Source organism: Arvicola amphibius, chromosome 11, assembly GCF_903992535.2.
Source record: "Arvicola amphibius chromosome 11, mArvAmp1.2, whole genome shotgun sequence".
NCBI classification, from domain to species: Eukaryota; Metazoa; Chordata; class Mammalia; order Rodentia; family Cricetidae; genus Arvicola; species Arvicola amphibius.
In genome coordinates, this window is record NC_052057.2 from 105,754,787 (window position 1) to 105,816,564 (window position 61,778).

Genomic DNA, 61,778 nt, shown 5'->3' on the forward strand with positions numbered 1-61,778 from the left:
AAAATGTAAGCCACCCCAATTAAATGTTTTTCCTTTATAAGAGTTGCTGTGATCATGTTGTCTCTTCATAGCAACAGAAACCCTAACTAAGACAAATCCACTGGAGGATTCTCTCTCTTCACACACTTGAATTTGTTAGGATGAAAATAATTGCTATAACAAAGAGACTCTGAAAAACTTCTTTCCATAGTGGGCAGCAATCAAAAGGAGAGATACAGTACTGGTCATAATGCTGAAAATAAGAACCACAGTGGTTAGCCCTAAATAGGCATCTTCTCCTCCCTGCCAAGGCTCAGGGATCACTGCAGAAGAGAGGGCAGAAAGAGTGTAAGATGGAGAGGAATGTTGCAAAGTGTGCCCTCTGGTTACAACATGGCTATCACACTCATGAACTCACAGCACCTGGGGTTACATATATACAATAAGCCAGTCAAAATTCCAGCATACATGGGGAGGTACACTCTAGGACCCATCCCTATAGTTATTCCCCGGGAGGAAAATGCATTCTCTTTTGAGGATGCTCCCACTGGTGGCTTTCCCGTGCTCCAGTGGATGACCCCATACCCATGAACTTGTGAGCAACACTAATTAAACTTAGAAGGCCACTTAGAAAAAAAGACATGGAATTGGGAAGGGAGCATGACAGGGAGATACGGGGAGAGTTGGAGGAGGGAAATGGGAAATGGATGTGATCATATTTCCTTGAGCACTTGTATGATCTTCTCCAGTGTGAAGAAAAAAAAAACATTTTAAGATTTATTTTTTTAGAGAAACTCAGAGATTTTAGAGACTGAGCACGGTAAAGGGATCGTTTTTCATTCACACCCAATGTGGGTGTTCTTCAGAAATTGGGAGTTGATAAGAAGAGAGGGATAAGGGGACTCCTGTTCCAGTCAGTGGTTATAGATGGCAGAGCGTGCCATCTTCATCTGAAGCAAGATGAGCAAGGCAGGAGGGGTTTGAGGTGGGACATTGTGGGGCAAGCTTCATCCCACTCTGGTGGTTTGAATGAAAATGGCTCTCATAAGCTCATATGTTTGAACACTTGGTCCCCAACAGTTGATAACTGCTTGGGAGGGGGATGGTTAGGAGGTGTCAACTTGATGGAGGAAATATGTCACTGGTGTTAGCATCCAGGCGAACCTGGCCCTGCCCCTTAAGGGCTTTAAGGGCCCCTGAGTGCAAGGCAGACAGTGCACTATCCCTTCAAAAGGCAAAACTCTGCCTACCTCTCTCTCTTCTTCCTCTTTCTCTTTCTCTTCCTCTTCTCCTTCTCTCTCTCTATTTCTCTCTATTTCTCTCTCTCTATTTCTTTCTCTATTTCTCTCTCTATTTCTCTCTCTCTCTCTCTCTCTCTCTCTCTCTCTCTCCCTCTCTCTCTCTCTCTCTCTCTCTCTGCTCTCTCTCCATCCAATATTTGGATCAAGAGGCAAGTCCCCAACTGTTCCTGTCGTCATGCCTTTGCTCTGCCATCATGAACTCTAACCCTCTGGAACCCTAAGCCCAATTAAACACTCTCTTTTATAAGTTGCCTTGGTTATGGTGTCTTATCACAGTAATAGAAAAACAATACACCCACTCATATGACTGTACTTACTATAGGAAATATCACACCACTGGAGAAGATGGAACTGGTACCAGAGGGCTTGACGAGCTTTTAGTCAGGTCACCATGACATGGACGTGAAGGTCATGGCCAAGACCCGTTGAGTGAGAATCCAGCTATTACAGCACACTGTGGCAAAGCAGAAAGATAGCAGCAGCTCCTAACGTCTCTGCCACATTCATGGAAAATCACAGAAGGCAAGGTGGAGATGGCTAAATGTCAGCTTACCCCCAGAGGGGCTGCTTGAGGGACCCTCCCAAGTCGGCACAGAGGAACAGGTCCGAGGGCTGAGAAGCCAGCCAGGAAATGCCACATGCTTAGGTCCTGGGCCGACATGGCAATCAAAGAGACCAGCTGGCAGGACAAGCTTAAGAATAAATAAAAGGAACTGCTTAATGAGCTCATCCTTGCAGATCCCAAGTCTTTGAGGAAGTTGACAGACACGTGGGAGGCAAAGTCTGTGAATAAGGCACAAAAAAAAAGATCCCCCTAAGATGGAAGAGAAGTGCCATAAGGTTGGTTAGAGATACTGCAGGAGTTGGGAAAGGAGTAGGGGGAGGAGGGAGGCCCAGTAGGAGGAGACTCTGAGTAGGTGCTTAGAGGGGTAGAGAGGAGGGTTCCAGCCCCCCTGTGTGGTCCTGAGGTAGAAGGTGTGAGAGGTTGAACAGCTTGAAGTTGAGCACATCACAGTCCCACAGGGAGCTGGAACAACACACCCTACAGTGCAAACAACGGAACAAGCCACAGAGATGCATGTCTTACAGTCACCGTGACGGGAAAATCCAAGACCAGAATGCCAGGGTTTGCGAGTTCTGTGAGAAGCATCTTCGGGGTTGTTGAGCACAGCTGTCTGGCATCTTCCTCTAAGGGCACAGATCGCATTCTTAAGGGCTCCACCCTCAGGACCTAATACTCTGCATTGGCCTCTAGTGGGGAATAAGATCATGGTTTCCTCGCGTGGAGGGAAGGGGGCAACAAACCCTGGAGTTGGAGGATGAAGTGGGAAGAGGGGTGCCAGGTCAGGGTGCTGGTGGAGGAGGAGGCAAATCAGGAGACGGTTGAACACAAGCAGCATCTCACTTAACCCCCCAACACTCGGGTAGAAGTCGGCCATCTTGCACGTGGGCCACAGCTGATCTGCATGTGGCAGATGAGAGCCAGGTACCTTGGTCTGAAAATGCTGATAAACCGGTGATGCTTGGTGCATTCTGCTTGGTGCATTCTGCTTGGTGCATTCTGCTTGGTGCGTTCTGCTTGGTGCATTCTGCTTGGTGCGTTCTGCTTGGTGCGTTCTGCTTGGTGCATTCTGCTGCCTGCCAGCTGCATGCCACTATTTAAACGTGGAAGTAAAACCCTGCTAAGGCTATTTGAAAACTGACATGTTGCCCGAAGAAGTAACCATTCCCCCAAGATGAGAGCTTGGGTTCAATATGCGTTTCTTAAATTTTATTTTTTCATTTATTCCCATACAAAGTAAAGGTTCCCTCTCCCCGTCCCCTGAGTTCCCTTTGTCCCATAGATATACCTACTCTGAAGTTATATATACATACACCATTTTATGCCTATACACATTTTTAAAGGCTAAAGGTATGAAGAAAATTACATTTAAAACCGAACATAGTTGATTGTGAACAATAACGAACACTGCAACAAGGCTCGCCTTGTGAAGAATTAGGTTTCTCCGGGGCCTGTTTACTGACTTCGGGAGACTTATTTGAGCCGGGAAACTTTTTAGCTCAGGTGGGAAATGCCTGACACAGGAGCCAAGAAAGTTCATTTCCTTGGGAAAATGAAAGGATGGGTTCTACTTTAAAGGTTAAATTTCCATCTGGGAGCTATAATAGCACTGTCAAATAATTATTATTGTTATTTTTACAAATCTATTTCATTTTAAAACAAGTTGGGAAATCTCTGACTTAGTTCAAATGAGACCTCAATTCTCCCAGGCCTGATCTGCCACCTGAGGCAGGACCGCCCGCTGAAGCAGCGCTGCGCCGAGTCATTAAAACGGCAGCTCCCACTGCGAGAAATAAAGGAGCCAGATTCTCGCCGCAAAGCTGCCGAACAGTAGGGGGAGGGAGGGAGGAGGGAAGCTAATTTCTGCAGGCAGCTCCGAAAGCTTCTTTTCCTGGGCACTCTTAGTCAATATTTATCTAGCTGTTTCACAGGAAGGTGACTCATCATTTGTCTCTCTCCTTTCCGCGCGCGCGCTCGCTCCCTCTTTGTGGCTCACTGAACTTGGGCGAAAGAACAAGGTTGTAACTTCTTCATCCTGCTTAGAGGATGCTAGATGTGGCTGAGTGTCTTCAAAAGGTGAAGCTCAGGCAACTGGTTGCCCAGTGTCCGGGTGCGGAACATAGAGTTATGATTTATTAAGTAAGATGGAGTTTTCTAGGGTTGTTATTGTTATAGTATCATTTGGAGCAGGGTTGTATAGTGCCATTTGGAGAGGCTTTTCATGGTGTTATTTGGAGGGGGTTCTCCTGCGGAGGGGAGTATGTGCATATACACCCACACTTACAAGTGTGTGTGCTCACCAAGCCCAGAGAGAGATGCCAGATACCCTGCTCTGTCACTGTCCTCCTAGTTCCTTTGAGACGGGTTCTCTTGCAGAACCCAGAGTTAGAGTGGCAGCCAGGGAGTCCCAGTGATTTTCTGTCTGCCCAGCAGCACTGGGGGTACCGGGGTGAATGCATCCGTGCTGGCTTTTTGCATGGAGGCTGGGAATTTGAATCCAAGTCCCCACGCTTGTGAGACAGTGCTCTTAGCCACTGAGTCCTATCCTCAGGACTCCTGAGGGAGTTTTCATAGTGTCATTTAGAAGGGGGCTGGCCAACCCGGTCCCAATTTACTCCCTCCTTTGGCTCAGGACAGTAAAACGGAAGAAATCATGTTTGCCATTTTGAAGTGCAATGGGATGCATATATAAAGCCTTCCTTGTTGTGCTTTTAGCAGCAACCAGTCTTCGTTGGTTTGATCTACATTATCTCTTATTAATCTTTTTAGTTTACATACAAAATAATGGGCTTCGTTATGATATTTTCATTCATACAGATGTACTAGTTTATCTTATTCTCACTTCCTCTGGTCCCCCTTTTACCTTAGAAAATCCCCCTTCTGTTTTTTAAAATTTATGTATTTATTTGTTTATTTATTATGTATACAATATTCTGTCTGTGTGGCCAGAAGAGGGCACCAGACCCTATTATAGATGGTTGTGAGCCACCATGTGGTTGCTGGGAACTGAACTCAGGACCTTTGGAAGAGTAGGCAGTGCTCTTAACCTCTGAGCCATCTCTCCAGCCCCCCCCCACTTCTGTTTTTAAGTGGTGCACACGCATGTGTGTGTGTGTGTGTGTGTGAGAGAGAGAGAGAGAGAGAGAGAGAGAGAGAGAGAGAGAAGAGACACGAAGATGTCATCTTTAGCAGTCTAGAGTAGAAGAGCTCAAGCTGTTTATTAAAGAGCTTTGGGAGGCTTGGTTGTCTTCTACCTCAACCTGCTGACAGAGTGACTAATCCAAATTCATACATCGCAAGAAGGCAGTGATAAGAGGTCAGGTTCACTGGGAAGCATCTGATTTGGGTGGAGGTGGACTTGGAAACACCTAAGGTAGTAAAGAGGGAAACTAGAGAGATGGTTTGGGGGTTGAGGGTACTGGATGCTCTTCCAGGGGACCTGGGATCGATTCCCAGCTCACAACCATCTGTAACTCTTTTTTCAGGAAATTCAGTTCCCTCTTCTGGTCTCTGTGGGCACTGCATGCACATAATGTGCAGATATACATGTAGGCCAAACATCTATAGACATTAATTTTTTTTAAAAAAAAAAAAGTAAGAAATGAAGAGGGCAGGATGGGTAGAGGTGAAGGGGAAGTAGAAGTGGGGTACAGTTCCAGTGGATTCCAGAGGAGTTCTGGGCTAGGGAATTCTCTAAAGCTTTTCAGAAAGGAAACAAGAGGGCTTGGCTCTCACACTCTCACAAGAGCTAGTGACTGCATAAAGGCTGTTCTCAGAGACAGGCTACTGGGGAGCCATTCTCTTCAGTTCAGGAGATTTCTGTAGCAAGCATTAAGCAGACAGCACTCCCCCCACCAGCTTGGGAGGGGAGAGCACTTCAGTTCTCAAGGGGAGCCAGGAGGCATGTCACACCCCAACCAGGGTATAGTCTATGCATACATCATTTACAGTGAAGCCCTACTTGGATGCTGAAACATGAATCTCCATAGCATTTGTTTCTGAATCTATCATTTGCACACCACGCCACACCTATTGTCTAGTCTCATAAATCATAACTGAGTGCTAGGAGAAAGAAGCCCCGTGATCTAATGCAAATCCTCCCCTTTAAAAAGAAGATATGTCAATGTCGCAATGATAGGAATAGTCCATTCAAAGTTTTGACATCAGTGACACAGCCAGGTGTCCAGGCCTTCTGACTTCCAATGCTCCAGTTTGTCCCCTTATTCTTGCCAACTGCCTCCATTTCTTCCTAGAAAACATGGAAAAGGTAGATTCTATTCGTAAGACGTGGATAAACAAAACTTAGTTGGCTGGTCACAAGACTCTAACGTATCTCCTGTGGGGAAGAGGGCTGTTGCTCAGTTCAGCACACCCCCATTTCAGGTCAGCTCAGCCATGCCCTCCGTAGTACTGGACCCTGCTGGACTCTGATAGTATGGCCATTTGGTAGACACGGAATCAACTTTCAATGAGTTCACCTCATCTACCTGAAGGAGAAAACAGAAAACGACAGCTTACTTAAATGCTACTTGGCCAATGTTCTGATCAGACTAATTGATGAGTCAGCTGAGAATGATCCCGGCTCAGGCTGAGGGCCTCTTGCAGAGAGTGACTGTCATTATTGTACTATGTCAGAAACACAGCAGAGGCAAGCACGTTCTAGCTTTCTACTCTGTCAGACTTTATTGAATGATAACAAATTCACAAGGGACAATGATTTCGCGGGCAGAAATCTGCATAATGGAGCCCCTACCCTTGATAGGCCTGGTCAAGGTGAATACAAGTCCTTCTATCCCCACCTTAATTACTAATATTAACTCTCAGATCACACCTTGCACACCGCATTATAAATCTTTCTCCCTCTCTCCCTGGCTATTTCTATCTATTTCCATGTTTTGATCTCTATGTCTATTTATAGGTAAGTTACAGAATGGTTACAAGGAGCCAGAGAGGCAGAAGCTAGGGAAGATGCAGCATCTGCGAGAGAGCAAAGCCACAAACTAGCCTGGAGGTTTACTGGAAACGCAGCTGCTGCCTTAGCATCGAGCTGCAGTGTCAGAGGTGAGCTGCAGAGAGGAGGTGCAGTCATGGCTGGAGAGGAGAAGAACAAGACCAGGTCCTGGTGAACTGGACTGAAAGGTGGCAGCCCCAGGTGAATAAGTGGGTGGATGAATGAGCAGCAATTCTAGGAGGTAGAATCAACAACGGGAATTGAGCCCAGTTGGAGCCCCTGAGACAGTCGGGAGTTGTTGTAGGGAGAGGGTTGCTTGTTCGTTCTGGCCCTCCAGCTAGCTTAGCCCCGAAATAACCACACAGAAACTGTGTTCATTAAATCACTTCTTGGCCTATTAGCTCTAACGTCAAATTGGCTAACTCTTACACCTTGATTTAGCCCATTTCTATAAATCTATGTATCGCCACGTGGCAGTGGCTTACCAGGAAAGATTTAGCATGACTGATTCTGGAAACTCCATGGTGTCTCTCTCCTTCTCTGCTTTTCTTCCTCCCAGCATTCTACCTAAGTTCTGACCCTATCAGGCCAAGGGGGTTTCTTTATTCATTAACTAATACAAGCAACACACAAACAGAAGGACCTCCTACACCAGGACGTTCTCTACCTGCTGGTCTCTTGATGCACACTCCCATGGTCAGATGGCAAGTCCCTGGGGCCATTACCATGACTATATTAGAAGTCCTTCCTGTGCCTCCTCATAAGTCTGGTCTGTCTGGTAAGTTCCCATTGCCATTTTTAACGATAAGATTTTAATACACCTATGTGTGGCCAGAGCCCAAATTTACTCTGATAAATTTACAGGGTGGTACCAGTTCTTCTTTTAGGAGAGTTATCTAAAGATACCTGTGTCTTAGTGGTTCCAGGTGGATGATGCTGTTTACGTGTCCAACCAGGTTCATCCATCCCCCATCCTCAAAATAAAATCGAAAGCCTCTTGTTAAAAATAAGGCCTCTCACAGGAGACCACTTCCTAAATAGAACCCCAGCAGCACAGATACTGAGAAAAACAATTAATAAATGAGTCCTCCTGAAACTACGAACTTCTGTAAAGCAAAGGACACCATCAACAAGACAAAGCGGCAGCCTACAGAATGGGAAAAGATCTTCACCAACCCCACATCAGACAGAGGTCTGATCTCCAAAATCTACAAAGAACTCAAGAAACTGGTCACCAAAAGAGCAAATAATCCAATAAAAAAATACATTATAGACCTAAACAGAGAACTCTCAACAGAGGAATCTAAAATGGCTGAAGGACACTTAAGGAAATGTTCAACATCTTTAGCTATCTGAGAAATGCAAATCAAAACAACTCTGAGATTCCATCTTACACCTGTAAGAATGGCCAAAATCAAAAACACTGATGACAACTTATGCTGGAGAGGCTGTGGGGTAAAGGGAACACTCCTGCATTGCTGGTAGGAATGCAAGCTGGTACAGCCCCTTTGCATGTCAGTGTGGTAATTTCTCAGAAAATTAGGAAACAACCTTCCTCAAGACCCAGCAATGCCACTTTTGGGTATATATCCAAAGGATGCTCAATTGTACCACAAGGACATGTGCTCAACTATGTTCATAGCAACATTGTCATATCCAGAACCTGGAAACAACCTAAATTTCCCTCTACCGAAGAATGGATAAGGAAAATGTGGTACATTTACACAATGGAGTACTATATAGAATAAAAAAATTGACATTTTGAAATTTGCAGGCAAATGGATGGAACTAGAAAACATCATTTTTGAGTGAAGTAACCCAGATCCAGAAAGACAGTTATCATATGTACTCACTCATAAGTGGTTTTTAAACATAAAGCAAGGAAAACTAGCCCACAAATCACAATCCCGGAGAACCTAGACAATGAGGACCCTAAGAGAGACATACATGAATCTAATCTATATGAGAAGTAGAAAAAGACAAGATCTCCTGAGTAAATTGGGAGCCTGGGGATCATGGGGACCATGGGAGAGGATTGAAGGGGAGGAGAGAGGCAGGGAGGGGAGCAAAGAAAAATGTAGAGCTCAATAAAATCAATAAAAAAAGAAAAACAAAAGCAAACAAACAAAAGAATTAAAATGTCAAAAAGATAGTTTAAAAAAGAAAAGAAAAAAGAAAAAATAAGGTCTCTTAGGGCAAGGCATATTCTAAGCAAGCACACTTTAGCATAATATGGAGTAACTTGTGGCCGGGCGTGGCCTTAGCAGTGACTCTAAGGACATTCTCCTTTGAAAGACATTCAGTCCTAAACCGCAGTCCTCCTGCACAACGCTATCTAGTCTTCCAAGGCATCTGCTACATTAGCTAGTGACTCCATCATCTAGCTACTTACTGCCTAGAGCTTGGCAACTATAAAAAGAGACTGGAGCAAGACTCATCTGTCCCTCATCTGTGACACACCAAGGGTTCACTAAAATACATGTCAAGATTTCTTTACTGGATGAGTAAAGGCCTCTTAGGCAGTCTCTCTGCCCCAAGTCTTGCCTCAGTCTTTACATTGTATCCACACCATCTTTAAATAGAGCAAATGAGCCTTGAGCTATCTATTTAAAGTCCTTGGGTGGGGAAGGTGGGAGAAGAGATGGCTCAGCAGTTGGGAGCACTGGCTGCTCTTCCAGAGGACCCAGGTTCAATTCCCAGCACCTTCATGGCAGCTCACACCTGTCTGTAACTCCAATTCCAGGGGATCTGACTCTTTTGCATAGACATACAAGCTGGCCAAATACCAATGTACATAAAATAAATAAGTTAATAATTTTTAAAAAGTTTTTATGGGACCTTCCATGGCTTTCTCTTGATACAACCCTGGCTTTACATATTTCTCTTTTCGTGTGTTACCTTTAATTGAGTCCCCCTCTGGCCTAGAAAACTCCGACTCTTAAAATTTAGTCCAACACTGTTGTTTCCAGAAAGTCCTTGCTGATACCTCATTCTGATAGCAATGACCCCAGGGTACCCCGTGTTTAACCCAAACGATCCCTAACCTTGTTTCTCTGCTCACCGTTCTAATTGTGTTTTTCCCGCTGAGCTGTGTACTCTCAGAACAGAGGCAGTTTGGGGCTGTAGCTACAGCTCACTTGGTAGAATGCTTAACTAGCATACACGAAGCCCTGGATTCCATCCCCAGAACCACATACACATAAACTGGGCATGGTGGCATATACCTGGAATCCTAGCACTAAGGAGGCCCCAAAATTTAAGACCATCATTGGCTACGGGGTGGGGAGGAGTTCAACACCAGCCTGGGGTACATGAGTCACGTGGGCAGGTGGGGCAATAAGACAATTTAAGGAGCAGAGACAGTTTGTGCAAAGTCACTGTGGGCAATAAAATTTATGATACAAAAACTTAACTACAAAGGGTAGCATGGTGCCTGCCATAAAGGAGAGAGGACACTTTCTCTAGAAAGCTCCAGATAAAAAACATTTTGGGCTCTCAAATCAAGAAGTGAAATCAAAGATAGCCATGTTGGTACCTTGTTTAATAACTTAGTGTGTAACTACCTACAGGCATCAAAACCATTCCTTCTTAGCTATGAATTTTGGAGGGCCAAATTTGGGTAGCAGCCTGAAGTTTGCCAACCTTTGCCCCAAAAGATGAACAGTCATGGCACACTGGGAAGGAAGAAGCAGTGGCCTGGTTATAAACAACAAAATTGATGAGAGGAAGTTCCGGATCTGATTCTGTAATCGCTGGTGAGCCACCAAAGCATGAAGTAGAAGCAATAAGATCTTCTTCATGTCTTATACAGGCACAGTTAGCTGTCACTCAGGACAGTTGAGTCATCTGAGCCAGCAAAGCAGCATCAATACTGTTACCAGCTTCCACCCCTAACATGTAGCATCTCAAAGCCATTCCAAACCTATCTCTTCCCCAAGTGCAAAATTACTGGAGAGAGACAGAGCTAAGGACTCTATATTCTCTTCCATCTTTCTGCAGCAGTCAGGGCCCTTGGATTTAGCAGGACACTCCTTGGAGATAACTCTCCTTATCACCTCCAAGGACAATGGAAGGGTCGCGTGGAAACAGTGGCACAGAGGCCATGAGGAACATTTGCTGGAGATCTGCAGATCCTGTTCTGCCTGGGTCTCCCAATGGCAATGGTTATTTATCTGACCTTTACTTCCACGTCAGCCCACCTTCCATACTTACTTCCCAAACAGGTCGCCAATCACTCTGGAGCTAATCCAAACCTGGCTGAAAGAGGAAGAAAGGTTGGCCAGGTCAGTGTTCCAGCACTCCGCAGACGTGAAAACAAAGAGGGTGAAGGCTGATAACATCACCCCGAACAATGAAAGCAGGATGTCTCCTCCTTGAGCGCTTGGCCCATACTAAGATGGTAATGTCTGGGATTAAAATAGGCAACTGAGTCAGAAGGCTTTCTGGAATGAATGGAAGAGTATTAGTAGCTAAATCATAAAAGCAATGACAGGATTTTCCCAAATGTGTGCCAGAGTTAAGTGGGGATCTGCTTTCAAAGCTTGTTTTGACTCAGTGGGGACTCTTAGGAATGACTTGCTCAGCTCTAACCTCTGGGCGTGGCCACACCCCCTTTCTGCCCACTGAACTTTGCTCTGCTTTGCAGGAAAGGAACCGTGAACCCAACTGATGGTTCAGGTGGTGGCACTGAGGGAAGATCTAGTCTGGTTCCACCTTATGACGAGGAAACCAAATCAATCATTTAAATTAAATTTAAATGAGTCCAGTGCTCATTGTGATGGCTCTGCCTCACTCAAAAGCTCAGCATCCAGTCATAGTCTTAGGCCAGTTACCTTGTGATGTGCGGGTCCCCTCTGTATGCTGTGATTATGTTTTATTGCCATGGTTTAATAAAGAAGCTGCTTTGGGCCTATGGCAGTGCAGAATAGAGCAAGGCAGGAATTCCAAGCAGAGATAGAGGAGAAAAGAAGGCAGAGTTAGTGAGACGCCATGTAGCTGCTGAAGGACACGGATGCCCAGAAGATTACTGGTAAACCACGAGCCTTGTGGTAAAATATAAAATAATAGGAATGGATTCATTTAAGATATAAGAGTTAGTTAATAAGAAGCCTAAGCTATTGGCCAAGCAGTGTTGTAATTAATACAGTTTCTGTGTGATTATTTGGGTCTGAGCAGCCGGGAAACAAACAAATAACCTCTGTTTACAACCTTGGGTTCCAGGAACAGGAAGACTGATTATATGACTGTTCCAACCATCCACAAGCCACAGTTATACCCTTCCTACACACACACACACACACACACACACATACACACACACACACACACAAGCAAGTAAATGAGGAAAATTATCTATGATGTTGAGACTTGTTGACAGAGGCTTTTGTCCCACACAATCCTGCAGCTGGTCAGTCCCAAAGAAACACACAGAGGCTTACATTAATTATAAGCTGTTTGGCCTATTAGATCAGGTTTCTTATTAACTCTTATATTTTACATTAACCCATAATTCTTGTCTGTGTTAGCCATGTGGCTTGGTATCTTTTATCAGTGAGGCATTCTCATTTTGTGTCCTCTGCATCTGGGTGACAACTGCAGATTGAACCTTTCCTCTTTCTAGAATTCTGTTCTGGTCACCCAGCCAATACTTCCTGCCTGGCTACTGGCCAATCAGCATTTTATTAAACCAATACAAATGACAAATCCTTACAGAGTAAAAGACCATTGTCTCACAGCAGAGGCTGAACTCTGGAGCCCAGTTAATTTGATGGCAACTGTATTGTCTCCTCTAGTAATTAGGACCTGTTTGAGAACCTGAACTGAGATAATGATAAACCAGACCATACCTTGATAAGATTGTTTAATTTGTATGCCTCTTGTTCCCAACCCAATTCTTCCATCAAAGCCTTAAGTTCAGGTCAGTACTGAGGAGATGGACTTGGAGTCACTGAATCTCTTCTCAAGGTGGCCATGCCACTTAAATCTTCTTTCACCAATGACCATCTCTGTTTTCTTTCCTTTGGTTTGTGCTACTAGATATTGAACCTGAGATCTCATGCATGTCATCCAAATGCTCTATTAGTGACTGCAGCTTACAGCCCTTGGTCATCTCTTTAATTGGTGCACTGAGCCTCGTGACCAAAGCCAAGTATGTTGGAACTCTCTGAGCAAGGCCATAACAGAGCTATCTACAGTTGTCCCAGAATAATCTTCCCTGTTCCTGTCAACAGCCAACTGTGTCAGATGAAATCTTCCAACAGGTAGCCATGTCTGTAAGGGTTTTTTAGGCCAGACCCTCACATTTCAGCCTTTACTGCCAATTTGTGATGGGTATTCTGAGTGGGGAATTGTGGTTGAGAACATAAACAGAGTGGATAGTACACAATGCTGTAAATACAGCAAATTGTCATCCACCCCCGCGACTCTGGTGACCTGCAGAGAACTTATTATTCTCTACAGAAGAATGAAGCCTTCTTTTTGTCTTCTAAGAGAACATAATGGCTATCTGCCATGTTTAGTGTCCAGGGATAAAGGCTTCTGGGGTAGCTAGACGTATATGATGTATGTAAAGGGCATACATACTGGGTAAGCACTTTGTGACCTATTTTGAGGTCCTCTGATTAAAATAAGGTACAGGCAGTTTAAGAGGTGGCTCCAAGGACTAATAGTCACCCCCAATTCTCCATCACAGCTGCCTAAGCTTTGGAGATCTGGTAAAGCAGGGCTGGGAGCTGGTAGAGTTATGCCCTGCCAAGACGACACTAAGTCCCTAACTCCTACATGCTACAGCCTTGGCTTCTCTTGCAATTAAAAATAAAAAGCAGATTTATTTATTTTGCATTTGTGTGTATGGGTGTTTGCGTGCATGCATGTATATACACCACATGAGTGCCTAGTGCTTGTGGCAGTCAGAAGAGGGCATCAGATCCCTTGGACTAGAGCTACAGGTGGCTGTGAGTCACCGTGTGAGTGCTGGGAACCAGACCCACGTCCTCTGAAAGAGCAGCAAGTGTTCTTAGTCACTGAGCCATTTTCCAGCCCAAATCTTGCAATTTTGCGGTTGTGCAGAAACAATATAGTCAGTAGAAGCTATACTTTGGGTTTTGATGGTTTCCTGAGCTGAGGTTATATGACGTAATCCTCTCTCTATGCTGGGTCGGGCAACTGAGCATCACTTCTGTCAGACACATAATCAGGCAGCAAAGCCTAGCAACCCTTCCTCTACAGTGTTCTGTATTGCTAAGCTATGATGCTGTTTGGGACAGTAGACGGGCTCAATTTATTTTTGACTGAGAACTTTTATTTATTAATTATTATTTTTCATTTTTACCATCTTTCTCTCTCACTCACTGTATTTTGGTAATTTTACCCTCATTACTCTCTCTTATCACCACCCCACTCCTTCTGAACCCCTTCTTTTTCCCCAACAAGCCCCCTTCTCCTTCCCTGTCTGTTGTTCTATGTTTGTAGGGTTCCTTGCATGATCCCAGGGGCCCTTTGCTGAAGCACGGCAAGTTCTAGTGATTATAAGGGCCACAACGAATTACTTTACCCAGTGTGACACTCAGGGTCACTCAGATGATAGCATAAGCGTGTTTTTTAGCATGTCAATTTCCCAGTGGCATTCTCCCAGTTGGCAGCAAATTCTGAAAGTAGCTCACTGAGAATGCCATAAACAAACGGGAACGCCAAAGTCCCAGAAACCAAAGTGGAGCTTCTACACAGGCCCTTAGGCTCCCTAGATGAGACAGCTGTCCAGTGTGCAGAACAGCCCTCAGCTTCTGCTTGGCAGACTAATCTGTGGTAGGCTGTTTTCCTGTCAGAATGGGGCAGTTCCCCTAGTCAGAGCTCACAACAATCAACTATTTCATTTAAATTACCGTGACTTCCAGGGCCGCTTGCTTCCTTCATACAGGGGCCCAGGAATCTTTCCTGTGAATGGTGTTCATTGTGTGACCCCACACTCCACACAGCACCGCTTGCCCTCAACGTGTCCCTAATGTCACAACCTGGGATCACAGCGTGGGTGAAAATCGTAACTGCAAGCTCTCCTAGACCCGGGAAATAGCAGAGTCACAGACTGGCCAGGACAAACTGGCCCATTTTGAGAGAGGTTTTACTTAGCTTTGCAATGTTGTCTTCCCCTGGGTGAGTGCTAGACACATCAACCCTGTGCTTCTAGACATTGTGAAACAGAAATCTAGCCAGTACCTGGGTGAACCCTCCAGCTAGTCCTCTCTCCTCAGACGCTTCAACTCATAAAGGGACATCACCCCACTTCTCTGCATGGGAAAGAAGCTAAATTTTTGCAGGGGACACATTCCCTGTAGGAAGTAGAAGGAGTGATGTCCCACTAACATAATAGGTAGAGAGTCAGGAGTTCTGGATAGCACTGGCAAGTATTGGCCAAGGGTTGACTCTGCACCCGCAATATCCAAGCACCGTACACATATGGAGTCATTCAAGACCCCAACAGTGAACCTAAACTGTGTGCTGGTTGTGAGAAGGGTAGGGCGTGGAGGGCTAGGGATGTGGCCTCATGGGTAGAGCACTTGCCTGGAGTACATAAAGCCCTGAGATTCACAGCGCTACATAAATCAGGGAGTATGGCAAAAAGTCTGTATTCCCAGCATGCAGGAAATAAAGGCAGAAACATGGGGAACTCAGCGTCTTCCTTGGCTACAAAAGTTCACATCCAGCCTGTCTCTCTCACTCCCTTACTTTGTACAAAAAGACCTTGTGGCAGGCAGTGCACGAGTGGGTGGTGAAACCTACCTGCTGGCTCCGGAGCCTCCGATTCATAACCTCTGTGTAATCTCCAGGACGGCATTTCTTCTTCTATCGCTCAGTCCGTGTAAGTACCCTGAGAACTCAGCTGCTCCCATTTTACGGGAAGATGTCATTCGGATTCAGTAGCCCACGAGGACATTTCAGGTAAGTCCCCCGGGGGCTCAGACTTGACCCTGGCTGCTTACAAAGTTCATTCGTTTCCCACAACCTTTCAAACCTGTGAAGATGAGAAAATCAGGAAGGGAACCAATGATTCAGAAGAGAGGGCAAAGTAGATATTTAGGGAACAATTAAAACATCGAACTGTTTCTTCCCCATGCATTATTGGCCTGAAGTTACCCCCCTGCGTTCCTTGGTTTGCTTTGTTCATTTAACGACATGGAAATCTGGCCAGACTGAAACAAACTGGGAACCATTAACACACTGAGAACAAAACCCTTAGGGAATTGTACACAAACGGTTAAAAGGCTGTGACATCATTGCTCCTCTTTGGGTAGAGGGCTTTGCAGCAGGCCTGGGGACTTGCTGGCCATTGGGAAGGAAGTCTTTTGGCCCATAACTGCAGCTTCCCTGGCCCAATCACAAAGGGAGGCACACTCCATAGAGCTCCTGACATCCATCAATGGGCTGTGCTTTTAGTCCTAGCTTTTAGAGCCACCCCATGGGGAAGGGCAATTGTTCATCCTGATCCCAAGGGAAGACATCCCTTTGGCTGTGACAGTCCCCTGAATCATACACATAATTGTTCGGGGGGGGGGGGAAGTATTATAGGACCAATAAAAAGAAATCTGTGCTGTATTATTTTGCAGGTTCCAACTGGTTGGATGTAAAATAAAACAAAACAACAACAAAGAAAAGAAATTACATACTTGATGCAAAATTAGAGCATTTAACATTTCTATTTCTTTCAGACATTTTCATCTATTTCTCCATGAGGATAGCTAATGGCTGGCTAAAAGCTTTTGCCATTTTTCTCCCTCATTTTAGATGCCTATTTTCTTCAGCTAGTCCTTCCCACAAAACCATGTTCATTTTGTTCTTAAGATTTATTGCCAAGGATACAGTTCTTTGAGTAATTTGGGAATTATCCAAAGAATTATTAGAGGATTTAAGTTGTCATATAGTGGTATTAATTTACCAAGAGATCCATGAGGACCTTTTTTTAATTTTTTTTTTCCTAAATGTCTATTGGTGAGAACATTCTTAGGAAAACTGATTGAAACCACAATACTCAAAATAATTAACAGTAAAAAAAAATAGAGGAAATATAACATACTGTTATGAAAAAAGTCCACTCATACACATAAATGTAAACTGTATATTACATTCACATCAAGCAATGCCCCAGAAAATGTGCCATTATTTCTACCCACACACACAAATACATTCTATTTTTCCATCATCATGTACATATACATGATGCAAAGGCTGATCTAAAGAAGGGATAACATTCTCATTGACGAATGCTCTTCTGTTTACAGTCCTTTTCCAAATACTAATTGCAGTGTCCTTTGAACTGAGGCTTAATAATAAGAACTATTTGGGTTTCAAAAGTCATATTTAGTATCAGAAAACCAGTCTTTCAAGCCTTTCCTTGTGTTAGCTACTGCTGAATGAGCCAGATGGTCTTAATTAAACAGCCAACCGTGACATGGTGGCGCACACGGAAGCCCAGCCAAAGACTTTGCTGACTCTCCTTCCCTCTTGTGTGCACGCACATGCTTTTGTCTACAGCAGATCTTGGGCAGCATCTGTTTTGCCCATAAATCACCCCTACGGTGATCAGGGACTAGGGATTATTTACCATCGAACATTTCCCTAACTTGTAGTGAAAGGCTGCAAAAGAGTTCAATAGAGACATTCAAGTATAAAGGGGAAACCCTTGTGGACTTTCTAAGGTGCTGATCCTAACTTCTGGCTCACTGAACTGAAGCAGGAACTCTGGAAGTAGAAGCTAAAAAGAGACTGACCTGTGAGAAAGGGGGAAGAGCGGCCTTCCTATTGGTAGGGAGGGTTGAAAAGGATGCCTTGTGGTTGGGTAATAGGACAGAGGCTGAGAATGAAGTTGGAACTTGGTGTTCAAGTGGAGAATGAGGCTGAGAATGAAGTTGGAACTTGGCATTCAAGCTGAGAATGAATGACAGGGCTCTGTGTTTGGCTCTGTGTTTCTTACGCTGTCATCAGTGGAGACCATATTGCTCACAAATGCTGTTGTTATCAGTTCATTCTCTGGGACTAAGAGGTGGTCAGAGAAGAGGGCAAAGATGGACTGATAATCTAGTTTAATTCCCATTGAACTAAGCCAGGCATCACAGCGAGTCCAGTCTACCGGCTTGAACTTTTGTGAGTGGTACAGCACTTTTAGGGGAACCCATCTAAACCTGAACCCCCATTCCTCCCCGTGGAGCTCAGGACCAAGATCTGTTACAGAGTACAAATAGAAAACACAAGTAAACCAAACTGATATAAAGCAATGGCTATTCAGACTCCCAGGGATGAGCTGTGTTAGCATTCAATGACTGCAGACAAGTCAGTTTGCCCCTCTGCAAGACATGTTCCCAGGTGGGTCATGAAAAGCTTTACCCAGACCAGCAACAAGCAGTCCCTGGCCAGAAAGATACACACACAGGGTTTTCCTTGTGTGGTCATTTATGATGATTCATGCACCTTTGACATAGTTTGAACATTGAGTCTTCTTTGCTGCCATTTCTACAATATGCACAGAACACAATTTTTAAATTAACATTCTTATTGCTACAGGCAATAAATTATTGGATTACATATTTCCCCATGGGAATCAATCGGGTTATTTTTCTTTTTCATTTTGACTGATGGAAATTTCATAGGTCATTTTTGGTCTAGTGCAAATGGGGTCTAGTGCAAAATAGAAATTTATCATTACTGAGAAGTCAAGCTTTAAATCTTTTGGAGCTTTGAGACTGTGGTCTTCAGTGGATATTATAGGTGGTGTGTACCCAGTGTATCTTAATTAACTTACATCAATTCTGTATGGTAGCTAGAAGTCAAGGGCTGATAAGAAAATGCCTTGGAACTATTGCTCTGACATTTTGTTAACTGTAACAAGCCACTCCTCTGCCACTTACTGATGACTCCTAAAGATAATAAAAGCAAAAGAAAGCAGCCAGCAAGGATTTCCTTGTTTTCGACTCTATTTTTGTTGTTATTGAGATGGTGTTGTGCCCAGACTTCTTGCCCCGCAAAGAGACCACCAGGGATGCGGGACTTGGATGCAAAAAGCAAGGTTTATTCCAAAGCACAGTACGAGCCTAGGCATGGAACTCATCCAGCACACTCAACGCGGTAAGGGCCGGAGGAGCTCCCTTCCAGAGATTACAAGACGTTTTATAGACAATCTTGCAGGATCACCAGTTTTTACCTAATTTTCATACCCATACCTAACTGAGGACAGCAAATTCAAAAATCATGATATCATTATGTAAATGAAGTATAGACATGAGTATATTCTCAGTTGGCCCATTCCCATCTGTCCTTGGGGTATGTACATGAAGCATACTATGGACATATTTTTAATTGGCCAGTTCTTGGCTATCCCTGAGGCAATGCTCTCCCAGTAGTTCTTGGCTCCTGGCCCTTGTCACGTATAAAATGTTTTAGCCTAGCCTAAACAGCATGATTCAGGCAGAAAACAATTAGGTCACTCTGACCAGTTTTTCATTTCTTTCAATGGAGTCTCAAGTAGCCCAGGCTGGCCTCAAACTTGCCATGGGGCTAAGGATGAACACATACCCCAGAACTGCCTTCTGCTTCCATCTCCAAAGTGCTGGAATTACAGGGGGCACCACCACATTCAATTCCAATTCCTTTTCTAAGGGCTATGCTTGCTCTATGAGCTTTTTCTGTGGATTCTAAACCCCATACAAAAAGGTAAATCTCCCAAGAACAAAATGGCACACAGAAAGTTGCCACCCTAGAAAAGAGAGCTGCTTTCCTAATCCTTCCATTGCTCTCAACGCTCACAGTTCATACTAAACCCAGCCACGTGACCTTTACCCAAAGTAGAGCGCTGCTTCTGCTCCTGCTTAGCTACCTTTAAGGCCTGCCCAACACCTGAGATTTCTCCCCCTGTAGCATATCATTTTAATTATATTACAATCATATCTCAAGCATGTTAATATGCTAGAGATGTCATAACAAAATGCCACACAGATGATAAATTATACAACAGAAATTGATTTCCTTCTGGTTCTAGACTGGGAGTCCAAGATTGCAGTCTCTGCCAGTTTGGTTGTTTCTCAGGCCTCTGTCCTTAGCTTGCAGATGGCTGCCTTCCTGCTGGGTCCAGTCATAAGCCTGAGGCTTTGGCATGACCCCCATGACTCCTGCCCTCAGAATGATTTCACTGGCTCTCCTGAGACTTGATGCACACCCCCTTACACTTGATTCGCTTCTCCTTGTGGCTGAGTGACCATGTCTGCCCCTTTGTGTTCCTAGCGATTCACTGAAGAGCTCTTCTTTCCTAGAGAGCCTCTCAGAAAGTTATAATCATACATACTCTTGGGGTGTTTTCTACCTCCTTAATAACATAGACTTGTTATGTCTTCTAATTGATTTAATTATTGGTATCTCATTACCTTTCCAAAACTATGGGCTCCCCAAAGCATGGAGCCGAGTCTGTTCATCTACATTCAGTCCACTGTTGCCAACAGCTCCTTCCTCTTAAAGGAACAGTCAAACCACTCCAGCGTAGGATATCCCCTTGAAACTGAGGCAGGCGTTGACATAAATGGTAGCCAATTCTACCTTCTACAACTCAATATAGAACCATGAGTCACAACAATAATATCCCTCTGTGTATATACAAATGCAAACACATGCACACATACATCTTCATGAGGACACCGTGTGGTCAGGATGCCTATTCCCTTAGCTAAACAAATACACTTGTATCCTAGGAAGGAATAAAAGGGAATTCCCCTCCTAGCTGGCACCAATGTTAATTTTGGGGGGTTAGTATAACAGACTACCTCAAACTAGGTGATCCGAAACAGAAATTTATAGACTCACATTTTAGGAGCTCAGTTCCGATGGGAATCTGTTTCCTCAAAAGCAGGCAGTCCAAACTTTTGACATTATGGCATGAGGCTGGCATTGTTGTCCACAAAGTTCATGCTTAAGAACCCTGAGTTACAAAACGAAATCTCATCTCGTTTTAAGTGAGTTTATGATTTTGTATTGGGCTGCCCTCCGAGCCATCCTTGGCTGCTAACCTTGCCTTTTGTTGCTTCTGGTAGTTTCCTGAACCCTCTCATGTTTGTTAACTTGTATATGTGATAGTCTTCATTGTCAACTTGACATAATCTGAATCACCTGGAAACAGTCTCATTGAGCCATCATCTAGATTAGGGGATTATCTTCATCACATTCACTGAGGTGGGCAAACTCACCCACCATGGGTGGCAACATTCCCTAGACAGGGGCTCCTAACCTGTATGAGTAGCTAAGGCAAGAGAGTGCAATCAGGGGTGTATTCATTGCCCTTGTTCCTAATTACTGATATGAGGTGACCAACTCTCTCAAACTCTAGATGCCATGATTTCTACACTACAATAGTCTGTAACCCATAACTATGAATTGAAATAAACCCTTTCTCCTAAGATTTCCTTTGTCAAGATATTTTATCACACATGGAAATGAAACTAAAACTCGGTGTCATTTCCACCTGTCTCCTTTCTCTGCATCTCTTCTGTAAGGACATCAGTCACAGTGTGAGGTTACCTTAATCTAGTATGGCCTTATTTTAAATGGTCACAACTGTAAACACACTACTTTTAAATAAAGTCACATTCATGGGTGCTGAAGCATGGTGTTTGAGCGCGTCTTCCCAGCTCACAATGCCCTGCAGACAGCCCTCTTGTCCAGTGGATAAGTGCTCAGCTGACAGCTCCCCTCCACTCTTGAAAGAGAGACGACAGAAACCTCAAAGCCCTTGAGAAAGAACTGATAGTCCCTTAAGAAAATTATCCTATCATTGGAGGAGAAAAGTACTATATGCGATTGTAATAAAATATATTTAACAGAAAAAACTTAGCAGCTTAAGCCCTTCCAGGTTCAGGTTCACTGTCAGTCCCACCACTGCCGCAAAGCACCTTCATGTCCCTTTTCCTTCCACCAAACAGAAGTCAAAACATTGACTGGTCCAAGTGAGACAGTCTCCATAACAGACTGGTGTCATAAGCTAGTCTGTTGCAATTAAGAAGACTTTTGCATGGCTTGTCCCAGAATGCAACTCAATTCCCTCCTTTGACTGATGAAAGTGTTGCCTAAGCAAAAGTGACTGGACAGGGGTCCCCTGGGGATGTTCGTGGCAAACCCTCGTGGGTAACATTACTGGCCCCATGTGAAACCACATTTAAGCATGTTCAGCGCTACAAATACTGGTTCACAGTTCTTATCTACGGCAGACACTGCTCTGCCTACGGAAATAGATCTTACCTTGAGCTCTTGGGTCTATCGGAGATGTAAATATTTAATACTAGAACATTTCTGAGAGCACATCTTTTGTTGTTGCTTTAAGAATCAGTCTAATTAGCCCAAGCTGGCTTGGAACTCATTATGTAGCTGAAGAACCTTGAATGCACCGTCCTCCTGCCTCCTCTTCCTAGTGCTGAGATTTTGAGCACTCGTCACGGCACCTAGTTTATGTAGTGCCTAGGACTGGACCCAGGGTGTCGTGTGTTCAAGACAAAGTATTCTACTTACTGAGCCACAGCCTGAGCACTTATTACAAGTTTTATTTTAAAAAATAAATACTTAACCTAATTCTGTGTGCGCACGTGTGTGTGTGTGTGTGTGTGTGTGTGTAAGGGCATGTGCATGGGTGTGTATGATGGTCAAAGGATAGTTTGCAGGAGTTGGTTCACTCCTTCCACAATGTGGGATCAAGCTCAGGTCATCAAGTCTGACAGCAAGCATGTCTACCTGCTGGGCCATCTCTGTAGCCCTCCTTTTCCACATTTTAGATTCTGAAAACAAGCTTTATCTTTCAGCCCTAAGCTCACTTACCCAGTTTCCACTGAGGTACTGTATTGGCACAGTCCTCAAGCATGCCCAGAAGTTAACTACCTTCCACTCCCAATTCTCCTCTCATCCCCTGACCTTTCTTTTCTGTGTCTTTTTTTCCCTACTTGTCCCCTTTCCTCCATCTTCCCTCTCCCTTTCTCCACCAACATCCATTCATTTGCATATCTGTGTCAGTGAGACATGACAGAGAAGCAACATCAATCAGCTATAGGAAGGAATCTCAATGCTCTCAGAGCTGGATCACATGACATTTAGGACCTGTAGAAGAACACACATAAAGATTTCCAGCATAGTCTTTAATGACCATGACCTTGATGTTATATGAGAGAATTTCATGGAAGACTAGTAAGAATTTGGTACAAATTCCCAGGGAAAAAAAAATGATATCCATGTGTGTGCACAGACAGCTTTACCTCCCCGAACTGTAGTTGCTTCTTCTGGTCACAGGGACCCAAATGAGAAAGCCAAGGAAATGACTCATTAGCTAAGTCGATGTTTTCACCTCAAGATAGACAATTTAGGGACACTGTGACATTTTGTTCTTGTTATTCAAAGCAGAATTGAATTCAGAATTTAAAAGACATACACACACTTCTTATACCCATGCTCCTTCTGAACCATGCTTCCTTATATTCTAATTCCAAATATGTTATATTCACTTCCCAGGTATGTCATACAATAAACACCTAGGATTTGGGGGGGGGGGGGGCAGGAAGTTGGTCTTACTCATAAGAGTGAACCAATGACCATTTAACCAATTGGTCATTTTGGCTTACTCATATTGCACAAACTTGCATGATTCAGAAGAGACTGATGCTTGGAAGAAACTAGAAAGCAAAAGACAGCACTGAAGCCTAGCTTTGGAGCTCCTTTCCAATTTCAGTGAGGAATTTTACAGCTGCCCACAGTTCTTCAAAAGGACTACTTAATTAGATGTCTCCCTTCTCTTTAATGCCGAGGACTAAGAGCTGACCAAATCTAGCCACCTCTGTCCTTGCATGGTCTGGGAGTCCAAGAGGCTTTTGCATTTCATTTTCAATTAAGTTTCTATAATCTAAGTGGGTATTGCATGGGTGAGCGCAAGGACCCACGGAGGGCAGAAGAGTGTGCTGGGTCCTCTGGGGCTGGAGTTGAAGGCAGTTATGAGCCACCCGACTTGGGTGCTCCGAAACAAATTCAGGCTGTCTAGAGCAGTGTGTGCTCTTAACTCTGACCATCACTCCAGCTCCTGCTTTTACTTTTGTTTGTTAATTTGGGGGAACATGTTCTTGTTAACTAAGGAGACTTGACTAGCCTAAACCTGCTTTATGGATCAGGCTTTCTACAGGCTCAGAGACCCACCTGCTTCTGCTTCCCATGTGCTGGGGTTAAAGGTGACAACACACGCAGTCACTTTTCCATTTTAAAAATATTTGTTTTGAGGTGTGAAGTGGTTTGTCTGTATGTACTGTATATAGTATGGGCACTACTTGCATGCTTGGCACCTGCAGAGGCCAGAAGAGTACATCGGATCCCTGAGTTTGTGAGTTGCCTGCCATGTGAGCTCTGGGAAGCAAACCTGGGTCCTCAGGAAGGACAGCAAGTATTCTTAACAGCCAAGCCATCCCTCCAGCCCCCACTTTCACATTTTAAATGCTTTACAATCCCAGGGGCTGACAGAAAATCTCAAAAACAATTGGTTGCAGTGGGGAAGGGCAGTAGCCCTGTGGTAGAGAACTTGCCTTACATATACAAAGTCCTAGGTGCAAACCCCAGCAATGCAAGAAAAAAAATTACCAGTTGAAGGCTGTGTGAAAGGCTGAACAAAGAGCATCCATTTGCTGCAGTTCCTGACATTAGACTTTCTAGGGAATGTGGGGGCGGGGACGTCATTTTGTTTTGTTATGTTTTTCTAGTTGAATTAATAATTGAGAGTAGAAATTTTGGGCGGCAGGCCTAAAACGCTTGTGGTTAGCTATGGGCCTCTGGTCATGAACCGTCTACGATCTATAACAAAATCATCAGGGGCCTCGCATGCCAGGCCGGGCCGTGCAGATTCCATCCCGTCAGCACAGGTGTCGCCAAAAAGATCACGGGGATTTCCTTTTCCAATTCTAGCAACTTCTTTATCAGTGGTTACGGTGCACGGGCTCTTCTGTGGTCTGAATGCCAACACTTGGACTCCCGTCATTGCCATTGCCACCACCACGGAAATAAAATGCCTGCAGTAATCAATGTATAAAGAGAGATGATGTATTTTGGCTCACAGGCTTGGAGGGTCCCGTGCATGGCCACTGGTCCTGTTCCTTTGGGGCCTCTGGTCAGGGTGCCAGATGGTGGTAGCTGGAGGGGTGTGGTAGAACTGAACACTTTTCCTGGTAGCTGACCAACAAAAGAAAGTGGATAGGAACCCAAAACCCTTTCAGAGGCATAGCTCAGTGATCTAAGTCACTCTTCTTAATTCTTCCTCTAAATGATCCCCCTTAACAACACCTCTCTGGGTGAGCCACCACCATAATGGGCACTGAGGGCCCTTTGAAGATCAAATCTATAGTCGAATCATTCCCAAAATCACACTCTGTAGAGGTGCCTGAATATTTTTACTCATTGCCAGAGAATGGGTAATCAGCACACTTTGGTGGAATGGTCCCATTATTAGTTCATTCAACAGAATGGCCCAACCATGTAGATTTTTACTAACCCTTGCCAAGACAACACACATGGATTTATCTTAGGCATAAGCAGAATCTCCCAGAGCCTGAAAATGCATTTAAGTTCATGTATCCATTCAGCCCACACAATGAACCCCGCTATGATGGGTACAGAATCAGGCATTAAGGTATAGGAAAACAAGACCTCATGGAGGGTGAGAGCTTAGCATCTAGTGGAGAGAGAAGAATCCAGGCCAGCCAGGGCACCTTTGTTCCCTGCCTACCTCTCTCCTCTGGGGGTGTACAGAGAGGTACTAATGCAATTTGTGCACTGCAAAGGCTGGAATGATTTAAAAACTCTGTGGGAGCTCCTGAAGGGAAGAGGTGAGCAAAATAGAGGGGAGACCTCCAGGTTAATTTCCCCAGATGCTACTGGGGCATCTTTACCTATATTCTTAGTTCTAGATTTTTAATACACTACTTTAAAAAAAAAAAAAAAGCTTAGAAAGATGGAGCAGACTAACTACGCTAAATTCTTCCCAATAGTTATGGTTAAAAAAAACTCTAGAATTTCTATGTAAAACAAACCAAAAAAATCTGAAAGAGATGAAAACAGTATAGTGAAGAACTTCTGGACCCCCATGAATGGCATACAGTGTGTCCCTGAGGTTTCCTTTTGCTTCACATATCCCAGATCTGGAGCTAAAGAAATTGTCAATCCAGATACACATGGAAGGAGCAACTAAAGTCAGACGTCTAGACGAAGAACCAGGGAAGGGGAGGTCTGCGAGAACGTGCAGACAGTCAGCACTGTGCTCCAAGCAACCCCACAGAGAAAGGCTGGTCCAGTACACACACCACCTCCAGGCCCACACACCAGCGATGCAGAGACTTCCATTCCAAGTATTATAGATTTTCAATTGAGATCAAATAGCAGCTCAAGGAACTTAAAGGGAAACAACAAAAATATAGAAAAAAACTTTTTAAAAATTATTTTTATTTTGATCATGTCTTTTCCCTCCCCCAACTCCTCCCGTATTCCTTTCACTTCTATAATCATCCAACTTCATGTTCTCTCACGGCCCTGCTCTCAAAGAAAAAAAAAAATTTTAAAAATTGCCGTGGGACATCTCTCTGTATGCTGTGAATATGTTTTTATTACCATTGGTAAATAAGGAAGCTGATTTGGCCAATAGCCAGGCAGAGCAGAGTCAGAGAGAAAATCCAAATAGAGAACCAGAGAGAAAAGGGGCAGCATCAGGGAGACACCAGCAGAAGCCAGGGAAGCAAGATATGAGGTAACAGACCATGAGCCTCCTGGTTAAAATATACAATAGAGATGGGTTAATTTAACTTGTAAGAGCTAGTTAATAATAAGCCTGAGCAAATAGAGCAAACAGTTTGTAATTAATATTAAGCCTCAGAGTGGTTATTCAGGAACTGGTGGGTGGGAAAGAAACCTCCAGTTACAACCAATAAGACACAAAACAAAACAAAACACACACAAAAAGCATAACACTCACTCTGTGTTAGCCAACTGGCTAATTTCTCCTGAGCGTGGGACTGTCCTGGGTGTGGTTGATAGACCCAGTGGCACGCCATTGGAGAAAATTGATTTGTCCTTTCCCATCAGGTGCCAATTACAAATAGTGTATTGGTTACCGGTGAGATTTTGTGTCCACTTCCCCTTCGCAGTGTGGGGATTCTGTCTGGTTGGACCCTGTGCAGGTCCTATGCTGGCTGGCTGTTACCATCTCTGTGAGCTCACATATGTATCAATTCTAGTCAGAGAACTAAAACCAGAAAATAAAATCCGCAGGCATCTTCACCATATCAACAGTTATACCAACTGCAAATGATCGAAGTTTAGCAATTAAAATGCAGGAATGGTTAGACTTCATTAAATACCATGACCCAATTATATGCTGCTTCAAAGAAACTCACCTCGGTTATAACAGGCAAGTTGAAAGCAAAAGGAGAGAAATATTAATGAAGAAATCAGGAGTTGATATATTAATATTAAAGTAAATTTGGGGAAAAAGGAAACTTGCAGAGACAGATTTGGAACACTATATTTTGGTAAAATAGTCAATTTGCCTAGAAGACCACAACCCTAAGTTTATAAATAAAAACAAAAGAAAAGGAGTAAAATAAAGACTAATGAGGAGAAGTGGGGAGCAGGGAAGGGAGAACACAAACTTTAAAATATCTGAACTACAGCCAGACTGTGGTGGCACACGTCTTTAATGCCAGCACACAGGAGGCAGAGGCAGGCAGATCTTTGCAAATTCAATTTCAGCCAGTTCTACAGAGTGAGTTCCAGGACGCACAGGGCTACACAGAGAAAACAAACAAACAAATGAAATAATTAAAATGGACACATCAAGGCACAATTATATTTGAAACTCCAAAGACCTTATTCCAACAATAGAGCAATTAGAAAAGGTAGTTATGTTAAAGAGTAACAACCAAAAAAAAAAAAAAAAACCTCATAATCAACACACACTCACATGTTACACACACACCATTAACCAACAGAATCTACTAAAAAGCGTGTACAATATTTCCAAAGGCCCATAGGAAATATATATTTCAAAATAGACCACATCCTGGGCTATAACATGACCAAATTTAGAATGACTGAAATGTTGTGAACTGTGACCACAATGGAATCAAACTACAAATTAATAACTGAAAGACAATGGTAAAAAATCTCCAAACACATGAAACTAAAGAAGTATTTCTAAGTTATTCACCAGCTGAATAAAAAGTCTAAGGAGAAAACACTTAAATTCGAAGACATGAATGAAAATAAAAATACAATATTTCAAAATCTTTGACACAACGGGCAATTTGAGAGGGAGCTTTACAATGTTTCCTGCTCGTGCTAGCAAAGGGGATGGATGGCAAGGTGGCTTACTCAGCTAAATTTTCCCCTCAAGGGAAAAAAGGAGGAAAATCAAACCAAAACAGGAGCTGGAGAGATGGTTCAGCAAAAGGTACATACTGCTCTTCCTGGACCTGAGTTCCTCTCCCAGCACCCATGTCAGGCAGCTCACGGCTGCCTATAACTCCTGCTCCAGGGAATCTCTATGGGCACTAGGACTTATGTGCATAACAGCACCCATTCACATAATTAAAAAAAATAAACAAATTATTTTAAAAAAGAAGAAAGGAATTTGATAAAATAAGAACCAAACAATTAAAAACAAAAAAGTCATGAAGAAGCAACGTACCATAGAGGCTCCCATTAAAAAAAAATAATAAAATTGACAAAGCTCTGACAACATTGATGGTAAAAAAGACAGATTGTCCATGGCAGGACATCACAATAACTGAAATGACAATGTGGGGTGTTACAGACACCTGCATATACATGATTTGACTTGTAAATACATTGTGTGAGCCACGTACCTCTCCAAGCTGTCCACAATAAAGTACTTTGTACCATCTTATAACTATAAAGTCAGTGAAGTCATAGTCTTAAACTCTCTGCAAAAGGAAGTTTTTTGATTGAGATAATGTGCTGGAAAATTCTAACAAGTGTATAAAGAAAACCAGCATCAATCTCATGTGATCTCTTCCAGAAAACAGGTGAAGAGAGCCCTCCAACCAGGGCAAAGAGTTCTGCCCGGATACCCAAACCAGACAAGGCATATAAAACAGAACAACAGTCCTTCTGCATACAGCTGACAAAGTTCTCAACAAAATAATAGCAAAAAAAATTCATGTATGAATATATAGAATGATATAGAAATATATAGAATTCAATATGTGAAAAGAATTATGTGCAAAGATCACGTAGATTTATTCCAGGAAATGTAAGGCTTGCTCAGTATTTGCTCATTCAATACAGTGGATCACTTGAAAAGGTTAAAGAAAGTTTGTGGAACAGGAAAGCATTTTACAAAATCCAGCCCTGATTCATGATTAAAAAGGTAAAGTGTGAATACTGCCTCAGAGAAGGTTGATGAGTGAGGGTGGTACCAACTTCCGTGCCACTTGAGCTGTGGGCACTGTGAGCTCGAGATGAGTATGTGGGCTAGTCACGTTAGGAGGCCATACGGAAGAGAAATCAAGGTGTATTTTCTTCTGCGACGTTTTCCTCTTTTGGTTTTTTAGGGGGTCCACCACCCAGTTCCCAGATAAATCACACACACACACATTCTTAGTTATAAATGCCCAGTCTTAGCTTGGCTTGTTTCTTGCCAGCTTTCCTTAACTTAAATTATTCCGACTACCTTTTGCCTCTGGGCTTTTATCTTTCTCTATTTCTGTATACCTTTCTTTACTTCTTTCTCCATGGTTTGCGTCATAGCTGGGTGGCTGGGCCCTGCTGTCTTCCTCTCCTTGTTCTTTTGCTCCTTTTCTTCCTCATTTCTCCTTCTATTTATCCTCTCTGCCTGCCAGTCCTGCCTATCCTTTCTCCTACCTTGCTATTGACTGTTCCTCTCTTTATTAGACCATCAAGTGTTTTAGACAGGCAAGAAATCACAGCTTCATAGAATTAACCAAATGCAGCATAAACAAAAGCAACACACCTTAAAACAATATTCCCCAACCTTGGTAACCTTGGAACCAGTGTTAGGAAAGGAGAGTTAGAAAGGACTTGCAGTTACAATGGGTCCTTACGAGAACTGTCTGGATTGGCAGAACTCCTCTGGGATTTGCCTTTGTGGAATCTGAAGATTTTAGAGATGCAGAAGATTGGATGGGTAGGTTATTTGTAGTTCTCCAATAGGGATTGAAGTATCAGCAGGCACGACGCAGACATCTCATGTGATAGGTACCTTCCTGACATCTCTTTGACCCTAATGATATTAGGTGCATCACCATGTCCAGCTACGTTCTTCAATAAGCATTGCTAAAGCTGTGGGATATTCATGGACCAAAAACTTAAGACTCATACATTATGCTGCAGTTAAAACAAAATCAATCACAAGGAGGGAAATGGGAGAAAGACTTTGCGTCTGGGGTTAAGCACACTTCAGGGAGTGTGAAACTCAGCATGCACTCTAGGGAAGGAATGTTGGGTGAGCTGAACTTTAGGTAAAGACTTGAGAGCTCTAACTCTGTAACAGATCCTGAGGACAGAAAACTAAGACACAGCGGAGGGAAGAAGGAAGTTGCGTGAAATCACACGCCTGACAAAGAATGGCTACCTAGAATATTCAAAACCCAACAGTAAAAACAGCAAAACAACCGATCCAATTATAAAATTGGCAAGAAACATGGAAAGACATTTCAGCGTAGTGGGTTCACAGATGGGAACTATGCACATGACGGGTGCTCACCATCATTAGCTGTTAGAGAAACACAAATTAAAGCTGCAGCGAGGAGCCACCACACACCTACCAGGACAGCCACGGTGGAAAGCAGACAGGACCAAATGCTAGCATGGAGGCGAGAAGTACATACTGTTGGTGGAAATTTAAGTTGGCAAGCCACTCCCAACAACGTTGGCACTTAGAGAAAAATGGAAACATAAAACACTATATGACTCTGAAACCGTATGTACTTCTAGGCACTTAGCCCTGCACTGGTACAGAGTTCTACCTCTACTTGTCCTTGTTAGTTTTGGGTTTTTTTGTTGTTTTTTTTTTTTTTGTTTTGTTTGTTTTTTTTTTTTTTTTTTGTCAACTTGACACAAAGCTAGAGTATTTTGAGAGAAGAGGCAACCTCAATTGAAAAAATATACACACCAGATTAGCCTATGTGCCAATCAAGAAAAACCTGTGGGACATTTTCTTGATTAATGATTGAGGTGGGAGGGGAGGGCCCAGCTCACTCTGGATGGTGCCACCCCTGCCCGATACTGGGTTTTAGGAGAAAGCAGACTGAGCAAGCCATGAGGAGAGAGCAAGCCAATAAGTGGAATTCTTCCATGGTCTCTACTTCAGTTCCTGCTTTGAGTTTCTGCCTTGACTTCCCTTCATGATGGTCTACCATTGAGACAAATGCGCTAAATGAACCTTTCCCTACTCAAGGTGCTTTGGGTCAATGTTTTTTATCACCTCAATAGAAATCCTAAAGCAAGGACAGCACAGTTACAGTAACCAAAGATTAGAAACAGCTTTCACGTCCTCGGATGGGTGGATGGTTCAAAAGCTGTGGCGCACTCGTATTTTGGAGTGTAACAGAGACATGAAAGGCAGGATTGACTGGCACTTGCTGCAGCATGATCAATCTGCAGAGAATTATATTGAGGGGAAAAGCCAACTTCAAAAGCTACCTGTTGTTTGGCTCTAGTTATATAAGTCTTGAAATGACATATAGAAATGGAGAATGGGGTGGGGGGGCTACTAGGAGTGAGAGGAGGAAAGGCATGTGTTTGTGTGTGTGTGTACACGCGTGTACATGCCATAGGGCAGCAGGAAAGATCCTGTGGAAATACCCTATCTTGCCTAGATGACTTGAAACATCCTAAAGAGCAGGATGCAGGTATGTTGTGCATTTTACATATTTTCCCAGTGGGAGAAATGGAAGGCCTTTTGCCTTTCATTTATGCATTATTTCTTGCAGCTAGATATTGTGCATATTTTCACAACCATGTAAAAATGAAAGCTCTATTTTTCAAAACGAAAACTGAAGAGCTCAAATCCAGTTCAGCCATTTCACACTGAAGCCTCCGAGCTCCTGGTCTCCAGCTTCCTATTGCCGGTTTCACTTTTCACTGTAGAATGGGAGGCTTTTCCAGAATTTTACCTTGATTAGCAATTCCAGGGTGGAAACACCTGAGCCTGAGTGCCTGTACCAGATCATTGGCATGCCTCACACCACACTTCGACTGCCCTGGAAGGAGGTGAATGGACAGAGTCCCAAGGGACAATGAAGGTGTAACTTGAGAAAGATTCTCTACAAAATATAGTGGTACGATGGTTGAGAGAGAGGGCTGAGGAGGCGCTCAGTTCCACTGCAAGGCCAAGAACAAAGAGGAAGAGCAGCAACCCGGTCCAAATGTTCAGAGAAGCAGTAAAAGCAAGATTGTTCAAGGACATTCAGTTTTCATCCCAGATTGTTAGGTTTGGTTTGTTTATTTTGAGACAGGTCTCAACAGGTAACCCTGGCTGCCCTGGAACTTGAGGAGGTCCTCCCGCCTCAAGCTTCTGAGTGCTGGGATTGCAGATGTGCACCACCCTGCCTGAGAACATTTCTTGCAAGAAGAAAGCCAGCATGGACCCGGGAAACCAGAGAATACTTAGACAGGAATGAAGGCAGTCAGGGTAGACAACATTCTTACCTAGGAATGAAGGCAATCTGGGTAGACCACATTCTTTCTTAAGAGTGGAGGGAGTAGGCATAGACTGTATTCTTACTTATTTATGTGAGGAGAGCCTGTGGAAATTGACCAAAATAGAGAATATTAAGGTTCAGATGAGCTATGTGAGCTTGTGGGGGGGAGTACAAGTGTGAGTGTATGTCAGTGTATGTATGAGTGTATGTGTATGTGTGAGTGAGTCTTTGTGAGAATGTGTGAGAGAGACAATATTTCAATGTGTGTGTGTGTATGAGTGTGTGTGTATGAGTGAGTGAGTGTGTATGAGAAGGTAGCTCAGTAAGAGCTCCTCGTGAAGCTAAGGACCTGAATTTGGTCTTCAGTACCCAAGTAAAAAAGTCAGGTGTGGTAGTGTGCACTTGTAATCCAGGGCTGGGGAGGGAGAACACTGGGACTTGCTAGTCAGCCAGCCTGGCCTCATTAGCTAGCCTTGGGTTCTGGTGAGAGACCCTGTCTCAAAAAACAAAGTACATGGCACTTGAGGAAGAACGACACCAGACGTTGTTCTCTGAGTTTCTCAGTGTGCACACACACACCTGTGCACATCGGATCACCCACACCCACAGATGTGGGGATGGAGGGAAGGAGGAGAGAGAGAGTCAGTTCTGTCGTGGTATCTTGGTATGTCAGAGCGGAAGAGCAACTATGACCTTCCTGGAGATGGATCAGCATCGTCGGAGGAAGTGCCCACGGGTCTGAAAGCACAGAGGAAGCATCATCTATTAACAGCGGCTGGGAAATCGGCTCACAGCCAAGAAACAGGTGGCAGCTTTAGAGACTGGAGAGCGGTCGGAAACTAGAGGGTACTTGCCTTATGGGCGAGCATTATGGACTCCTTTAGTGTACCCTATATAAATAGCCCATAATGGGAGCATAATTTCGAAAATGGAGACATGGATGGCATAATTGGAACAGAAAGGGCGGTGCACCCGGGCAGAAGGAGCTCTCAAGACATGGGGTGGGGCACGTCTGGGGATATTCGCTTCACTGAAGTGGGTCTCTGCTTCCCTGAATTGATGCCAAAATATTTTCTTCTAAGAGCGAAGTATCACCTTGAGCTTCATGGAAATGTGTAAGCTGTTGGTGAAGCATGGGCAAATGCAAAGGAAAATCACAAACACTAATCCTAAAAAAAAAAAGGGGGGGGGGACCTTTCAAATGGAGAATCCAGCAGGTGAGAGCTCCCTCCCAGAATGATCCTAGGCTCCACTCAGGACAGCAGCGAGCTGCTCATCTATCTTCCTGGTCAGGAGGGTTCCCAGGGCTTCTGGAAACAGGCTTCTCTGCAGGGATTTGATGTGAAGCCTGTAACAGAGTTAGGATGAGAAGTTGGCGAAAGGAACGTGCGGAGAGGAGGAGGGCTGGGATAAAGGCAGCAGGTGCAATCCTGAGGCCTAAATTTGAATATAGTGTTGCAGACTAGCCAAATGCGTTTGCGGAACTGGTTGGCTCAGGACACACAGAAGGGCCCAGCAGAAGGGGATCTGATAAAATCCACAAGAGCAGGGAGGAAACAATTTTTTATCAGGTCGCCGTACAGGCTGGTGCCACCCATTCAGACTCACTTATGTGGGACAGAAACATCCAGAAAGAGCGTGGGGCTTGTCACCAAAAGACAGGCACACAGGCCTCTGCCACCTGGATCTGCAGCACCTGACCATTTGCTGACACCGTCACGGCTGCAGTTTTCCTCTCTGGGGCAGGACTTCTAGTGACCTCTGTGGTGATGACCGGAGGAGAGTAAATGTCTTGCATCCTGTGGTTGACATTCTGTTGCGGGAACTTGTGTGAGACACACTGACTCAGGCTAGGAACAGTCACTGTCCTACCAGAACCAAAGCCTGAAAGAGGACACTCTCCTACGGCTCAGCTTGGTGAAGTACTCGGCAGTTTGGCGTCTGAGTGTTTGCCGCCAGCGCAGTAACAGCAGGATGGTTATGGTCCTTCATCGTGGGTTCTCCGTGTACATTTGATAAACTCATTAGGGAAGAAACACAAAATTAAGGGAGGAGGGCTCTACTGTGTGTGTGTGCAATATGATACAATTCTAATGGATTTCACATTCAACTCTTGATGTCCCGGCAGCCACGATAGAATGGTAAGTGTGTTGAATTACTTATTTCTAATCGTCTGGAAGAACATACCCAGCCCTGCACAGATTCGAGAGCAAACTGGTGATGAGCACTGTGCTAGCTTCTAAAGTAATTCTGCAGCAAATATAGCAATGACTTTCTGGTGGCCGTTTCTTGGGGCTCGGGGCAGAACTCAGTGGTAAAGAGCATGCATAGAAGATGTCCCCTGTGCTGTTCTCCACAAGGAACCAGCATGATATCTTCGAGCTCAATTCAGAATCTTCTGCCCTTCGGAAGACAGAGTGATGGAGTCTCCTTGGTTTTTAGTGATCCAGCGGAGAGCTCAGAGCAGACTGTGACACATTATCACCTTTGCGTGGCAGCTGATTCTGACTGCTGACTGTGAACTGGTAGAAAGAGAGTTGTAATCTAGAGCTAGTGAGGGTCCTGAAAGGGCACATGCTTTCAAGTTGCTCCCAGTACTGATGTGTGCAGCCTGACGTTTGAGAGCCAGGGGAGCCCAGGATGATGGTGTGGACCTGGAATCCCAGTACTCAGAAGGCTGAGATAGGAGGATTTCAAATCAAAGCCTGCCTGGGCTGCAAAACAAGATCCAGTCTCAAAAGCAACGACAAAGGACTGGGGAGGTTGACTAGGTATCATGGTTCAACCCGTCATCCCAGCTTTTGGGAAGCAGAGGCAGGAGAATGACCTGTCATCTTTAGCTATATAGGGAACTTAAAGCCAGCCTCCTCTACAGGAGACATTATCTCAAAAAATACAAAGTCAAAACAAACACAAACTGCCAAAAGCTGAGGCTGTGGCTCACAGGCTTTGATTCCCAGAACGGCAAAGCAAAACACACCACCACCATCCTTCCACAGATTGCCGTCTTAGCAAATGAGTTAGCACTTAGCTAGATCCCCATCCCAGGACCACAAAACATATATTCTTGGTTGCAAACCTTTCCAAGAAGACAAACAAAGCCCTCAGTTCCTTAGAACACACCCACCTGCCTTTGATGAGCTCTGGCGCCCAATTTTTCCGCAGTCTCCCAAGCATGAGATAAGATGTTTGGGCAGTTCTGCCCTTGGGAATTTGGGCCCTGGAAAACTTAAGCTCCTTCATGCCTGGGGCAATGCAGTCATTCCATTCCCTCATCTCCCTCATCTCTGCGGGCTCCTTCCCCCACCCCCATCCACTCTGCCACAGGCACCCTCATCCTTCATCTTCCAAATCCCCTTCATCTTGTGACTTCCACTTACAACTCGCCTCATGTGGAAAGACTTCTTTCCCTAGACACAAACTTCCATGAGGTTCTCTTGCCATGGGCGCTCTCCTGATCCTCCCCAGGACTTTCTGTTCGCCAGCATCTGCCTGCATTCCATTGTAAGTTCTAGAAAGGCAGATGCTCTTTTCCCCACTGCCTCTGGCACTCAGGATAGAGCCTGGCTCCCTGTAGATGTCTAATCAGTGTTTATCGAATGGTTGAAAGATTCTCTGGCTTGCCAGAGTGCATGCCTGAGAAGACTGCGGGCCAGAGAACTTTCACCTAAAGCTCCTTGTAGAGAGAGCCAGTCCCAGGAATAAAGTAACATGAGTGTACTGATCCTTCATGAAGTTTCTGGCACTGAGCTAAGTGCTCTCCATCCATTGTCTAGGTCAGTCCTCATCAGATGGCTGTGAGGTCATTTCCAAAATACGTGCCATCTTAGAGTTCTTACTTTCCCACACCCTCTCCACAGTCTGCCAGCTCCACCCACAAAATACATCCCTTCCTGACCTCTTCTCTACAGCACTGTAGGCAGCCACATGACGACCAAATGCCTTCCACCCTCAGCCTCTGTGTTAGCTGCCTTTCTCACACCATGGCAAAATACCTGACAAAATCAGCTCAAAGGAAGAGTGACTGCTTTGGGCTCATGTCTGAGGGAATATGGTCCATCATAGTAGGAAAGTCACAGTAGTGGTGACTTTTGGGTCACATAGGTGGCTCATGGCTATGGCAGCAAGAGCACATGGCAGTCGGCTGATGTCTCAGGAGACCAGAAGCAGGTTTAGGCTGTAAGTCCCAAGGTCTGCACCCAGCAACCCACATCCAGCTGGACCTCACTTCACAAAGGGTCCACAATCTCCCCCAAACAGTGTCACTACCTGAAGGCCAAATGTTCAAAGAACACAAGAGACTTTCCACGTGCAAACTATATACAACAGCCCCTCAAAATTTCCCCCCACCAATGGCCAGAGAGATAGTTTATTTATTTAAGAATTTTATCTTTGTGTATTGTTTGTGTGTGTGGTCAGTGCCTGTATGTGTGTGTGTGTGTGTGTGTGTGTTCACACAGAGTGGCATGACTTTGGAGGTCACAGAACCGCCTTGGATGCCTATCTTCACCTCATTTGAGGCAGCTTCTCTTTGTAGTTTATCACTGTATAAACCAAACTAGCTTCTGGAAATTATGTCTCTGTCTTCCATTCTGACAGAGGAGCACTGGGCTTAGACACTTACTATCACACCTGGCTTTTGTGTGGGGTCTTGGGATTTGAACTCAGGTCCTCAGGCTTGTAAAGCAGGTGCTTTATCTACTGAGACATCTCCCCAGCCCTGGAGATGTCTTCAAAATATAAAACACAGCCATGGGTAGTGGTTTATGCCTGTAATTCCATCACTCAGGAACTGAGGCAAGAGAATAGTTGTAAAATGAAGGACAGCCTGGTGCTATATGGTGAGTTTCTAGCTCAGCCTTGCACTGCAGGTATGGCCCTGTTTCAAAAACAAAAACAAGTAAACAAACAAACAAACAAACAAAAACCTAACAAAAAGAAAACAACAAAAGCCAGGTCAGATTGTCATTCCTGTGTCTACAGTCTTTCCAGCCCTTCCAGCACTCGGTGCTAAGCCATGACCTTGAGATCCCCCAGCTCTGGCCTGCACCCAGTTCTCTCCTTTCCCCACTCCTTGTACCGTCTTTACGTGCTGGCTCCTTCACCTCTACTCCCTTTGTTCCTGCTCTTGAGGCTTAGCCAGAGCGGGCCCCTGGATGCTTGCTCTGTCTCTGCGAGTTCCAGCATCAGGCGTGTCTTGCTCTTTTGTGCCACAAGCACACGGGTCATTGTCTGGAACATTCTTCCCACTTGCTCACAACTCAGATACAGGTCCTGGCACAGCTAGCTCATCCTTGTCGTTCTGATCTTGTCCCGACGGCCTCTTTTTCAGAGAGGCCACCCCAGTTCACCCCTTAGGTAACTGCCTTAGGCCTACAGTGTGCCCCTTTTTCTTTATAGTTTTTAATCACTCTTCATAGCTTCCTTCACAGTTAGGGTTCTATTCCTGTGAAGCGACACCATGACCATGGCGACTCTTACACGGAAAACATTTAATTGGGACTGGCGTACGGCTCAGAGGTTTGCTCCGTTATTTATCGTCATGGCCGGAAGCCGGAGAGGCTGATGTGAGTTCTGCAACTGGATCCACGGGCAGCAGGCTGAGAACTGACTTAAGCTTCTGAGACCTCAAAGTTCATTCTCTAGAGACACACTTCCTCCAACAAGGCCACACCTACTCCAACAACGCCACACCTCCTACTAGTGCTACACCCCGTGGACCAAGTTTTCAAATACAGGAGTCTCTGGGGGACATTCCTGTTCAAACCACCACGCTCTCCTACCTAGTCTCTAACTGCCCGCTCGCCTCACTAGCATGTTGTCTCCTACCTGAGTTACCGTCAACCCCTACGACTTCCTCTGCCACATTTGTCTCCACGTTTTTTCAATATGCCGAATCACCTGAGTATTACACGCTGCTTGAGTTAATGACGAACATTCCTTTTTCAGCTATGATACCTGACACTTAGGGCTCTCTGAGCCCACACATTTTAGAAATTACCGAACCAGGAGTCGCCCACATGCAGCCTGCCTCCAGAAATTCTGTTCATCCTTAAAGTCCCTGCTTCCTATTTCTGAGGCATTCAGTGCCCAGTCCTCTCTAGTTTGTTTTTCAAGACAAGGTTTCTCTCTGTAGCCCAGGTCTGACTTGAAACTTGCTCTGGAGACCAGACCGACTTTGAACACAGAGATTCACCTGCCTCTGCCTCCCAGGTGCTGGAATTAAAGGCGCGTGCCACCACACCTGGCTTGTATTTATGATTCTTAGAAGGGGAGGCCTGGGTAGCTTCCTTCCATGATGGCTCATGTCCCCCAGATAAAATGGGAAGGTCCTAAGGGCCACACCTGCCACCCAACCCAAGTGAGCAGACACTCTGGCCGCTCCAACTGGGCCCACGGGAGCAGCGCTCACACAGCCCTGTTCCTGGGGCTCAGCTGGGGAGAACATTGTGCTCCCTGCTTTGGAGGCACAGCTGAAGAGATGGTTCTGTGTGCAAATGCGTCTTGACTGCAATTTGATGTGTACCCAGGATTCTCTTCAGCATGCCTTCTAAGAGCCCGAGGTCATGCACAAAGCAGGGAGCATGAGAGGCCCCCAGAGTGTGAACCACTGCCTGGGTCTATATGGGCCAAACAGGAAGAGCAGACCATGCCCCTCCGCCTCAGCTTACTTCTCCATAAAATGGCCACAGGAAGCCCCACTACACAGCTCCTGGGTGGTCATTTGCCAGATGAGAAAGCTGAGGCGGCATCAGGCAGAAGGAGAGCCAGTCCCAGCCTTCCTTCTGAAGCTGAAAACATATGTGCAGTTGCAGGTATCTGAAAAGTATTAATACCCTACCCTGAGTGCTTGCATTCAGTATACCTGCTCAGCTGTTATCTTTATGACGTCTGACAGATCTCAGAAAGCCATAGCCCTGTTATTGTAATTATTTTCACAACGATAATGAGGCAGATGATAGCCAAACACTGTAAGGTACAGTAGAGGTACACTGTCATGTATTAATGAGTAACTGTCATATTTCAACTTGCCCACTAATATTAAATCCACATGGGAATCTCTGTCCACTCCTTGCTTCTCCCATAGAATGGCAGAGGTCCTCCCTGCTCTGCCTGCCTTCCCGAGCTCTGGGCTTACCAGTGACCTGTTATAGGATGAAGGTCATCCTACTGGAAGGTAGCATCGTAACTTGTTCCCCTGGTGGATGCCATTAGTTTCTACCTAATGCTTTTCTGAAGAAGAGCTGGCTTTCCCAGAAAGCCTGCTTTCCAGAATGTGGGAGACAGTTCTAGCACCATCTAGCATAGTCCGCTAGTCTTAGAGCAGTGTGGTCTAATTGTATCCTTAAGAAACATGGACCTGAGTTATCTGAAGGCGCACAACTACCCATAAGAGGCCTGGGCTCCCCGCTAAGTCGCTGTTCACTGTAGACCTTGCCTTCTCTGGGAGAGATCTCAGAAGGACAGGACCACAGTTCAGAAATCAGCCCACAGAGAACAATATCTCCACAAAGCTAAGGGGCAGATGCCCAAGCTGTCAGGGAGAGAGCCCGGCTTCCTGAAGGAACTGATTGTGCTCGCTCTGAGGCTGAAGGGCCACAATTACTCCTGTCCATCCATGCCCTGTCTGCCCCAGAGGCTGAATGTGCCACAGACCAGCCCCTCAGCCAGCGCTCTATCGGCAGCTTCAGGCCCAGCACGCGATGGCCTCCCGACCTCCACACGCCAGGCCTTGTCTTGCTCAATTCTCCACTTATTGTGCCATTTAGCAGCAAGAGAAGAGCCATGGCCTGCCCTGGGGAGTGTCTGTGGCAAGAGCAAGCACTGAATTGATTTTCAAGATTAACTCTCATCCCCAGCTGGGAGGCAGCGTGCCCCAGAACTGAGCAATCTTCCTGGGTCTCCTCCTGTTTCAGAAAGCTCTCTCTCTGGGTTAGGTGTCTGGCGAGGCTGGATGGGTGGGTCTTGGAAGGGCTTTCCCTGACACTATCAGGTAAAGCCTTCACACGTGTGCCCAAGCAGACGCCAAGGGAGCTGCTAGTAAGATCTCACCCTCTGAGTGTTTCTCTTTGCTGTGTGATCCTAGCAAACATCTCCTTTTTGAAGCTTAGGCTTCCCCTCTGAAAACAATCAACACCTCCCTACCAGGGAAGGCTTGGGAAATTAGAGATACTTTTCATGAACTGCCTGGCCCAATAAAGTTTCAGTAAAATGACTAATGACCATTACATAATCTCCACTCCCTTCAAGTAACCCATCTCACCCACGGTTATTTTCTCCAAATATTTGGAGAACTATTTCTGGATTATTTCCATTTTCATCAGCAGTTATATAAAGGAATAGGGAGCTCTTGGAAGATAGAAGCAAAAAGACTGCCTCGTGTCCAAGGCCAGCAAGGTCAGTGGGGGGCTACAAATTCAGACACTGCCTTGGAAAACTAAGAATTAGCAAATAAGCAAAGCAACAATGACAGCAAACCCATAAGATAACGAGAAGCCAATGAAATAACTTTGACAAAGGAAATTCTGTTGTTTCCCTTGCCGGGAACTTCCTCCCGACAGTTCTACCCCTTCGTCATTCATCATTGTCTTCGTCACCAAATGCACCTGCCCATCCATATTTATTTATATATTTCTTTATCATAGGGTCTATACTAGCTCAACTTCCCTATGCAGCAAGGATGCCCTCGATGTTCGTATTCTCTTCCCTTACCTCTCAAGCGCTAAGACGGCAGGGATGAACCACCACACCCAGTTTATGTGATGCTGAGGATTGAGCCCAGGGACTTACGCGCTGTAGGCAAGCACCCTACCAACAGAACTCTATTCCTTGGTTCCCGCTTTACTTTTAAACAGTCACTCGTCATCCAGGCCTCCAGAAGAGATCTAGAGATTATGCGTATCCATCTTGTAGACCAATGTCAAAGTTCTTCCTCGGTACAGTTCAACCTCTCGGAATTACCCATGTGCCCTTTGGCATAGGATCCCTGCCCCCGTCTTAGTTTTAGTTGTATGATATTGGTTGAGAGCCAATGAATGCTGTTGGGGCCATGTATAAATTTTTTTTTTGTTCATCACAGATAGGTCCCTGGTAATAGACAGAAGAAATGATTCCACCCAAGTCTAGATGGGTGAATTAATGAGTCTATTGGGCTGACTTCCAGGACCATTAGTGAGCTGTCAAGGGCACAAGGGTCACTCAAAGGCAGCTGCGTCACTGACAACTCCAGGCCCACAGGAGTGATGGCTCCTGACAACTGAATCCCTGGAGCTTGCAGCACAGTTTGCAGTCAGAAGAGCCTCCTCTCCCTGGAACTGTCTGCTGTTTTCATCACCTTGGGGAGGGGCCTTGTGATTCTTATAAACTCTCTGAGCTTGCTGGACTTTGTAACTTTCATCAGCATCTCAAGTCTTAAGAACCTTCCTTCTGCTAGGAGGCAGCTTCGACTCAGGAAATGGCCACACAATGTGCCCTTGGTGTTAGCCACGTCTACCTTCTCTGTCACAGCACACTTACCTTGCACGAGCCTGTTTTCCTAGTCACCACCTGTCACCTAGTCCTCAGTGATATGACTCCGCTGGACCCTGACTAGAGATGCAGAGCCCGGGGCACATCCAGCCCCGTACATCCAGGCCCCGTGTTCTAGCTAGCTTCTTTGTTGCCATGACAGAAACACCAACCAAAAGCACCTCGGGGACGAAAGTGTTCATTTTAATGTACACTTCCACATCACAAGTTCATCATCGAGAGAATTCTGGGCAGGAGCTGAAGGCAGTGACCATGGAGAATGTTGCTGACCCCTTGCTCACCACGGCTTGCTCAGTTTACCTTCTTACACAATCCAGGGTCACTAGCCTGGTGTGGTACCATCCGGAGTGGGCTGGGCCCTCCCACATCAATAATTAGTCAAGAAAACGCCACACCGGCTTATCAACGGGCCAATCTGATAGAAGCAATGCCTCAACTGAAGTTCCCTCTTCCATGATGACTCTGGTTGGCATCGAGTCAACAAAAACTATCGACAAAAACTACTCGGCTCAACCAGCCAAGCAGAACCTCTAAGGATGAGACTCAGAACTTGCCTATCTGTCGTTATGCCTAAAGAAGTTTGAGGGCCACTTAAGGGTACAGCAAGAAGGAGTTTTGTCTGTGGGGAGGAGAGCAAAAGCACCCGAGTAGAGCAATCTGCCATACAGAAGCACTTGCTACTTGTGAAGTACCCCATGATTTCGAGAGAAAAGGCCTATTTCTTAGTCATCATTTCTTAGCATATAGCACCGTGCAGCAGAAAATGGGCACCAAATACTCAGGCTGCGCCTATATTTCAATCTGATGGGCAAAGGAGGTAGAACTTGATTTGCCCTTGAATGTTGCCAGAAGGAATTTAGATGTACACTACTACGGATTCCTCAATAGCTGCGTGATCCATTATTGTTTTTCTAAAAAGGTGCACGGATGTGCCTACTCACCTCAGCAAGAGAGAGAGCAGCAATGGACCAAAGAAGCAATTGTATTCAAGACCCATCTGAAGAAGCAAGGGGTCTATTGCAGCTACTTATGGATGTGTGGATGGCGGATGAAACATGGGATAACTTACGGCTGCATTCTCCAAAGCCCACCCCAGAATGGGCGATGACTCAGGAGAGCTGCGATATTGGAGTCCCTTCCACAGCTTGCAGGCGGCGGCACCGTAGAGTCTGCTCTCCCTGCCCGGCCAGCTTCTGCTGCTTGTATAACCTCAGAAGAGCTCGGTGATAATGTTGAAAGCTCATGCATTTCCTAAGTTTTGCCAGCTTCTGACCTCCCCTGAATGGAGACTGTTTCGAACAGGAGGGAGCAGGCTGCACATCATGGAGAAAAGGTTTGTGGAGAGCTGGGTCGACGGCTCAGTCAGCAAACTGCCTGCTGGGTAAACATGAGGATCTGAGTTCAGATCCACGGAACCTAAGGAGAGAGCAGGGCATGGGAGCACATGCCTGTAACCCCAGTACTGGAGGTGGGGACATGCGGATCTCTAAAGGTCACTGGCCAGCCAGCTTAGCTCAGCCAATAAGCATCAAGTTCAGTGAGAGACCTTGTATCACAAAGGAAAGGTGGGGAGCGAAGGAAAATACTTGACAGGCTCAACAAATGCACATGCACCCCACATCCATAAATACACACTTATCAATGTACATATCACACCCCTAGTGGTAAGTTGAAAGAAAATGGCCCCAAAGGGAGAGGCACTATTAAAAGGTGTGACCTTGTTGGAGTATGTGACATACTTCCTCCAACATGTATGATGTGTATATGCTCAAGTCACATCCGGTGAGAGAGGCCACTTCCTGTTGCCTGTGAGCCAAGATGGAAGAACTCCCATCTCCCTCTGTAGAACTATGTCTGCCTGCATGCTGCCTTGTTTCTTGCCATGACCATAACAGACTAAACCTCTGCACAAGCCAGCACAATGAAATGTTTTCCTTTATAAGAGTTGCCGTGGTCATGGAGTCTCTTCACAGCAATAGAAACCCTAACTAAGACACATGCACACGTACACACAGTGAGGTAAATTTGGACAGCAGAAAGATAGATGGTGTAAAGAAAGTAATATTTAGACTCATTATGTGCCTGGGAGTCTATATGTCTTTATATAATCATAGTCTAATCTTCTCAACTATCTTAAGTAGCAATTACTAGTTCCGTCTTCATAAAAATTGTTGCACCAAGTTGAATAATGTTTCCTGTTTCCCGGAGCTGCTGAACAGAGCCCATCTTCAAGCTGGAGTCTGACTAATTTAAGCTTAGCATCCTGGCTCTCTCCTTTGTTTCTTTCCCAATGCATGTTTGTGTGGTTCTTGTATTTAAGAAAGCATATCTATATAAATCAAGTTCTACCAGGGCATATAAAAGAAAAAGATCTATCAGGAGGTGGGGTTTAAAAGGAGATGTGATGTTGCAGAAGCTCGAAGATGGCATTTGCCCCTTGACATGGGGGTGATGTTTGGGATTGACCCAGAAAGACTGCATTGGGGAGGGAGGGGGAGGAGGCATCTACCCTGGCAGCAACATCACAAATAACTGCATGGAGGAACGTGTATTCCAGATTGACTGCAGCAGCTGCTGAGGCCCCCGTAAGGGAAGGAAACAGGGACTTAGAATACGGCCACTGGGTATCATTTTATAGTTCCCCTATCATACTCTGCACCCCTGGGAACTGGGGGCGAAAGAACACGGTGGGGCTTGTTGAGATTGAAATGGCCCAATGTCAGCTGCTTAGGGATTAAAGGGAGTGTTTTATGATTGGGACGGCCGACTCTGAGGCTCCAAGTCCAGAAGGAAGTTGGGATTGAGCAGGAGAACAGGAAGGATGTCCCAGAAAGCACAGTATGTATGTAGAAGAGCAATTGAGCTAATATTTCTCTGTCTCTGTCTCTGTCTCTGTCTCTGTTTCTCTCTCTCCCTCTCTGTCTCTCTGTCTCTCTCTGTCTCTCTGTCTCTCTCTGTTTCTCTCTATCTATCTATCTGTATATATATATATATATATATATATATATATATAGTCTCTTACTAAGAAGGAGGAAACATTCTTCAAAACCTCCAAATTGCTAATATTTCTCTGTCTCTCTCTGTCTCTGTCTCTCTCTGTTTCTCTCTCTCTCTATCTATCTGTCTCTCTCTCTCTCTCTCTCTCTATATATATATATATATATGTCCCAGAAAGCACAGTATGTATGTAGAAGAGCAATTGAGCTAATATTTCTCTGTCTCTGTCTCTGTCTCTGTCTCTGTTTCTCTCTCTCCCTCTCTGTCTCTCTGTCTCTCTCTGTCTCTCTGTCTCTCTCTGTTTCTCTCTATCTATCTATCTGTATATATATATATATGTATATATATATATATATATATAGTCTCTTACTAAGAAGGAGGAAACATTCTTCAAAACCTCCAAATTCCCTCTCTTGTCCCTCTCATTAGCTAGAATTAGGTCACATCACCACCAAGCAGAACAGAAGGAAGAGGTCCCATTGATTGACATCAACTAGGGTAGAGGAGATGGTGAGACTCCGCTGAGTACTCCTGCATGGGGAAAAGGGGGGAATCCCACATCTGCTGGCCATGCCCTTCTGTGCTGTTAGATGTCCTTCAGTCCCGAGTCACTCACTGCCACTTTCTCTTTACAAACAAGAAGCCAGAAGCCCTGGGAGATGGGCCCTGGCCCAGGGTCCCACAGCACTGCTCCGAAGTCCCCGATCTTTCTACTACTGCTCACTGCAGAATCTCAGAGCAGAGTGCAAAGGCAGATGCTGTGCCCAAAGAGGGGATTAGGAGTGTTCAATGGCCTCCAGTTCTTTGAAGTGTTACATGCTTGGTTGGCTTCCGTGAAGCCCTTTAGGACTGAAGACTGAAAGCAGCAGTTGAAAGCAAAAAAAAAAAAAAAAAAAAAAAAAGACCAAAAACCAAACCAAGAAAAAAAAAAACTCACAAAAAAACAAAATCCTTCAACAGAACCAATAGGATTAAGGAGGGTGGGTAATGTAACAGACATTGAAGGCTCAGTGAAAAGGCCCATGCTGGGCCTGGGAATACAGCTCAGTTGACAAAGTGCTTGTCCACAACACACTGGTTTCTACCCGCCCAGAGCCTCATAAAACTGGGCACGGTGACACACATCTGTAATCTCAGCACTTGGGAGGTGGAGGCTGGAGGATCAGAAATTGAAGTTATCCTCACAGTGAGCCTGGGTTTCGTGAGATCCTGTCTTGAAAAGGTCCCAAGGCTTGAGTAGTAAGGGCTGGGTACTTTTATTATTATTTTCTTTGTTATATTAACCGAATAAAGACACTGTTGTCGGCCTACCAGCTGACCCAAAAGGAGCACAGCCTCCCCCCCCCCCCATCATTCTACATAAAGTGGGAACTTGGTGGAACTGTGTCTTCACCTTTGTGGGCATCATAGGGTAGGGAATCTTGGCGGCAGCAGCCAGAAGAGTGATCATCTGGTCCTTCTGAAATGGGGTCGGGGGGGGGGGGTGTCAGGAAGCACTGAAGCCAAGCTGTTTGTTTTGAGTCAGTAGCAGAGACTTGAACCAAGTCTCTCATCTTTCAGACCATTGACCCCCTCCTCTGAACATGCTATCTTGTAGTTGACAACCGAAAGTGACCACTACAGGTGTGATGGCCTACGCTCATAATTCCCGCACTCAGGGAGCAGAGGCAGGGGAATTACTGCTTATTTATTAGTCAAGGTCAGCCTGGTCTGCATAGCAAATTCCAAGTCAGCAAAACCTGCATCGTGCAACACCCATCTCAAAGTAAATAATTAACTACGGAACGTCCCTAAATAAATAAATAAGTCGCCGTGGAACACAGACGTGTTTTCCTAAGAGAATTCCAGCCCGCTGCCATTGCTCTTCCCAGGGAAGCAAGCAGGCTCGCGGTGTCCCTGAAGAGCTGGCGGTTGACTCTTTTCAAAATCGACAAGGATAGAACTTTCTCCATGGCTCTGCCTCGCCCTTGCCACAGCAGGGTCTACAGAGATTATGTGTCACCATTTACTCTACGGGCTACTCCCCGGGCTGTGCCAGCAGTGTCCCCTTCCCTGCAGCAACCTGACACCTCACTGCAGTTTTGCTCTTTAGCCACTTAATCCCCACTCCATATTAATAACCTGGGGCTAAACCATCAGGAGTCCTTGAGGTTGGAACCATGGAGGCAGAAGTGGCCTGGAGTGACAGCTGCTCTTTATTTAGGGCAAAGGTGATTATAATTTATAAAGAGCAATGAACTAGTTTGGGAGCTGACGGAGGCAAAAACCAAGAGACTGGGAAGATTTGAGAGGATCCCGGATCTTGGATTCTAAGGCGTAGAAAACAGAGGCAGCTCTGCTGACCTCCCATCCCAAGTGGCAATGGTCTTGTCTGACTTTGACTCATATTTAAGTCTCAGGGACCAAAATCAAACTACACAGTGTGAGCTCTCAGAGCATACCTGAATTCCAGGCCCGTGGGACTCCAGGCTGGTTCAACAGCAGAAGGCAAGGAGCGTGATTGAAATCCCAGAACACATTTCCCAACGCCAACAAGATGCCATCGGAATGCCTGGTACTGAGTCCAAGGAGGGGGTGGCAGGAGGGCATGGACATACTTATACTCGCATCTTCTTCACTAGAACATCTCTAACGACTGCTCCTGAAGTCATGCTTTTACCGGGCTCCTGGTTCGTTGTAGACCTCCCTCTGCCGCTCTCCGTAGCTGATCATGTCTCATGATGAGAGATCCAGGTTGTATCTCTCCTGTGATCCACAGAGGGCGCAAGCTTGTCATCCTCTGACAGTCCTTGAATTCTGCAGACTCCTGGCTGTCTCACCCTGTTCCGTGCATCGTCACCCTCTGAATATCTGAAACATGGGACGTAGGTGGGAAATATTTGTCTGCTCTGTCAATGTTTGTAAATCCCCAGGCACCCCCTATTACATGTGGAAGGATGTCCAGACTACTAAAGGTGGCTAGCAAATGCCCTTTAGAGTTAGTACTTGCCTCACCTCAGGCTCTGAGACTTCTCCCATAATGCATTCTAATGATCTTTGGCTCCTCCACATCCTCTTCCACAGGGTCCAGTGCAGAGCTGGTATTCAGTGAAAGATATTTAAGTAAACAAATAAGTACAAACTCCAAAACACCATTAACACGTGGATACGATGAGTCCATACAACAGAGAAAAGGACAGCTAAATCGGTGACTAGGCTACGGCGAAGATGGTAGGTTCTAGAGCTGAGAAACCGGGATGGGAATACCAACTCCCTCGGGAGCTGAATGCACGGAGAACTGGTTTCCCCAAACATTCAGTTGAGAGAGAACCTGCTTCATTGATGGTTGTGTAGAATTAAAAAACAACACAGTTCCCGTGAATCTGGAGCCTAATGGCTGTCACAGCTAAGTACTCAATAAGCGATAGTTAATGTTCTTACCAATCGGAAACCGAATCCATTCTTAGGGGAGTATTTATAACTCTACTGACTGCAGCTGAATGTCAGGAGGTGACGGTGGCACAGAACTTGCAAGTAGATGCCTCCAGTTCCCATGAGGAGTCCAAGTCCTCCCTTTATGACGTTTCTGCCAACGCCAGGCTAGAGCAGTTTCGCCCAGGGAGATGCCGTCAAGGCAGAAGGCACAGAGTGTAGGTTCCCATGTCTCAGGCGCAAGACCTGCACCAGAGTTTGTTCCCTCATTACTTAGTGTCTGAGCCTTGAAGAAAACATGTAAATTATGCAGAAAGGCACCATATTGTCGCAGGCAAATGAGACCTTCATTATCCCTGTGTGAGCATGGCTTAGCCAACAGAGCAGAGAGAAACAGTCAACCCTTCAAGGTCTGGCGGCACAGATGGGTGCTCAGAAAGGTTCCAGGGACCCTCAGAGCAGGGCCAAATGCTGTCATTACTCGAGTGATTAACACATGGCCAGGCACGTGGTGTGTCCCTAATGATTCTGCTTCTCTCCAGCCTTCTCTAGAGGAAGTAGCTCATCTGTCCTCTATGTTCATTGCTGCACCCTGAAAACACTCAGCCCGCATCTCAGGGCTTAGCAATATCCTTGCCCACCCCCACTGCTCTTAATAGGAAGGCCCATTCCCATGTGCTCCAAATACCTTCCTGCCACCATGTGTCAATATCCATTTATAACATTATCTCCTCCAGGATTCCCATGTATCAATCCACTTCCTTCACTGGGTTTACTGGAGATCATAGTAACCCCTGTCTATCACAAAGCCCTCACTCACCTTTGGCTGAATGCTGGCATTTGTTTATTGTCTTACTCTCTACCCCACTTCTGCTGCTACCAAGATCTTTGAGAAAAGATTGTTCCAGCAACTCACTCTCTAGAATATCGTTTTTCTCTTAAGACAAAATCTCATGTAGGCCAGGCAAGTTTCAAACTCACTGAGTAGCGAAGGCTGGCCTTGAACTCCTGATATTCCTGCCTCTGCCTCTCCACCATTGGATTACAAAGGAGCACCGCCCCGTCACAGTCTGGCTCTACCCGAGTCACTGGCTTTCTCTTCATTCCAGAAGCTCTCATTCACGACCACATCGCGTGCCTGCCAAGATCTACCTCTAGCATGTTAACCTCACAGCACTGTAAATCTAACGATAACAATCTTTCATTCTCCCGTCCCTCTCCACCACCAATGCCCCCCCCCAAGTCCCACACTTCATTTCTTCTGCCGCTACTCATGGGAAAGGTCTCCACATAGAAGTTCTCCCCAGACCTGGTAGAAGCCCTGGCAGGTCTGCTCACCCCCACCCCCAACTCTTGCATACTGACATTGACTCTGAAAGTGCACACACAATTCAGCAACCCTCCTTTTGTTCTCTTACCCTCTCTCTGAAGTTGCCTCCTCAATGCCAGATCTAATAAACTTTTAAAATTTCACCTTCACTGACTTTCCTGGGGTATTTGACAAGGCTGGACACATCCTTCTTAGAACTTTGTCCTTTGAACTTGTCCTTGAGTTCCTCTATCTCGACTACATTCATCTTTGCAAGTAACATTCTCTGCTCTTTTGTTTGAGCTCATTTCTTACATGCCAGTCTTCTAATGGGGTCAGCCCTCCAGTCTCTGTTTCCCTCACATAGTGGCTTGGGGCTTGGCTTTCCTCACACTTATTCATGTGGCTTCTCTTCTATCTTTGTCCATGTTATACTCTCAAATCCTCCAGACCCCTGCCTTGAGCTTCCAAGGCATGTATTCAGCCACACATGGAAATGTCCATCTTGATGGAGGCTCTCCATTGCTTAAGTCCCTGTGTCTTCTGTTTCAACCATCTTCACTGTGCTGACTAGCTTTACGCCAACTTGACATAGTCTGGAGTTATCTTGGAGAAGAGAACCTGAACTGAGAAAGAAGATCAGGATACAAGCAAGTCTGTAGAGCATTTTCTTAATTGCTGATTGATGCAGGAGGGTCAACCCCATTGATGGGCAGTGCCACCCCTGGAGAGTCTTGGGTGCCATGAGAAGAAAGCTGAGCAAGTCATGAGGAACAAGCCAGTAAGCAGCATCCCTCCGTGGTCTCTACATCAGCTCCTGCCTCCAGGTTCCTGCCCTGTTTGAGTTCCTCTATTGACTTCCTTCAGGGATGAACAGTGATATGGAAGTGGAGAAACAAACCCTTTCCTCCCCAAGTTGCTTTTTGCCATGGTGTTTCATCACGGCAATAGAAACTCAACTGAGAAATCCACTCTGCTCCTCTCTTACTTAGAGCCCTCCATCTATTTGAGGGAGGCTCAGACACATGAGCCACGATCTGACCTAGTAGTTGGTTGGTTGGTTGGTTGGTTGGTTGGTTGGTTGGTTGGTTGGTTGGTTTTCTGACTTAGACAAGTGAGCAGTGAGATTCCCCACAACAGGAGAATGTCAAGTTACTGATCCTACAGTGTGAAAGAACTCTTCTTCCAAAAGAGGAGCTCACTCTGGAATGAAGGAGACTGGTACCAAAAAACCCACCAAAGAGCCTGCTGGCCATCAATCAGAACTGAGAGGTGATCTCTCAGGGAAGCACATTCTTTTAGGGAATTCTGTCTAATGTGGAAGATGTACTTCGAGTGCCTGTCTATTAAGCTCTGGGATTTGAGAAGGGAAGCACCATCCTGGATAGCATTTGGACAACTGCTCGCACCCCAGTCCTGCCTGCTTACCTGACTGATGTGGCAGGAAGAAAGAAAGATTCATGTTTGTAAATGGAAATCACAGTAACTAGAGGATCCAGGTGTGGGGTTGCTGACCGGTAATCTCAGCACTTAGAGGCCAGCCTGGGCTATATAGCAATTTTCAAACCTGCGAGGGCTACATAACAAGACCCTGCCTCAAAAAAACAAAATCAAACCTAAAAAGTAGACAGAGCCAATAGGCTCTACAGACAAGACACACACTAGAAAGATCAGCCTTTTAGTTTCCAAATCTGTTTCCTCGAAGAATTCTGTGTGTGTGTGTGTGTTTACATATGTTTTCCTATATGAGTACATGTGAATGTTTGTATACATGTCTGAAGAGACCATCATGAATGTAAGGTATTCTTTTTTAAAAAAAATATTTATTTATTTATTTATTTATTTATTATGTATACAATATTCTGTCTGTGTGTATGCCTATACGCCAGAAGAGGGCACCAGACCCCATTAGAGATGGTTGTGAGCCACCATGTGGTTGCTGGGAATCGAACTCAGGACCTTTGGAAGAGCAGGCAATGCTCTTAACCTCTGAGCTACCTCTCCAGCCCTAAGGTATTCTTTTAAATTGCTTTCCACCTTATTTATCGCAGCATGATCTGTCTTTCTGAACCAAGAACTCACTGATTTGGCTACACTGTCTGGCAGTGAGTTCTTGGGATCCATGTGTCTCCATATCCCAGTGACATGATGATGCAGGGATTAGGTGGATGAGGACATGGGAGGTTAGAGGACGTCATAGTTCTCATAGGGCCAAATGTCTCATACATGACGGAGCTGAAATCAAAGCTCTTACCACCCCTCCCAACCACCTTCTCATCAAGTTCTTAGCTCATGCCCATGGCTGGCTTGTAGCACCACTTCCTCTCTCATATAGGGAACACTTGGCACATGTTCTGTACACTCTGGCAACACTGGATCCATAGGAACCTGGCTGCTGAAGGACCTTTTGAGCCTCATTTTATAAACAAGCATGCTAAGGCTTGTGAAAGCATTCGAAACCGACAGTCACTTCTTACCCAAGTTGACATATTCCAGAACCCATGTTCTGCATAGGGTACCATATACCTCCGAAAGGGCAGGTTTGATTTTCTGTCTCATACAGTGGAAAGTTTTGGTTGGAAGAAGAGCCTCGTGTTTGAAACCGTGTTATCTGTGGTCTGGTGATGGTATTTCCCCTTAGAGCTACGTTCTGGGCACAAGGTTTCACAGCCCCGAGCCTCCGTTTCCTGATGCTTAGACAGAGCCTGGCCGAGACACTTTAGTGGAATGCTGGGAGTGTTAGATTTAAAAAGGCAATGAAAGCACCATGCCAACTTTTACCTGCGTGTAGAGGGGAGATGATGGTTATAATTGTGCTTGACTCAGAACGGATAAAATGAACCTCACAGAGATGAAGCGACTGCAGTCGTCACAGAGTGACGTTCATTAAACCAGGAACGAAGCCCAGATGTCCCTAGGCAGAGGTCCATGTGCCTTTTGCTCGGTGGCCAAGAACCATTATCTTGCAAGGGTAAGTCTCTGCCAGTACCACGTGCCTCCCCTGCTCCTACACACCTTAGCTTTCCCTCCTCCTGCCCTCCCAGATCATTCAAGGCCCCTTGACATTCAGGGTAAAAATCTTTTTCCATCTTCCCTCAGCTTAACCGTTGAATTAAGTGGTTTTATTCCGTTAAGAAGTACTACCCAAAATGAGCAGTTTGGAGAGAGGCAGCATGAGGCTGCTCGGGCCTGCTTGTCAAGAGCCCGGGTGCCCTTGCTAATGAACATCGTTTGGGAGCTGGCTGGGATTAAGCCATTATCTGTGTGATCTTCATATGACCCTTCAAAGCCCCAAATTTATACATTCCAATTCTCTGTCTAACTAGACAGGCCATGCAACTCCTCTCCCCTTTGCTACCGTTTCCCTTCCATCTCCAGGGCCCATTACACAGCAATTTCATTCTCTCAAATTTCATTTTCACTTTCAAAGTAAATGCCACTTGTGAAGCAAGCTACATAGTCATTGGATCCCTATCTGCTAAATTATTCCTGAACTTGATCTTTTGGGGCCCCACTCTCGCTGACCTAAATCCTTCTCTGTCTTCTACCATTTCTCCTTTCTCTCTGAAGGCAGCCATTGTGGCTTCGTTGCCCGGAGAAGTTGATCTGGAATCATGTATCTGTTAGCCCAGTTGCAGACTTATCTTTCTTGTCTGAATTAGCCAGTGCGATCTTTTTTCTGAACGCCAGACAGAGCTGATTGTCCTGGATGAGAACCAGCGGTCGGGGCTTCAGCCCCATTGAGGCGTCCTTCACAGATGATCCTTTTTTGAACTAAGATCCAAGTCCTTAGGCACATCTAAATGCAAGAATTGTCTCTATGTACAGTTTCTAAAAAGTCCTTGGCTCTCTTGGGAAGGTGGTTCATGAGTCCCAACTCAGATCTCTTCTGCCCCCAACCCATCTCATATCGTGTGCCTGATACAGACCCTGGGCCTTTCTGCCTGGCGTTGTCAGCTGTAGACAGAACACGTGATACGAGAAAACAATCCCAGACTAGCAAAGAGCAAGGATATATAATTGCATTCAGTAGTAGCAGCTAAGAGCTTCTACAGTGCAACCATGGCTGCTAATGCATGGTAAAAATGACCCCACAAAGAGGCCAAGAGCCCTGCTACATTCCACATAGTGTGTTCAGACACTCTGGGGCTGGAATGCTGGGTTGGGTTTTAAGTTCCCCAAATCCAAAGGACATGACCACATATATATTCTGAAGGGTCTAATCTACATGGGAAGCAGAAAAAGACAAGATCTCCTGTTAAACTGGGAGCGTGGGGATCATGGGAGAGGGCAGAAGGGGAGGGGGAAAAGGGGGAGGGGAGCAGAGAAAAATATATAGCTCAGTAAAAATAAATTCTGAAGGGAGTAGCCAAGCTTGTGCAGAGACCAGAGTTTGCGAAGGATGGCTAAAGGAGCTGGCGTGTTTACCCTGGGATGGAGACTGTAAATGGGATATGCTGCCTGGAAAAGTGTGTCTCACTCTCCTGTTTTACAAATTAGAAATCTGAGACTTAGCACAGACCCAGGGAATAACCAGAGTGAGCTTCTTAAAGAACAAGTGAGATCATTTTGTTTTGCCATCTAAAACCCTCCGATGACTTTGCCACTGCTCCTGGAATAAAGGGTCAGCCCCAAGCCTTGCCTGCCACCCCAAATATCTCAAATAGTAGCCTAACCTTCCTGGGTTAAGGAGAGGATCAGCTAAGCTGCACCAATCAAGAGGCAACCCCCACCCTTCCAATACCAAGGCAGAAATTGATTCTATTAGAATTGATGACTGTAAGTTGGTACTCAAACCAGGTTGTGAGAAGGCCCAGGTAGTAATTACCATAAGCTGATATTCAGAAACATATCTGTGCATGAAGTGGAGATCACCTATTTCATCTACACGATGACGAGAAACAAGAGCAGCCTGGAGCCAAAAGTACCAATGACAACAATGTGCATCGCAGAGAAGAATTATAACACCATTGTGCAGATGGCATCCGCCACATGGAAGTCCATGGAGCCCACTACATTGTATTATAAATAAAAAAAAAAGTTAGAATGACAAGAAAAATAAAATCAGAGACAAATGCTTGAGGGTGGGCAAGAAGCCTCTACTATCACCTCCCTGACCGCAGGTGACTCTTGAGTATGGTCACTTGGCAGTCTTAACTAAGCATTAGCACCATGGGAGCATGCGCAAACTGTCGGAAGGCTGCACCTATTGGGGAGCTTTGCCCCAGCTCGGTCCTTTGCGTGTTCATTCACAGAACTCAGCACCCCTTATTTGATGCCAAGACTCTGTCTATCTTTCTTCTCCCTGCCTGCCTACAAAACCGTGTTCTCCATAAGGGCAGGAATCTCAGCCTATTCAGCTAAGTTTATGAGTTCTAGTCCTGCTTAACAACGAACGTATCATCAAATAGAGTAGCTTAAAATAATAAGCCCTGATCCCACCACCGCTCCATGGGTCACAGACTCAGAAGCAGCTTTGCTAGGCCGGTCTCGATCTCTTTGTGTGGCTATAGGCACAGTTACTGAAGTCTTGGCTGGGGCCATAACTCTGCTGTATTCCAAAATGACTCCCACATGGGAGCAGGCTGTAGCTGGGAAACCTCAGCCTCTTCCTACAGGGTCCCCTTCCCCAAGCCTTGAAGTGCCCTTCCCCCAGCCACCCAAACAAACACAAGGCAGAAGTCACAGTGTCTTTAATGAACTAGCCATGGAAGGTGCACATTGTTAGTTAAAAAACAAAATTATAACTATAATTGCTATTTTTACTTATAATTCTAACGTTAGCAGCAAGTTTCATCTGAAAGAAGAAGCAGTAACATAATCAGGAAAATTCCCAAAGGATAATGCAAGTGTAATCTGGACAAGTATTAAGTGTGTTTGCAAACATAACAAAGGAATGCTTTAAGTGTTTGTGTGTGAGTGTGTGTGTGTGTGTGTGTGTCTGTGTGTGTGATAGGGTGTGTGTGTGTGTGTGCTTAAAAGATTCATCTGTGTATAGACTTCACCACTGGGCTGAATGAAGAGCTGGCTTGGTGGTTAAAATGTTTATTGAGCAAGCATTAGGACTTACTTGAGTTCAAATCCCCACTGCTCACAGTAAAAAGGCAAGCATGGTCAAGCACCTGTAACCCAATAGCTGAAAGCTGGAGAAGGCAGATTCTGGGCTCACTAGTCAGCCTGTCTGCTAAAATAGTAAACTCTGGGATCAATAAGAAGCCCTTTCTCAACAACAGTAGGATAGAACATGATAGAGGAGGATGTCTGATGTCAACCTCTGACTTCCACATGTGTCCTCATACACATGGACACATATATACACTGTATACATACACATATATACACACATATACTCACAATACACATTATACACATATACACTCACAATACACACGTTACATACACCATACACACATAATATACATATGTATATATACACACATATACATCACACACACACACACACACACATAGATAGCATGTTTACCAATACAATAACCAGAGAAAGTTCTTGAGATACCCAACTACCATGTTAATTTGCATTTGGTTGTAGGCATAGTGCCTGCCTCAAGTAGCCCAATTCTAATACAGAATCAAAACCCTTGATTGTCCCTTCCCAGATGTTTGTGGAGATCTGGGAAATTTAACCAGTTTGGAGAGGAAAGAGAGCGGTGGTGGCGACAAGCTGCCTATAAAAGGAAAGGAAAAATAAAGATCTTGGTGAAGCGCCATGAACCAAAGGTGAGGGATAAGCCACGCAGTCTGAGGTTACAGCACTCTCAGAGAGGATAACACATGTAGCCTTGGGAGCATGAAAAAGTGGGGTGTACTCGAGGAATAACAAGACTTAAGTGTCAAAATAATGTACCAGACAGAAAGTGGTAGGAAGCCTGGCAGGGAATCAAATTTGTAAGGCCCTGGGTTCAACTCCACAATGTAAACAACAACCTGCATTACCACCATGTCTATTATTTTTATCCTCTGTGTGTTTATCTGCATGTGTACATATGCACCGTGTATGTGCCCGATGCTGATGGAGGCAGAAGAAGGTGCTAGATGGATGGAAGCCTTGGAACTGGAGGTCCAGGATGATGTGAACCACCATAGGGTGATGGGAACTGAACCAGGGTTCTCTGCAAGAGCAGCAAGTGCTCTTAACCACCAAGCCATCTCTCCATCCCCGTAACTTTAAAAACCCTCAGGTTATTAATGAGGCTCACTACTTTGGGTGCTACCCAAAGGACCATGCCTACATTTTTGTTTCCTTGATGATTTTGATTGACACAGAAGTAGTCACTTTGGGTTTACTAAAGCTAGAATTGATAAAGTGGTTTTTTGTTTTGTTTTGTTTTGTTTTAATTCTACTTTGAGATCAAGAAGATGTTTCTGAGGCAACTGCACTCACCCTAATGATCGAATCCTAATGACTGGTCCTGGAGACACTAGCCACAACTTGCCTTTCAGAAGACAAGCCTTCTAGTTGTGTAGACATGTTAAACACTTGATGACATTGAGTCTCTGGCTCCATTTTCTCGTTGAAAATTAAAAATGAAATCTGATATATAGAATACGATGTGTTCACTGCTTTTCCAATGTCCAGGGTAATGACATGATATCCTCTGACCTCTTCAATACCTTATTACACTATAGACGGAATCAAAAATGTGAGTAGGGATCACACAGGGTATGAGTCTGGGGAAGCAGGGGTCAGTGTGAGCCACCTTTCATGTGTAGCTACCATACAAATCCTATTCTGCAGCTGCCAACTTAGTGTTAACATATGGTAGGTTCTCAGTATAGTGATGAGTTTGTTTAAGAAATGAAGGAAGGATGAAGCCCAAGTGAACGCAGCGTTCCCTAGATTAATAGCTGAAGTCAGGTGTTCCTTCTCCTTTTGGTGCTCTTCTTATACAACAAAGCCATCCATCTTTAAGACTTCTCTGCCCTTGGGGCTGGAGAAATGGCTCAACAGTTAAGAATGTGGGCTACTCTTCCAGAAGACCCGAGTTCAGTTCCCAGCACCTACATGGCAGTTCACAAGTATCTGGAACTCCACTTTCGGGGGATCCAACACACTCACACAGACACACATGCATGCAAAACACCAATGCACATAAAATTATAAAAAAACAAATTATTTTAAAAAATACTTGTCTACCCTATACTCCATTTTCTGATATCATGACATATGTCCCCATCTTTCCCAGATATGCCAGAACAAGAAACCCTGATGATATTCCCCAGCAAGGAAACAAACTCCTTAAAGATATCATTTTGAAGAATGGAAAAGTGTGATACAGAGGCCCTGGATGGCTGAGAGGATGTGAGATGTTAGAGGCCTAGCCAAAGCCATCGGTATGAAACGTTATCATACACATGAATCATCAGGATGTCAGCTTGGTCAGACATCCAGGGTGGAGCTCAAGGTACCAGTTAGGTGACTGACAGGAATTTGAATTGCTTTTGGTAAGGGGAAAAAAATCCCACTTCTCTAGTTGGTTTCACTGAGGGCACCCTTGTGGAAGGTGTTCATGAGATGAATCTCAGTCATAAGTCTGCAGCGTGGTCAGGAAACAAACAATAGAAGGAAGAGGGAAGAGGCGGGTGGTAAGACAAAGACAGCAAAATTATTTCCTAAGTAGTAGTTTTGTATGGCATGGAAGTGTTTTTAATTTTTATTTATTTATTTATTTTACAGGAGCTGATGCATGTGTATATACACCTGTGTGAGCATGCGCCTGTGTGCGCATGCATGTGTAAGTTAGCTTCTGGTAGCTGCCTGGGAATCTGAGACATTTAACTTATTTAGAGCCGATTGCAATAAACCAGGTGGCTGTGTGTCACTCATGCAAATCACTTCTCCTCACACATGGCTGCAGCCCCAGCTGCCAAAATGTTGTCATGTTCTTGTCTCCAGAGCCTTAATAAGAAGAAAAAATACAGCCTGGAGTATAGATGTACCCAACACTCCCTGGATATCCCCGAGAACATGAGCTAGCACTGAGCTTGTTAACAGCTCATAACCAACCTTCCCAAGATACAAGAGGAGAAGGGGATGCAGATGGTGTTGGAGGCTCATGGGTCCAGCCTTTAATGTCAAAGCATCTGCTGACCTGCTTAGGGTATCCCTTATTTGAACTACAGGATCTTGAGTAGGGAGCTAAAATCTCACCCTCCTGTCCTACATGTGTATCACTGACTAATTTTGGGCTCAAACTAATAGTGCCAATAATGTCCTAATTTTTGTGAGAATCCAAACAACTAGAGTCAAGACACCCAACTGTTTTGATTTTGTGGTTCAAATGACAATATCCAAATAGTGTACTTCCAGAAAGAACACTTAATGAAACCTGTTCTCTTAATGAACTTTTAAGTGTTCAATATTCACTGTTATACAGGGACCTGGCTGTATGAATCTTCTTCAGAACTCAGTCATCCCGTGCAGCTAAAACTGTACATCCATTGAATAGTAGCATCCCATTTCCCTTCTCCCTAACTTCTGGCCAACAACATTCTCCTCTGTATTTGACTGGGTTGAGTCCCTCATACAAGTGGATTCGGACAGTGTCTAGTCTTCTGTGACACGCCTATTTCACTTAGCACAATATCCCTCTAGTTTCACCCATGCCGTGCATCAAGATTCTCTCCTTTCTTTTTGATGCATGCTGTCTTTTGAGAGTAATGATGGAGAGAAATTGGAACTTTATTTTCTCTTATACACTTAAATTTTAATTTAAATATTGTACATATGATTTATGTTAGCTATGGAAATGTCAGAAGATATATAAAATCAAAAGGAACACATTTGTAACTTTTAAAAATATTTACTGTTATTACTATTTTTAAAGTATTTGTGTATGTGTGCACCCGTGTGTGGGTATGTACATGTAACAGACTTTCTTTTGGGTAACTAACCAGCTCCCAAATCATGACACAGAGACTTCTCATTAGTTATGAATGCATGGTCTTATCTTATGTTTCTTCCATTAGCTCTGATAACTTAGATTAACCTGTTTCTTTTCATTTACAGTTTGTCTCAGGGCTTTTAACCTTTCTTTCATCCTGTATGTCCTACTCAGTATCTGTCTGTATGGCAGCTGACTTCATGACCCTCCCTTTCTTTCTCCCTCATTTTTTCCTCTCTTCTCTTCTCTTTTAAGCCTAGATTCCTCCTCCTACTTATTCTCCTTTGCCCACCAGCCCCGCCTGTCTCTCCTCTGTCCAGCTATTGGCCATTCAGCTTTTTATTAGAACAAATCAGGTGCCTTAGGTAGGCAGAGCGACACATCTTTATACCATTAAACAAATGCAGCAGAAATAAATGCAGCACACCTTTACATGGCTAAAGTAAAATTCTACTAAACAAACAAATGTTACACGTCTTTACAGTTACAAGTAATGTTCCATAACGTTCGCACATGAGTGCAAATGTCCTTGAAGTTCAGAACATTGGCGTACAGAGAGCTGGGGTGATAGGCAGTTGTGAGCCATCCAACATGGCTCACACTGTTAAACACTGGGCCTCTCTCCAGCTTCCATCTGTAATTTTTAAAGCAGAAAGATGTAGGTACCTCTTAAAATACTTTTTCAGTGTGCCTTATATTTCTATTGTCATATATAGATGACTTTATTTCCTGCAATGTTTTGGATATCTCATTCTCATTATTAAGTGCTTATAACTGCTTATGGCACCACTGTGTAATATTCCATTGTATGAATACAGCCTTGAGTGTAGACAGCTTCCTTTTTACTTTTACCCTTGCAGTCAGTACTGTGATTCTTGGTGTTAATCACCGGGGCCAAGCTTTATTAGCTCTGTTGTCTAACTCTGGCCTCCATTCATAACTCCCCTGTCTGTCCCCATTATAAATAATTAAAGTGTTTTACAGTTTATGCTTATCAAATTACATATTAATGGCTCCTAAGGCGAAAGATCATTACTATGATTAATTACAGCAGAGACACTCAGTTCACACAAACTGAATCCTCACTTCATGTCAGAAGTAATGCCTTTGTCTAAAGACTGAACTTCATAGGCCGGAACGATCTTTCACAAGAAACAGGTGTCATGCAGGATCCTCCTTAGGAAGGACAAAATCACATCATTATTTAATAATATGGACAGGGAATATTAAGTTCCAATATAAGGGAACTGAATTATAAAAAAAAAAACAGTGTGAGCTTGGAGTTGGTTGCGATTAGATAAAAGTTTGGCCCTAATCTGTATTTGCTGTGAGATGCTGAAGAGCTGATTTCTTTGAGTCTAGGCTTCTTTATCTGAAAGACGCTTCCTATTGCTGAATGCAGGGTACTCTTGTTTGCTTCCCCCGTGCTGTAATAAAACATTCTGATCAAAGCAACTTGGAGAGGAAAGGATTTGTTTGACTTATACTTCTAGGCCACAGTTATCATTGAGGAAGGCAGGGCAGGAACTCAAGCAAAAACTAATGCAGATACCCCTGAGGAACCAGGTCATTTTAGCTCATGTCTTGGGAGGCCCTTGACTAACCAGTTTATTTTATACAGATCTGGACCACCTACTTAGGGGTAGTATTACCCACAGTGGGCTGGGTCCTCCTATATTGATTAGTGATTGATCGATGTCCCCATGGCACGTCTAACCTGATTTGGACAATTCCTCACTTAGGAATTCCATCACTCCAAGTTGAGGCTAGGCTGTGTCATGGTAACCATTGAAACTAACGAGGACACAGGGTCATAATAAAGATGAAAATGGCTCTAATAATATCAATGCGACTTTTGTCATAGATAGTAAGGGGAGAAAAATCCTCTCTTCCTATGCAGGAAGCAACAGAAGAGTAAAATATCTCCTGTTTGAGAGTAGGACCTAGAGAGCGGCTAGAGTCAAGACTTTTCAGGAACGTAGAAAAAACTCTCAGTCCATGTTTCTCCCAAATGTGGAAGAGTCCTGACAGAGTCGCCACATGTCACTGGGAAAATCAGGGTCATTTCTTGGGGTTTTTAGTCTCATTAATAAAAGAATTTAAGAATGGACTTAATTAGAAGT

The 61,778-nt window shown here is 44.8% G+C and overlaps 1 long non-coding RNA gene across 2 annotated transcripts; it reads right to left on the reverse strand.

The window, feature by feature from the left end:
• Positions 1–5,424: 5,424 nt before the first annotated feature.
• LOC119826909 lies at positions 5,425–48,042 on the reverse strand. 2 transcript variants are annotated; one of them, XR_006020931.1, is made up of 6 exons: positions 47,475–48,042; positions 43,106–43,413; positions 15,569–15,800; positions 11,006–11,050; positions 7,700–7,767; positions 5,425–6,329 (listed from the first exon to the last, which is right to left on the reverse strand). It is a non-coding gene; the product is annotated as an uncharacterized LOC119826909 (long non-coding RNA). The 2 variants fall into 2 exon arrangements; XR_005287487.1 differs by lacking the exon at positions 43,106–43,413.
• Between the last annotated feature and the right edge of the window lie 13,736 nt (positions 48,043–61,778).